This window comes from Nicotiana tabacum, chromosome 16 (assembly GCF_000715075.1).
Source record: "Nicotiana tabacum cultivar K326 chromosome 16, ASM71507v2, whole genome shotgun sequence".
Taxonomy (NCBI): domain Eukaryota; kingdom Viridiplantae; phylum Streptophyta; class Magnoliopsida; order Solanales; family Solanaceae; genus Nicotiana; species Nicotiana tabacum.
The window spans coordinates 22,551,575-22,623,663 of record NC_134095.1 but is presented as its reverse complement, the minus strand read 5'-3'; the positions used below and the strand labels follow the sequence as shown (position 1 = coordinate 22,623,663).

At 37.3% G+C, this 72,089-nt stretch overlaps 1 protein-coding gene and 1 non-coding gene across 3 annotated transcripts; both read right to left on the bottom strand.

The window, feature by feature from the left end:
* Window positions 1-27,548: 27,548 nt before the first annotated feature.
* Window positions 27,549-37,201, bottom strand: LOC107795629 (uncharacterized). Of its 2 annotated transcripts, none has more exons than XM_075232639.1 (12): window positions 36,877-37,201; window positions 35,372-35,561; window positions 35,185-35,259; window positions 32,576-32,682; window positions 32,140-32,200; window positions 31,840-31,903; window positions 31,681-31,751; window positions 30,292-30,438; window positions 29,623-29,677; window positions 28,724-28,843; window positions 28,000-28,226; window positions 27,549-27,879 (listed from the first exon to the last, which is right to left on the bottom strand). In XM_075232639.1, exons 1-12 carry the CDS (start codon window positions 36,906-36,908, stop codon window positions 27,856-27,858), a joined length of 1,173 nt encoding a protein of 390 aa, XP_075088740.1. In that variant the 5' UTR covers window positions 36,909-37,201; the 3' UTR covers window positions 27,549-27,855. The 2 variants fall into 2 exon arrangements, with proteins under 2 accessions (XP_075088740.1, XP_016473780.1); XM_016618294.2 differs by having other exon boundaries at window positions 31,681-31,755; window positions 31,844-31,903.
* An 11,552-nt stretch (window positions 37,202-48,753) lies between these two features.
* On the bottom strand, window positions 48,754-48,860 carry LOC142170841 (small nucleolar RNA R71). Its single transcript, XR_012700454.1, has one exon. It is a non-coding gene; the product is annotated as a small nucleolar RNA R71 (small nucleolar RNA).
* Between the last annotated feature and the right edge of the window lie 23,229 nt (window positions 48,861-72,089).

Here is a 72,089-nt window from a genome sequence, read left to right as displayed (position 1 = left end):
CAGAATCAATCCTCTCTCACACAAACTAGTCACGCAGACTGACAACCTGAAAATAATTCAATTCAATACGCCCACCCTGAGGTAACCTCCTAGGAACACAAAGCCATTTCTTGCATCACCCCAATATTGACTTGTAGACCTTTCTTGGCAAGGAAATACTGCGAATCCGATTACTATTCGCTACACCATAGACAAATTCAAAAGTCCCTAAATCCACTCATCTTATTCTGATCTTTAATACGCAACTAATACATATTGAGAAACCCGTGCTTCACCAGTATATGCCCATTTAAAGAAATAACCATAAAAGCTCTCGGTCCGAAACGGATACAGACCATGATCCTACAATCCGATCGTCATTAGCAGCCTCCACCACTTAGCTCGAAGCCATAGAACACCTCAACAGCAACCCAAAGTAACATATCTCCACAGCATGCCTCGATACTACATGACTATTTAGTTGAATACTTCAAAAACCCATGCAATAATGATCATAGAACACCCCGAAGACTCTGACAAGCGCTTACCCATCCTTACAATAGCCTGGACACCAACCAATCTGCCCAAATCTGTGCTCACCAACCAGATATATGAACCCGCCTCTTACCACAAATGAACGACTAGAAGATTTAACACTACTTCTGCTTCTGAGGATAGATAGCACATTGCGATGTTAATCAAGCATCCATAGCCCATCGTAATCCATCTGTAGCATCACCGATCGTCAACACAAAGTGAATACTGAGAGCACAACATCACATATGAGCGATCAGGAAGAATCAAAGTCGTAGATTTCAAGCTAAAGAAAAGCGGCACGATAAGAGAAGAAGAAAGGGAAATTTTTCCTAAATGCCCTATAGCCTTCCGAGGATAGGTATGGATGTCATCATACCATTCCGCCAGACTCTACTAGAGACCTGCTCATGACTCGTAGAACCTACAAACCTAGTGCTCTAATACCACCTTGTCACGACCCAAAAACTACTATCGTGATAGCACCTAACTTGACCCGCTAGGTAAGATAATTAACCAAAAAAACCAAACCAAATAACTTAGAGAAAAAGAGGAAGTTAGAATTTATTTGAGCTTCTAACAACTGGTAGTACAAGTCACGAGCTTCTATGATTTGGAATTTCAAAACTGATACAAATAAATACACGTTCTATTTGAAGATTACACAAACAGATTAACAGTGATCTAAACTACAAAGGACAAGTGGCAGCTATATCCAAATGCACAAACCTCTTCCAAATCAGCATCCGACATCACCAGCAGCTCTGATCCAAAATATGCACGGGACGTGCAGAAGTGCAATATCAGTACAACCGACCCCATATACTGGTAAGTATTTTATCTAACCTCGTCGAAGTACTGACAAGATTTTAAGTTAAAAGATGCAAATTATTATAACATGTACGTTAGTTTAACAGTAAAAGCAGTTCAAAGCATGACATGTAAGAATATCACATACAACTCGGTGAAACAGTCCACAATTATAAAAAGAACCATAGTAGAAGGTTTACAATTTTTCCTGGTACGAGAGGTATATCCAAAATATCAAGTCACATGGCACGGCAACACCCTTCATGCTCCTATCGCATCCTCACCATATATAAATAAAGTTGTATAAAAATTCAATTAGCACGGCAATATCCTTCGTGCGTTCAACTCATCTTTCCAAATGATTGTATAACAGAACCAACCATATGACAGAAGCATAATAACAGGGAATACAAAGTAGGGAATACGCAAGCAACCACCGTGGACAAGGATATACATGTGGGAAACAATAATGAACTAAATGGAAAGCACGTGATTAATAACAACTAGAAAGCAAGGAATGTCATATTTAATTAACTAGCATATTAGAGGATTAAGTACAATCATAACAATTAAGACGGACATGCATTATCTTTGCAAGTTAACAAGAAGGGCATGAATGCCTAGAATGATGAAAGACTTAAACTAAAATGCAACAGAATAGGCACATCATGAATATGATTACAAAAGCAGGAAAATAGGCACGGTATTCGCAAGTTAAGCAAGTAAAAGACATGGACAGTGAAACAACAATTGAGGTAAAGGTCAAGTACAGGGCAATAACAACAAGTCACACAAAGTACGTAATTACCACAGTAACAACTCAAGGTAAGGGCACAACGTACACACGAAAAGCAGATATTACAATGTAATGCATGCCCCTCGTCCTCACTTGCACGGAAACACCCTTCGTGCCATGGCCTCACCATAACATACAAGCATAACAATACAAATGAAATGGCATGGCATCACCCTTTGTACTTTTACTCTCAATAATATGGCACGGCATCACCCTTCGTGCTTTTACTATCAATAATATGGCACGGCATCACCCTTCGTGCTTTTACTCTCAATAATATGGCATGGCATCACCTTTCGTGCTTTACACTCTCCCTCACATGATAATGTATAACCCTTCGCGCATTAACTCTCACAATATTGGCACGACATCACCCTTCGTGCTTTAACTCTCAAATCATGGCACGACATCACCCTTCATGCATTAACTTTCATAACATCGGTACGGTATCACCCTTCATGCATTAACACTCACTCACAATATCATGCACTGCATCACCCTTCGTACTTTACACTCTTCCTCGCCCAAATAATAGAAATAATAACATCCCGGCAAGGGATTCAACAATAGAAACAATAACATCCCGGCAAGGAAATTAACTATAACCAATCTCGTTTCAACAATTAGCTTCACAGAATAAGTCTCAACTTGAGTCAATACCCAACAATGGTTCTACAATCCTCAAGAACTGTATTATTCCAATACTTCCAAAAATCTCATAAATTATCCACAACACAAGTATAGAGTCTAGCATCTCAAGAATATCATTTATAGTAGTGTAGTAATGATTTCACATAGGGATGGCCAAATTAGATACATTAATGTATTTTTACTATTTCCATCATTTTTGATCAAGTTATAACAAACTATGTCTTGATATCTACCGCTTAATATTATGTTCTTAATAACTAAGAGTCAAGTGAGGCATTTAACTAAATGTCACAAAATTCTACAAACACAAATATAACATAATCTACCCCGAGCATGATTAACCCTGAAACATACATATACGCCCGTCACCTCATATATGTATCACCCCCACATGTAGCAATCAATGGTAAATAAGGAACAATTCCCTTAATAAAGTTAGGCAAAACACCTACCTCAATTCGGCTATTCCAACACTCAATTTAGCCTTTACCTCTACAAATTCATCTCTGCTCATCTCCATCTAGCCCAAGACGAGTTGAATACATCACACAATGCAAAAGAAATAATTTCATTTAATAAAGCTATGATTTTTATTCAATTTCTAAAAAGTCAACAAAAGTCAAACCCCGAACCCGCCGGGTCAAAACCCAGGTACAAAGGTTGGTCTTGACTACCATAGCCCCACGAGTCCAAATATGTATTTTGTTTTCAAATCCGAGTCTTATTCGACTCTTAAATCTCAAAATTTTATTTTTCAAAACTTTGACAAAATCCTCAATTTCTTCCATAGTTTTCCCATGAATTTGATGTTAAATCTTGTATAAAATCATGAAATATTGTTGGAAATTGATTAAAGATACTTACCCAATGATTTGGCATGAAAATCCCCTCTAAAAACCGTCTCACCTCGAAGCTAGCGTTCAAAAATATGAAGAATGAAGCAAAAACATGGAAGTCTCAGAACTTAACAGGCTGCAGATGTCACATTTGCGACAGGGGATTCGTAAATGCGTAAAAACAATCGCAATTGCGAACATGAAAAACTCATGTTGAAGTCGCATTTGCGACTAAATCTTCGCAAATTCGAAGTTCCTAATCTCGCAAAAGCGACAATCTCATCGCAAATGAAAAAGTTGCCTAGACGCCCAGGCTTCGCAAATGTGAGGTTCCTTTGCAAATGCGATGGCCACATTTGCGACCAGATTATCGCAAATGCAAAGAAACCAGAACCAGCAATCAGAAATTTATAAAAAAATCATTCCGAAACTCACCCGAGCCCTCGGGGCTCCAACCCAAATATACACACAAGTCTAAAAATACAACATGAACTCGTTCCTGTACTCAAATCATCAAAATAACTTCTTAAACCACGAATCGGATGCCGAAGCACATGAAAATCAAACTTAAACTTCAAGAACTTCTAGAATCACAACCGAGCATCTGAACCCTATCAAATCAACTTCGAATGGCACCAAACTTTGCAGCCAAGTTCCGTATGACAAGACGAACCTACTCGAAGCTTCAAATCACACATGGCAACCTCGAAATGATGAATCACACCTCAAGCCAAAATCAATGAACTTTGAAACCTCAACTTCCACAACTGATACCGAAACTTGCAAAATCACCTATGATTGACCTCAAATTTCACACACAAGTCACATTAGCCATTATGGACCTATTCCAACTTCCAAAATCGGAATCCGACCCTGATATCAAAAATTCCACTCCCGGTCAAATTTCTCAAAATCCAACTTTTGCCATTTCGCGCCAAATTCAACTACATACCTCCAAATCACAATCCGGACGTGCACCTACGTCCAAAATCACCCAACGAATCTAAGGGAACTGATGAAACTCCATTCCGAGGTCAAATGCTAAAAATCCAAACTTGGTCGACTCTTTCAATGTAGAACTTAATTCTTGAAGGTCAGTCCTCCAAATTGATTTCGGACAACCCGAAAACCCATACCAACAATTTATGCAAGTCATAATACCTCATGAGAAGATACTCGAGCCCTCAAAACATCGAGCGAAGTGCAGATTCCCAAAACAACCAGTCGGGTTGTTACACACATAGAGATTATGGTTATAGGATTCAATAACTTTAATTAATATAAAATCTGCAACTGACAAATGCTCAATGTGTTTGCGTGCATTCGTTGTCAAAGTGTGGAGGCTAACTTGAGCCCTTAACTGCTTTTATATGAAGTCCAACTTTTTTTTCATGTCGATTAGTTTTATCATTTTGAGCAGCCTAAGTTGAAGTCTAGAACTACCAAAATAGAGGTTCAAAGCCTCCTGGACCATAGGCATGGGACGGGTAGTGCACGTATAAGGTACAGTTTAGAATCAACTAGTGCGCCTTAGGTAACAACTTAAAGATAGTAATTAGGTAGCAGGAGATGAAAGTCTGTGCCCGCAGAATAATATGAGTAACACCCCATCTTGAGGGAGTTACAAAGTATTATTTATGTTGCATGGGGTGATCCTTTAGGCTAAAAAATTTAGGACCCCCTATCTTGTCTTTAAATCAATTATTTGCGCTTAATAATGAACTTCGCAAATCCCTTGTTTTCTTATCTTTGATCACATAGACTAATTGATATAGTTGAGTTCGGCTGGAATCCACAGTTGTGGACCTCGAAGAGTGCCTAACACCTTCTATTCGAGGTAATCGAGCCCTTACCCGATCTTTAGTGACAAAAACTAGTTAAATAGAGTTATTTGCAAAAATAGGTGCCCTAATGCACCTCAAACCTGTTAGGTGGTGACTCTTTATTTTAGCACCCTTCCTTAAAAGAGTTGTCACATGTCGAAACTCGATTTTGCAAGGAAAAAGGGCGCGACAGGAGCCCCTCTGGAGTTTGTAACACTCCCCCAGTAAGCGCAGATGATATTATTGAGGGATAGATCTTCCCTGGACATGGATCTTGTTCGAAGTATTTATACCTGGAGATGGATCTTCTCCATAGGTTTGGAATGGCCTTCCTCGGTACTGAGTGACTATTGTCAATGATATGTATCTATTTTGGGATGGATCTTCCCTGGGTCGGATGGTCATATACAGTATGTTGAGCACTTGAGATTGGAGGTACACGGTACATTTTCATGCATTCTGTGCATTGGCATGTAGATATTTGCTGAACTTTATACATCACATTGTCTAGATCTGTATTTACTTTATTGTTGAGCTGAATAATTGAATTGAAAGCATGCCTACTTTTCTGCACAGTTTATTCTGTTTACCTGTTGAGGTTAAATTCTCACTATCTAGCAGTCCATTGTTTGGACTTGTTATTTACTGAGTTGGTTTACTCACGTTACCCCATGCACCTTGTGTGCAGATCCAGGTATCTCTAGCCATAGTAGCGGCTGTTGACTATTCCAGTTGCAGACTTTCATCGGAGATAACGAGGTAGCTGCCTGGCGATCGCAGTCCTGTTTTTCTCCTTCTTTATCTTTCCTTTAGTGCACTTTGGTTACTCTCAGATTATGTTATTCTTGCTATCTTTCAGAATAGTTTGTAGTAGTTGCGCATGACTTAGCGACACCCTGATGTCGAGCTATTTATTTCCGCATTTTGTTTTCGAGTTGAACTCTTTTATGAAATTTCAGTATGAAAAAGGCTTTTATCTATCTTTTAATGAAATATTGAATTGTTTTGGGAGTGTGTCGGCTTGCCTAGTTTCATGATAGGTGCCATCATGACCGGGTTTAGTTTTTGGTCCTGACAAGTTAGTATCATAGCCTAGGTTACATAGGTCTCATGAGTCATGAGTGGGTGTAGTAGAGTCTCACGGATCAGTACGGAGATGTTTGTACTTATCTTCGAGAGGATGCAGAAACTTTAGGAAAAAACTTCACATTCTTGAATTCTTGTTATGCGAATCTGTTGATTCTGGTAACTAAACTTCTACTATTCTATTCTCTCACAGATGGTGAGGACACGTGCTATCGGTTAGGATGGATGGCCACCAATACCACCAGTTGGGGCAGCGAGAGACTAAGGTCGCGGTCGAGGTCATGGTAGGGGCATAGGTGTAGCCCGCACAGCAGCTAGGGCAACACCTACAAACCACCAACCACCCCAGTTCATGATTAGGTCCCAGTTGTGGATACACCAGTGGGACCAGCTCAGGCAACAGCTGTGCCTATTGTTATCCCAGGTCTTTAGGAGTCCTTAGCTCAGATTCTGATCGTGTGTACCAGTCTTGCTCAGGTGGTCGTTGTTTCTGCTATAGCAGCTACTTCCCAGGCCGGGGAAGGCAGTCAGACTCCTACCGCTCGTACACCCGAGTAGGTTATGCACGAACTTCAGACACCAGAGGCACCACCAGCCCAACCGGTTGCACCTGCTCAGGATTATATGGTACCATTCATGCTTAATGATGAGCAGCGTAGATTGGAGAGGTTTGGTAGACTTCATCCTCTGACTTTCAATGGTGTAGAGGGCGAGGATTCCTAGGGTTTCTTGGATAAATGTTAGAGGATTCTCCGTACAGCGGGTATCTAGAGATTAGTGGGGTCTCGTTCACTACCTTTCAATTCTCTGGAGCTGCCTTTACTTGGTGGGAGTCTATGAGAGGTGTAGTCCTGTTAGTGCAGCGCCCCTTACTGGCAGCAGTTCTCCATTCTCTTTCTGGAGAAGTATGTGCCGCACTCCCGCAGAGAGGAGTTGCGCAAGCAGTTTGAATAGTTGCGTTAGGATGATATAACTGTGAAGCAGTATGAGATGATATTTTTTGAGTTAGCTCCTCATATTGTTTGGTTGGTTCCTACAGACAGGGAAAGGATCGAGAGGTTCGTGGATGGCCTTTCATATCATCTACAGAATTTTATGACCAAAGAGAAGGTGTCTGGTGCTTCTTTTGAGGAGGTGGTTGACATTTCCTGAGAGATAGAGTCGGTTCGCCACCAGGAGCAAGTTGAGAGGGAGGCCAAGAGGCCTCGGGGATCTGGTAGTTTTGGTGGTGTTCCTTCTGGAGGTCAGTTCCATCACGGTAGAGGCCATCCATTCAGACATGCTCAGTCAGCTCGTCCAGGTCACCGTGATGGATCATCTAGCCATGGTCCTCACAGTTCTCATTAGGTCCACTAATCTCTCAGTGCCCTTCCAGCCTAGAGTTCGACTCACGCACCATCATCTCAGGGTTCATCTATGCCTAGTTATTCTAGTGGGTATCCCAGTGCTCGGGGCTCCCTTCAGTCCCCACCGCTATTTGCCGGGAGAGGTTTCTTTGAGTGTGAAGATTTGGGTCATATCAAGAGATTTTATCCCCTCCCCCCTACGGAAGGTTCATCTCAGCAAAGGAGTCAGCCTTCGGCTTCAGCACCAGTTACTTCCCCACCCTCCCAGCTAGCTTAGGGTGGAGGTCAGTCAGCTAGGTATCGCCCTAGAGGGGGAGGCTAATGTTATTGCTTCAGATGCTGTGATCACAGGTACTATCTCAATTTTCCACAGGGATGCCTCTGTATTATTTGATCCTAATTTCACTTTTTCATATGTGTCATCATATTTTGCTTGTTATTTGGATACTCCCCGCGGGTCTCTTATTTCATCTATTCATGTATTTACTCCTATGGGAAATACTATTATTATGGACCGCGTGTATCGGTCTTGTGTGGTGACTATTAGGGGTTTGGAGACTCGGGTAAACCTTTTGCTACTTAGTATGTTTGATTTTGATGTGATATTGGACATGTATTGGTTGTCTCCATGTCATGCTATACTGGACTGTCACACTAAGACAGTGTCGTTGGCTATGCCGGAGGTGCCATAGATTGAGTGGTGAGGTTCGTCGGATTATGTTTCCAGTAGAGTGATTTCATACTTGAAGGCCCAGTGGATAGTTGGGAAGGGTTGTCTTTCTTATTTGGACTTTGTAAGGGATGTTAGTGCAGAGACTCCTACTATTGATTCGGTTCCGGTGGTGAGAGATTTTTCGGATGTGTTTCATGCAGACCTGCTAGGTATGCCGCCGGATAGGGATATTGACTTCGGTATTGATTTGGTGCCGGACACTCAGCCCATTTCTATTCCATCGTATCGTATGGAACCGGCAAATTTAAAGGAATTAAAAGAGCAGCTTCAAGAACTCCTTGATAAGGGGTTTATTCATCCTAGTGTGTCACATTGGGGTGCACATGTTCTATTTGTGAATAAGAAAGATGGCACTATGAGAATGTGTATTGACTACAGGAAGTTGATCAAAGTCACAATCAAGAACCAGTATCCTTTGCCTCGTATTAATGATTTATTTGACCAGCTTCAGGGAGCGAGGGTATTCTCCAAGATTGATCTCAGGTCACCAGTTGAAGACTAGGGACTCGGACAATCTTAAGACAGCTTTTAGGACCCGTTATGGTCATTATGAGTTCCTTGTGATGTCTTTTGGGTTGACTAATGCCCCAGCAGCATTCATGCATTTGATGAACATCGTGTTTCGGCCTTATCTCGACTCGTTTGTTATTGTATTCATTGATGATATCCTGGTGTACTCTCGTAGCTAGAAGGAGCACGCCGAGCATTTAATAGTTGTATTGAAGTGATTGAGGGAGTAGAAGTTTTATGCTAAGTTCTCCAATTGAGAGTTTTGGCTCAGTTCAGTGGAATTCTTGGGGCACGTGGTGTCCAGTGAGGCTATTTAGGTTGATTCGAAGAAGATAGAGGCGGTCTAGAGTTGGCCTAGACCGTCCTCAGCTACAGAGATTCATAGCTTTCTTGTTTTGGCGGGCTACTACCATCGGTTCGTTCAGGGATTTTAATTTATTACATCACCCTTGACCAAATTGACCCAAAAGGGTACTCCTTTCATGTGGTCGGATGAGTGTGAGGCGAGCTCTCAAAAGCTCAAGACCACCTTGACCACGACTCCAGTGTTAGTTCTGCCATTAGCTTCAGGTTCTTATACAGTATATTGTGATGCTTCTCGGTTCGGCATTGGGTGTGTGTTGATGTAGGAGGGTAGAGTGATTGCTTATGCTTCTCGTCAGTTGAAGCCCCATGAGAAGAACTACCCTGTTCATGATTTGGAGTTGGTTGCCATTGTTCACGCGTTGAAGATTTGGAGGCACTATCTCTATGGTGTATCTTGCGAGGTGTTTACTGATCATCGTAGCCTCCAGCACTTGTTCAAATAGAAGGATCTTAATTTGAGGCAGCGAAGATGGTTGGAGCTGCTAAAGGACTATGATATTACTATTTTGTATCATCCGGGAAAGGCCAATGTGATGGCCAATGCCTTGAGTAGAAAGGCAGTGAGTATGGGTAGTCTTGAGTTCCTTCTTGCTGGTGAGAGACCTCTTGCAGTTGATGTTTAGGCCTTGGCCAATCAGTTTGTGAGATTAGATATTTCGGAGCCCAGTCGAGTCCTAGCTTGTGTGGTTTCTCGGTCTTCCTTATTCGATCGTATCAGAGAGCACCAATATGATGATCCTCATTTGCTTGTCCTTAAGGACAGGTTCTGCATGATGATATAGAGATGTGACTATTGGTGATGACGGGGTATTGAGGATGCAGGGCCAGATATATTTGCCCAATGTAGATGGGCTTCGGGAGTTGATTCTAGAGGAGGCCACAGCTCGCGTTATCATCCGAGTGCCGCGAAGATGTATCAGGATTTGAGGCAGCACTATTGGTGGAGGAGGATGAAGAAAGATATAGTTGGGCTTGCATCTTGGTGTCTCAATTGTCAGCATGTGAAATATGAGCATCAGAGACCGGGTGTCTTGCTTCAGCAAATAAAGGTTCCAGAGTGGAAGTGAGAGCGGATCACCATAATTTCGTAGTTGGACTCCCACAGACTTTGAGGAAATTCGATGATATTTGGGTGATTGTGGATCCTGACCAAGTCCGCGCACTTCGTTCCTGTGTGTACTACCTATTCTTCAGAGCGGTTGGCTGAGATTTATATCCGAGAGATTGTTCGCCTACATGGTATCCCAGTTGCCATCATTTCAGATAGAGGTACTCAGTTTACATCGCAGTTTTGGAGGGCCGTGCAGTGAGAGTTGGGTACTCATGTTGAGTTGAGCACATCTTTTCACCCTCAGACGGACGGGCAGTCCGAGCGCACTATTCAGATATTGGAGGACATGTTGCGCGCTTGTGTCATTGATTTTGGGGGTTCATGGAACCAGTTTCTACAGCTCGCGGAGTTTGCTTACAACTACAGTTATCAGTCGAGTATTCAGATGGATCCGTATGAGGTTTTATATAGGAGGCGGTGTAGATCTCCAGTAGGTTGGTTTGAGCTGGGTGAGGCTAGTTTTTTGGGTACAGACTTGGTGCAGGATACGTTGGTCAAGGTGAAAGTGATTCAGGATCGGCTTTGTACAGCGCAGTTAGGGCAAAAGAGTTATGCTGACAGAAAGGTTCGTGACGTGTCTTATATGGTTGGGGAGAAGGTTCTACTGAAGGTTTCACCCATTAATGGTGTTATGAGATTTGGGAAGAAGGGCAAGCTAAGCCCTCGGTTCATTGGGCCTTTTGAGGTGCTTCGGAGGATTGGAGAGGTGACTTATGAGCTTGCTTCCACCTAGCTTGTCGGGTGTGCATCCAGTATTTCATGTTTCTATGCTCCAGAAGTATATCGGCGATCCGTCTCATGTCTTGAATTTCAGCACGGTGCAGTTAGATAGTGATTTGGCTTATGATATGGAGCCAGTGGCTATTTTGGAGGGGCGGCTCCAAAAGTTGAGATCTAAAGATATAACTTCAGTGAAAGTGCAGTGGACAGGCCAACCCGTAGAGGTGGCTACTTGGGACACCGAGCAGGAGATATGGAGCAGATATCCACACCTATTTGAGGCTTCAGATATATTTCTAGACCCGTTTAAGGATGAACGTTTATTTAAGAAGGGGAGGATGTAATGACCCGGTTAGTCATTTCGAGAGTTATAGCCCCGTTTCCCCATTTCTACTTCTTTTTGTGTTCTTCAGCTATATTATGATATGTTGGGTCAGTTGGTTCGAGTCTGGAGTAGTTTTGGAGAGGGATTGAAATACTTAGTCTCTTTTGTAAAGGCTTAAGTTTGAAAAGTTGACCGGATGTTGACTTATGTGTAAACGATCTCGGATGTGAATTCTAATGATTTTTTAGCTCCGTTAAGTGAATTTGGACTTAGGAGCGCATCCAGAATGTGATTGGAGGTCCGTGGTAGAATTAGGCTTGAATTGGCGAAAGCTTGAAATTTGGCGATTTTGGTCGGCAGTGGAAAAATTTGATATCAGGGTCAAAATGGAATTTCGGAAGTTGGAGTAGGTTCGTAGTGCAAATTTTGACGTGTGTGCAAAATTTCAGGTCATTCAGAGGTGATTTGATGGGTTTCAGCGTCGTTTGTGGAATTTCGAGGTTTAGAAGTTCTTAGACTTGAATTCGAGGGTAGTGTGATATTTTGATGTTGTTTTGAGTGTTCCAAAGGTTCGACTAAATTTGTATGTAAATATATGACTTGTTAGTTTGTTTGGTTGAGGTCCCGAGGGGCTCGGGATGATTTTGGGTGATTGACGGAACAAGTTTGGAATTTGAGGAATGTTAAAGTTAAACTCAGCTATCATAACCGAACCTGCGGAGTGGGAACCGCAGGTGCGAGCATGCAGAAGCGGAGAAAGAGCCACAGATGCGGCCAAGGCTGAGGTAGACAGGAGCCGCAGGTGCGATAGATGGGTCGCATCTGCGAGACCGCAGGTACAATATTTTGACCGCAGATGCGGATTTGAGGGAGTAAGTGGAATCCGCACCTGTGATGTATTTTCCGGAGGTGAGGTATTGTAGAAGTGACAGCTGGACCACAGATGCGATATCTGTAGGCAGAAAGTATAAATTGCACACTTCGCGAATTTTGGTCCATTCTTCACCAATTTCAGTCGGTTTTAAAGCTTTTGGGAGCGATTTTGAAGAGGGATTCAAGGGATTTTCAGTGAGGTAAGTTGCTTGAGCCCTAATACTCATATATGTGGTGATTTCTCATTGTTTAACCATGTAATTAGTGAAGATTAGGGGTGAAAATGAGGGATTAGGGCTTGGGATTTTAGAGAGTTTGATTTGAGGATTTGATGGGCCAAATGGAAACGGATTATGATAAATTTCATAAATATAGACTCATGAGTGAATGGGCTTTCTAGTTTTATGATTTTTGTCGAATTTCGAGACGTGGGCCCGGGGGGAGAGGGGTTTGGGTGAATTTCAAGATTTGTGTCCAATTAAGTAAATTTTCTTGTGAAATTGGTTCCTTGGTCTATGATGATTGCATTGTATTGTTTTTGGTTAGATTCTGGACATTTGGAGACCGATTTGAGAGGCAAGGGCATCGTGGAGTAGTATTTTGGCTTGATTGAGGTAAGTAACACTTCCAAACTTGGTTCTGAGGGTTCGAAATCCCAAACTATATGTTATGTGTTTATTATTGAGGTGACGCACATGCCAAATGACGGGCGTGCGGGCATGCACCGTGTGAATCGGGACCTGGTTCATTCCATGGCACCATTTAGTGACTCTTTCTTGCTGATATCTGTGTTCATATCATGTGATTAAGTACATAAACTGTAAATCATGCTAGATATCATGTTAGGGCTTAATGCCGATACAGTTGGGACCCGAATGGTTGTTTCTTGCTGTCAACTCATTACTTTCATTGATATTCTGTACTTAGTCTTATTTATACATTTCATATCATGTCTCAGTATCAGTTGTTATTATTTGGCACATCATATCATTGTTCTGGGCTAGTTTCATGACATTGTGAGCTCGTGTGTGAGACTGGAGAGTGATGACTACGTGAGGCCGAGATCCTGATTATGAGTGACAGTTATGGGATCGGGCTGTACGCCGTAGCAGTTATGTTGATAATTATTATGATAGCGCTTGGGCTGTAGGAGCCCTTCCGGAGTCTGTAACACACCCCCAGTGAGCGCAGTTGATATTATTGAGGGATGGATCTTTCCTGGACATAGATCTTGGCCGAAGTATTTATACCTGGAGATGAATCTTCTCCATAGATCTGAAATGGCCTTCCTCGGTACTGAGTGACTATTGTCAGTGATGTGTATATATTCTGGGATGGATCTTCCCAGGGTCGGATGGCCATATATAGTACCGAGTTGTTGAGTACTTGAGACTAGAGGTACACGATAAATTTCATACATTTTGTGTATTGTCACGTAAAGATTTGCTGAGCTTTATACATCACATTATCTAGATCTGTATTTACTTTACTGTTGAGCTGAATAATTGGATAGAAAGCATGCCTACTTTTCTGCACAATTTATTTTGTTTACCTGTTGAGGTTAAGTTCGTCACTACCTATTAGTCCACATGGACTTGTTACTTACTGAGTTAGTGTACTCACATTACCCCCTGCACCTTGTGTGCAGATCCAGGTATCTCTGACCATAGTAGCGGCTGTTGACTATTCCAGTTGTAAACTTTCATCGGAGATAGCGAGGTAGCTGCCTGGCGATCGCAATCCTGTTTTTCTCCTTCTTTATCTTCCCTTTAGTGTATTTTGGTTACTCTCAGACTATATTAGTCTTGCTATCTTTCAGAACAGTTTGTAGTAGTTGCTCATAACTTAGTAACACCCCGATGTCGGGCTATTTATTTTCGCATTTTGTTTTCGAGTTGAACTCTTTTATGAAATTTCAGTATGAAAAAGGCTTTTATCTATCTTTTAATGAAATATCGAATTGTTTTGAAAGTGTATCGGCTTGGCTAGTTCCATAATGGGCGTCATCACGACTGGGTTTAGTTTTGGGTCATGACAAAAGTCACTAGAATCCAATTTTGAGTTCCAAAAGTACGAATACAGCAACAATAATATAGAAAACGTCAACGTGAACAATATACTTAATTGGTATTCTCCATAAGAATAAAGTGGTAAATATCCTTAAGATTGTTGGAAAAAATTGATGATTATGAGGAATAAAAGGTTTAGCTTGAGGCATGTCAATGACACTGTCGTTAAGGATATTTCGCCCACATCGTGATAAATAAAATTAGGCGTATCCCCGGAATTCAACAAGCTCTTCTAGTATAATCTAGGAACAGAAACAACAAAGATTAATCAAAATAAACCCAGTATATATATATATATATATATATATATATATATATATATATATATATATATATATATATATATATATATATATATATATATATATATATATATATATATATATATATATATATATATATATATATATATATATATATATATATATATATATATATATATATATATATATATATATATATATATATATATATATATATATATATATATATATATATATATATATATATATTTTGATAGTAAGCAACATTAAGAAAATTATTCAAAGTCATTAAAAGGCGGCTATTCAAATGGGTGTTACAAAATAAAAGCCATTAAGGCTAATAAAATGGTCAAATTTGACTTTGTCAAAATATTAACTTAAGGAAACCCATAATAGCTAGTAAATGGTCAAATTCAATTTGTTAGGATGGAATTCAAGCTTATCAATCATCAGTTACAAATATTAAAGAAATATATTCAAAATAATTAGTGTAATAAAAAATGCATTAACATAATTTTAAAAGAATGAACCTAGACATTAATTTAAATATTTCTGTTTGAGTTATTAAAATTATTTTTCTAACACCCACCCTCGCCCAACCCCTACCTCACCCTCACCCCACCCTAAATAAAAATATTATTAATAGTACTTTCTTTTCATGTTATAGATAGAATATTTTTTTTTCATTTCAACAAATAAGTATTTTGTTTTCATGATATGAACTTTTTTTTTCGTTTTAACAATAATTACTTTCTTTTTATGATATAGAAAAAAAATTCTTTCATTTTAACCAAACGATATAGTAAAAAATATTTTTTTTTATTACAACAAAAAGAGTATTTTCTTTTCATGATGTAGAAACAATATTTTCTTATTTCAACAAAATGAGTATTTTATTTTCATGTTGTAGAAATAGTACTTTCTTTTTCAACCAAAAAAAGAGTTTTTTTTTTTAGTTATGGAGCACAAATTTCAACGTCATTTTTGTATAAGAAAGTAAAGCAATACATTAGTTCTTTGGGTTTGTATGAATTTTTAGAATAATAATTAAATTCTTGAAAAAATTAGAGTCGCAAAAATATTGGGTATTTGGAGGGGGGGGGGGGAGGAGAGTAGCATAAAAAATTATTTTCCTAAAAAAATATTTTCTACTCTTTAACCAAATACTAGAAAATATTTTCCGAGAATTTTTTTTTATTCACCAACCAAACAAAAGAAAATAAATGATATAACCACTCATTTTCCATGAAAATATTTTCGTTCGTACCAAACACACCCTAAATGGGTGATGTTTTTCCATTTTCTTTTACACACGTAAGTTTTTGAATTAAATTACAATCCACAATGAAGAATATTCCAATATATGAGGACGACAAACGATTTACTATCTGAACAATGACATGTTTCTACCTATGTCCGTTGAAGAGTCCCATAAAACTAGCTAAGCATCAAAGTAAATGTACCAATAATTAAATTCTTGTTTTTTCATATATATATATATATATATATATATATATATATATATATATAGGTTGCAACTTCAGAGCGTTAAGTTCTACTAAACTCCCTAACTCATTGTTGAATATGGGTATTCAAATTTGAAAGAAGTGAAAAAAAACTCTCGACAAAGGGGGTTTAATATATATTATATACCTCTAAAATATAATATTTTACCAATATACACAGTATAATTTTTCGATAAAGGGTAGTCAACTGACCAGCCTTATTAACACCTGGCTTCGCCACTGTGGCCATCGCCAAGTGACAGCTTCTTCCTATTATATTATTGCATATCGCTATTATCTATAGGCTCTAATTCAGGATTCTTTACATAATTACTTTATTTTTTTTATCGCCAATATATTCAGAAAAAGAAGCAGAAAATGAAAAGCAATGGTGATGGCTGATGCTAAACTCATGTTTGTTAGTACAGATAACATATCTTTCGTTTGCATGTACGATGATTTGGTTGCCTAATTTTTTATAGATTTTGTGACATATGTGTTTTTTGGGTAAAACGTAAGAAAAATAACATAAGTTAATAATGGTAAAAAGCTGCCATCCTTGTCTTTCATCAGTGTTTTAACTCCGAGAATGGTTTTTCGGATTTGAATCAAATCTATAGTGAAAAAGTAAAGCTCTAATCTGTGAAACATTGGGGCCCATCAATATTTAGTCCGTATGTTTTAAAAAGCAGCGAGAATCTGTCCTTAAACCTGAATCATTTGCAGTTAGTCGTTAATTAACTATTTTTAATTACCTTTGTATTAATTAATCTTAGCTTCTAATTGCTTGTCTGTTTGTTTTGGTGGTAATTTGATTCTCTTTTATTATCCCGTTTATGTTTCCCTCATATAGTAAAAAGAAATAGATAAAAAAACAACAACAACAACAAAAAATATGGGCGCACTAGTTGAACAAAAAGTAATGAAATGAATGAGCTTCATTAAACATCTTCAGAAAGAAATGTTTATCAAACATGCTTTTGTCTTTAATTTTTTAAGGTTGAAGTTTGGTAATGTGCATGCACCAGTCATCTTACTTAAGTATTTTGCCTATAGAGAATTTAAGAATCATAATATAAGTTGCACTATTTTATACTAATAAGTTTGTTTAAGTGGATTGGACAAGTGTTAAGCCTGTAGATAAAGAACAGACAATTAAAGCCAACTTTTGTGGTAATCTCATTCTTGATTTAATTGTTTGATCCTCATTTTGTATACATTAATTGAAAAGAATCAAATTGTATAGAACACACAGGTAAAGCCAAAATTTGTGGTAGTTTCATCCTTGATTTAAGTGTTCGATATATCCTCATTTTGTATATATTAAATTATAATCAAATTGTACCATGATTTTGTTGTTCTTCCCTTTTTAAAATAATCAAATATGGCTAAATGGAGCAACATGAATAGTGAGAATTCATATAATATATATACTCCAATCTACTTGGAATTGAGATATAGTTATAAGTATTTTAATTACAGGAAACATTTTATGTAAAGAAGCAAGGGTTGAATTAAGAGAACGTGGATTTTAAATATAATAATCTATTTTTTAATTAACATTTGTATTTCTCGTAACTTTATCTAAAAAAAGGGGGGGACTTTTACCTTGGCGCTTTATGCATGGATGCAAAATCAGGTAGTATATAATTACTAACCACCCTTCCAATACCAAGAGGGAACAAATATATAAAAAGACAAACAATCGGATAAAAGAAGAAAGCATACTACTCATATTTACATTCATGATAAAACTACAACCTTAACTTTAATTTACAAAGCTTTTTACTCTTTAACCGTAAGAAAGAGCTTAGCCAATAAAGTAAAAACATTTAAAAAAAAAAAAAAAAAAAGGGGAACAGACACATACTGGCTAGACCTAAGACTTTGTTTGGTTAGGCGTAATAAAATATTTTCAGGAACATTTATACATATACTAGAAACTATTTACGCCTTGTCAAACATAGCCTTAACCAAACTAATTATCACGTAATTAGAGGGCTTAACCACACAATCAGTCAAATCCCTCATCCAAAAATCCATCATCTCCCATGCAAAATGTGCTATTTTTTCTCTATTTCCCTCCTTTTTCTTTTTCAACATGCCATGCATGCATATTATAGTCGGCGATTAACAGACAGATGGACAGACCGAAAGAAATAAGAATAAAGAAAAGAAGACTGAGGACAATTTTGGAATTTTTGAGAAATGATCATGACAACGATTTAGCTTCTTCTTTTTTTGTTTTTTGTTTTTTTTTTTTTTTTTTTACGCTAATGAAGATTATTGGAGCTGCATGGGATGCAAGATTTGGCATAAACCGGCTAATTTTTGTTGAAGGACAATAGACTCAAGTATAAGCCGGTCCGTTTCACTTTGAGCTGCTTGACACTGGTGCGTAGCAATGTACAGCCGGTTCTTTAATTCCCGGTTTTCGACTTTGAGCTGGTCCACTTGGTCCGTGAGGTTATCTAAGTGCTTTTTCTTTCGAAATCTGGACCGCCGGGCGGATTCACGGTTTGATACTTTTCTGCGTCGCTTCCTTTCTTCTAGGGTAAAGACCGACCGGGTTGTTTCTGAACCGGACGTAGACTGGGCCGGAAGTTCTGTTTGTAAAAAAGATAAAATTTCATGGATATCACTAGGTGAAAGAACATCTTCAAGAACCGGGAGATGATAGTGAACCGGCTCTTCAAACATCATGACAAGATTTTTTAAAACTAAACCGGAAGGAGAAAGGAAGAGGAAAAGGGAAGAATTGAGGTGCAAGAGAAGGGTATTTATGGAGGAAGAAGAATGACATGTGGGATCCACTAAAGATTGCACTTTGTAAAAGTGTGGGCATTATCGTCCACTAAAAAGTTAATTACTTCACAGTCTTTTGTGTTTTAAGGAGAGAGGGTATTCTTACCTTTTAACTTTAAAAAAAAACAATTATTTTATGGGTTGCCTTTTTCTTAAGATAGACTTTTTTTTCTTCTCTCTTAAACTTTTACTTTTCATAATTTCACTAGTGTCATGATTTGTGGTTAGGTGATGTCGCGTGCAACCAATTAATGCGACGTAGGGGATGCCAACATGGTGAAGCGGGGCTAGGGTTGAAGTCTTGGACTCTGTGGGGTAAAGAATCTAAAGCGGGACAGAGTGAATTTTTTGAAAGCGCAAAACATAAAAGTAGACGGAAATTAATTGTATTTATTAGCTAAAAAATTGATGTGGAATGAGAGCCTCATTCAAAATGTAAGGTAAAGTTTCGTACAATAGATTATTATAGTCGGCTCTTTTTTGAACTCCGCTACTTGTGTAAATTATATTCTTTGTTTAATTAATATATATATATATATATATATATATATATATATTTTATATATGTGGACCTAGAGCATAGAATACGGGTTCCCGGGAACCCAGTAACTTTTGCATAGATCCTGTATTTATATTAAAAAATTCACTAAATATTTATAAATATCTAACTGTGAACCCAGTTATTATTGCATATTAATTTGAAATTACGGTAGGAACCCATAAGCCTCAAATCCTGGATGTTAGAAACGCCCCTAGACTATTGGAAAAGGTTTAAACATTCTCTTCATTCACCTATTGGACTAAAAATACCCATCTATTCACCTTTTGGTTCACTTATACCCTTTGATCGTTAGATCAATGCTGAATTAAAAATAATTATTATTTAAATTTCACGTAGAAACTTCTTATTGGTCAAAATTAAAATATCTAACTCATTAGAAAGACACACATATCTACCAGTTTTTCGTACTAACCTGCTTCAAACACTAACCTGACCCGAACAAAATGTTCAACTAAAAAAAAAGGCCACACTTCTATCACACTCCAAGGAACAAAAGCTCCATGGAAGTTGCAGCAAACATATAGACATGAATTTACTATCTTTTTCTTGTTATGACATCTAGTTCAATTTACATGATAGACACAGATTGCATTATATTCAAGATGAGTTTAATTTAATTATTTTCACGCAACGGAAAGATCTCAAAGTGATTATTTGGAAGATATCATAAACCGTTGGATTACCCTTAGTTTTTCGTCCCACATTATTGTTAAGAAAATCATTAGCTCATTCATGCTAGGCTTTTCTTATTTGTTTAATTTATTCATGAATCTTTATTAGATGATAATAATATACATGAGATTGATGTAAATCCATGGGTTAGATAGAAATGGAGCATCTTTTTTTTATTTGAACTTTTTATTCGGGTCTGGTTAGTGTTTGGGGTGGGTTCGTCCGAAAAAGGGGTAGATATAGGTGGGTCTTTCTAATAGGTTAGATGTTTTAATTTCGACTAATAAGAAGTTGCGATGTGGAATTTAAATAATTATTTTTTTAAATTCAGCATTGACCGAACGCTCAAAGGATATAAGCGAACCAAAAAAGTGGATGAAAGGATATTTTAAGTCCAATAGGGTATTAAAAAATCCACCAAATATTTATAAATATCTAACTGTGAACTCAGTTATTATTGCATATTAATTTGAAATTACGGTAGGAACCCATAAGCCTCAAATCCTGGATGTTAGAAACGCCCCTAAACTATTGGAAAAGGTTTAAACATACCCTTCATTCACCTATTGGACTAAAAATACCCCTCCATTCACCTTTTTGGTTCACTTATACCCTTTTATCGTTAGATCAATGCTGAATTAAAAATAATTATTATTTAAATTTAACGTGACAACTTCTTATTGGCTAAAATTAAAATACCTAACCCATTAGAAATACACTCATATCTACTGGTTTTTCGTACTAACCTGCTTCAAACACTAATCCGACCCGAACAAAATGTTCACTAAAAAAAAAGAGGCTCCACTTCTATCAAACTCCATGGAACAAATGCTACATGGAAGTTGCAGCAAACATATAGACGTGAATTTACTATGTGGTTTTCTTTTTCTTGTTATGGCATCCAGTTCAATTTATATGATAGACACAAATTGCATTATATTCAAGATGAGTTTAATTTAATCATTTTCACGCAACGGAAAGATCTTAAAGTGATTGTTTGGAAGATATCATAAACCGTTGGACTGCCCCTAGTTTTTCGTCCCACATTATTGTTAAAAAAATCATTAGCTCATTCATGCTAGGCTTTTCTTATTTGTTTAATTTATTCATGAATCTTTATTAGATGACAATAATATACATGAGATTGATGTATATCCATGGGTTAGATAGAAATGGAGCATTTTTTTTATTTGAACTTTTTATTCGGGTCAGGTTAGTGTTTGGGGCGGGTTAGTCCGAAAAATGGGTAGATATGGGTGGGTCTTTCTAATAGGTTAGATGTTTTAATTTCGACTAATAAGAAGTTGCGATGTGGAATTTAAATAATTATTTTTAAATTCAGCATTGACCGAACGCTCAAAGGATATAAGCGAACCAAAAAAGTATATGGAAGGGTACTTTTAGCCCAATAGGTGGATAGAAGATATTTTTAGACCTTTTTCAATAGTTCAAGAGCATTTTTGCTTCTCCGTACATTATATGAATATAATACATATATGCACAAAAATATACTCCTTTGGGTTCACTTTAATTGATTTTTTGTTGTTTTCACACATATAAAAAAAATCACCTTTTAGCATTAATTAAAAATAAAATGACCATATTAACCTTAATTTGTTCATTAAAAATATAGCAAATACTCCTAGGCTCTTTACTCCAAGGGCAGTTTTTGAAAAAAAGAAGTTAGTTCCTTCTTGATATCTAAAAAATCAAATATTGTGGACCACAAGCAAAAGGCTAAAAAATCAATTAAAGTAGATCGGAGGGAGTACTATATTTATCGGCTATTATTTTTAAAACGACTAAAAAAATGTATTTTTTGAAACCGCTTATTTTGAAAGTTTTTACTTACAGTATCTTTAAAAGAATTTATTAACTTTTAGGGGAGGAAAAGGGGAAAAGGGAGGGGAATATTACATTGCTGGATTAGTAAATTACTCTTGTTAATGATTATTAAAGTTGTAACTCTAATAATTTTGAAAAGTGTGGGTACTTAATACTAACGTTTAGTATTGAAAGAAATAATAAATCTTTTAATTTGCTAAAAATGGGCAGAAAATTAAAAGGAAAATTTTTCTTGTACTCCTATTAACTTTGAAATTACTAGACATTAGAAGCGGGGCTTCACACCTGATTTTATATGAGATGGCAAGAATTCTTTAGTAATATGGCTTAAGCCAATTTGGGGAGGTTTTTCAACTACTATATATTACTACTAGACACTAGACAAAAAAAATCTGCTAATATGTATTGAATTCACAAGGTGACTCATTCTGTTGATTGATTAATGAAAAATGAATATAATCCAGACCTCAAAAAAAAAAAAATGAATATAATCCTATCTCCACGTCAAGCTTTCAATCAATAATATGTTTATCAATAAATGGTGTAGATGACTGTAACTAAGCTAATCAACTGCATACAAAGAACACACTAACCGCTATCAATTAAAGGGATCTGCTTGGGATTGATTATACGTATAGAATATTCTCTTTCTTTTTGTTTTCCCTTCTTTTTGGAGAACTAGCTAACACTTGTGAGAAAGGAGGCCTACGAATCAAAAGGAAATTATAGCCATATCCCACTCTGCTTGTACTTTGTCTCCATGGTAATTGGTATCATATCATGTCAAAGGCTTTATTCAATTAGTTTTGCCTCACCTTTTAGTCTTTTGTTCGACAGAAATAAACTTAAACTATATCATTTTTGTATATTAAAGTTAAATAATATTTTGAGGTAGGATATTAGGAGTGTGTAAGAATTTAGCAAAAGAGTATTGCGGATGAATGAGATTTCTCTACCCCTTAATTAGAGGTTTTAGATTCGAGCTTGGTGAATAAAAAAATCCTTGGTAGGTTACGAAGCATTCCCTTTTCATGGGTCCTAAGTAGCATAAATGTGGATTAGTCAGACCAACAGGTACCAGATACTAGATGGCTACACAAGAAAAGAAAAAAAAGAGGTATTATCACTTTTAGCCCGTACCAGAAGCTATTTACATATGTAGCCGAAAAAGTATATAAAATTGTACAATTTTTGTATATACATACATACATACATACATACATACATACATACATACATACATACATATATATATATATATATATACATACATACATACATATATATATATACATACATATATATATATATTTTTTTAACTATTATTTCTACAGCAGCTATACAATATCATTTTTCCAAAAAAAAAAATCATGGTTAAGTAATTAATAATAAAATTATATGTAAAAAAATCAAAACATATATTCTGGTTTGGTGTAAACATCAATATAAATAAGCATTTTCAGTTTTCAAGTTAAAGGGGTTAACAAATTAAGAACACTACGCCTTCCATTACAATTAATTAGTATTAGGGGTGTACAAAGGTCGGATTGGGTCGAGTTTTACAATTACCAAATCAAACAAATTAATTATGTCGGGTTATTAAATTTAAAGACCAAACCAAACCAATAAAATTCGGGTTTTTCAATCTCGTTTTTTCTTGAATTTTTGGGGTTTTCGGGGTTTTTTCGGTAAAATCTTCATAGAACAAAATATATAACTTATGCTCAAAATATTTCTTTAATCCTAGTAAGATACAACTATATAAGGTATTTTTTTAAGAAAATACTACAAAATATGAGATGTGTCATGGCATTATACAAAATATTCAATAATAAAGACAATAAAATTATGTAATATAAATATTGCTAATTAAAAAGCCATAATAAAAATAAACATAATCTAAAAGTACTAAGTCATGTTAAAATAAGTAGACTAATAAGGGAGTATTAATTACATGACTAAACGCTAAAGAAAAAATAAAAATAGATTATACATTTTTATCTAAATTATTGTAAAACAAAAAATAGATATTCAATACATTACCGTTCGTAGTATTGAATTGAATGTCTTTTGTTAGCATTAATATTGATTTAATTTTTGTTTGGGTTTTTGTTAGCATTATTTAAGTTACTAATATTAATGGCTATAAAACTTATTGGAACATTCAAAAGTTCTAAGTCCAAATTTTAAATAATATCTTTAAAGATAAAATTATGAAAATAAGTATATTTATATATTAAATATATCTAAATTTCTATATTTGTAATGTCGGATTGGCTTGGTTTCGGTTTGACTTTCTTTAGTTAAAAACCAATTATGGTCGGGTTTTTTTCCCCAACACCAAACCAAATCAAACCAAATCATAATTGAAGTTTTTTTTTCTGGATTTGACTCGAATTATCGGGTTGGTACAGTTTGTCGGTTTCCTTTGTACACCCTAATTGGTATCATCTATCTAGAACGTTTGTACAAGTCTACAAAATTCTTTGTTTACTGCCTCCAATTATATAAGTTCGGCTTTTAAACACTGTTGTCGGATACGATAAGGTCTATTTGTATAACCAAATTGAAGCTGAATTAACTATCATTAATCTGAAAATTGTGAGATTAGATCAAAACTGTCATCCTAATTAAAGTGAGAGTATTATCATATATGAATAGAATTTTGTGTAGAGGACAGGTGGACCCTTTACATGCTTTTTCACTGTAGTGGGGTTGTTCTGTAAAAAAGGGCGAAGAAAAAAAAACGAAAAGGCAAAAAAAAAAAAAAAAAAAAAGAGGAAGAAAAAGAAACGATTAGCTTAATGACGAAGAATCAGACCAAAAAACAGAAACAACAAATCAGATTACAGAATTAACAAAGGACAGTCAGTCATTGCCTACCTTATTCATGTGCCTTTCAGAATACTAGTAAAGCTATTACTGCTTAATTTTGGACACCCATGTGCCTTGTTTTTTAAGGTTTTTTTAATCTAAGCTTTTTGTCCTCTCGTGGTTTGAAAAGCCTACCATTTTTGGTATAAGTTTCCAGTGCTATGATACAATTCATTCTTAAGTTTAAAAAGCATTCAAGAATGAGAAAGTCGTTGGGAGTTCTTATTTGCATTATATTCTTGAAAATTAGATTACCAACAGTTATAAATGAAATTGTGGTATTTGGTATTGTCTTAATTAGAGTTTAAAAAAGGAGTCTACAATTTCACATGATTCTAAATTTATGAAACTCCAAGATTGTACTTTATATAGTATTACCATCCCGAAACATATAAGATTCCCCTGAATACTAAAAATACTCAAATCCGACTATTGTCTACAATAAAGGCGGGGGCCATTGACCCAACCCATACCTTATACACTAACTCTGCCCTTGGTTTATCATATCTTTCTTCATGACTCTTAACATATTCTAATTGTTGATTACCCTTCTGGTGGAGAACACGTTTGGCTGTGGAATTGCTAGATAAAGCTGCTCAAACATAAAATGCATGATCATATGTGGTTTGTTGTTTCCTTAATGTAAATCAGTTTTATAATGTTGTCGACAAAAGGAGAGCTTGTCTTTGTATGTTAGATTGCATTAGCACCAAGTAAAGAGAGCATACAAATGATTAAGTTAATTTAAATTAATAGAATGGAGAATATTCCCATTTCCCAAGGTCAGTTTTTTTAGTTGGGGTAGTTTTCTTTGTTGGCAGTTATTTCCTGTTTTGTCATGTTAAAACACAATATAGTGGAGAGCAGTGTGGCTTGGCTCTCTGTTACTTTGTTATCTATCGTCCTTCATTTGTAGATAAAGTAAACACTGGCACTTGCCCCCATTGTTTCAAAGCTAGTAGTAGGTTCCATGTGATGAGTACGATAAAGTCATAAAGAAGAGCTACCATTACTTGTTATCCTACTTTCTTTCTATTATCTGGGCAAGTTGGGACTCTATGAAGGGAGACAAGTCGACACTACCTATACAATAAAATGCCCAGTTTTTTTTTCCTTTTCCTATTCTTCTCAAGTAAGAAGATACCCTCTTATTTGTGAAACGTTTAAAATATGGGGGCTAGTGCTAGTGTGGGGACGTGGGGAGTTGAAAGACTTTTACTATTGGAGATGCAGAGAATTATTTTCTAAGGGAAGAACTGAACCTGAATAACCCAATACTTCTTTCTGTTGGTAAGAGATTTCTTAATCATAAATTGTTAAGTTGAGAGTATTTTATATCATAATTAAAATAAAACACATTATCCACTAAGACTGCTATGATAGTAAATTTTAAATAAATCGTTCATTTAAAAAATATTTATATTAACTTTCGTTATGTCTTTATTATAGTCCATAATTGTTTTATAATTATTTTCATAAATATTATTTTTTTCATGTTTACGTGATACAATACTTATTAATTTAATAGCTTAGTATTAGTTATTAACCATTTACAAATAATTAGTTATCATGGTATTGTATGGTGAATTATGTGTCAATTTATTAATTTGTTGAAACTTAAAAATAAATGATGCTAGAGAATTATATTTAAATTGTGAATAATATTTTTATATAAATTCTCTTTCAAATAGAAAGCATATTAAATAAAAGAAGTAATTTATAAAAAAATATCAAATTATAATATCGGAATTCTTTCAAGATTCATTACTCCTTAAGAGATACGTATAAAATTTCGTATCGAATACATTACTTTTGATGTTTGAGTTGTAACGACATTGCAGCTAATCTGCATATTATGATATATGTCATACTCTTCGTATTATTCATGGTTGAATTATCATTTATAAATATTTTAAGATTATTTATTATAATTTTGTGATTTTAATGTAATTTTTATAATTATTTTTTATTTTATACTATCTTAAAATTCTTGAAATTAGTAAAATTTAAAGATCCGTGGGACTTACGCCTCGCCTCGACAGAGGTAAAACGCTTCGCCTCACGCCCCCACCTTTTAAAACATTGCCCAGAATCACTTAAGTGACTTGTACAATTTCATTAACCAGAAAAAGAAATTTCAAAACGGAAAAAGAATACCACGACCGACCCAAACTACTAAAATTAATAAGCAAAAAGATAAAGATAACAAAAACGCATAGTATTCAATATTGGTTCACGCAAACGAATCCCACTATGACCCCAAGATGTCACACAGTTTCGCATTATATCTCAACCCCAACACGCACGACCTCAGTTGTCTATAACGGATCTTTGTACATATATAGCCAGTCCAATCCTCCATTCCCTTGGAATTTTGTGCCTATTTTTACATGGGAGTCAAATCAGTCAACCATGATAGAAGAAAAATAGAGCAATAAATGAATCTCAGGTAGCTAAGCTAAAAACATTTGTTTATAATGAACTACGTAGATAGCAAATAACATGCCAATTCAACACAACAGTTCCATATCTGCTAACATGCCGTGCATGGGAAGCAAATCTTGTGGGGGAAATGGGGACAGGCAACTTATATACATATTATCACCCCTTTTTTCTGTTTCATAATGTAGCAGCCATCTCGCCTTCCTGTAACGTTCTTTAGTCTTCTCCATCTCTGGAGTCAAAAACTTTTCAAGTCCTATTATTCTATTGAGTTTGATGAAGAGATTATACGGCCCTCTTTGAAACCCACAAGGCATTCTTACAGGTTAACTGGAGGACTTCCCTGAAATGGAAACAAGAAACTTCATTCAAGGCTCTACTCATGAAAGGAACTCCAGTGAAAAAAATAACCAAACACGTTAATCTGAAGGAAGAACAATGTGCTAATTGAAATAGCTCTCACCTTGAACAAAAGATCATGAGCAATATGTTCCCAAGGTAATGATATAGACATCAAGCAGCACTTAAGGGGGATCATTCCTTCATCTCGGGTAGCAGAAGCAGCAGCATATGCATGCTTTGCTGCCTCTGATGCAACTGATGCAGCTCGTCTCACAACAGCACTGAAGCTTAATCCTTTTCTAGAGTCGTTATCTACAGAATGATGGCTGAAGTCCTGCTTGCTTTGATCTGATACACAGAGAAGTAAAAGCACGATTATTAACTTTGCAGAAGGTCTAAATAGATCAATCAATATTAGGGCATACAATATTCATTACTTCAGCTGGAAGAAAAAATTAAACAATTTAATACATTTGATAGCAGCTGAAGTGAACAATTACAGTTGCAACATTGATTTGTATCAAAAGAAAATCTTCTAGCTCAAAAAAACGACAGCATAAATGGACTGACCCACTAAAATGCATCAAAGTTGCAAGAATGTCATGCATACTAGCACAATATTCAGGTTTCTCTAATATTCTAAGAAATTATCCAAATAAAATCTAATTACTGGCCTTTTTGAGTTATTGAATCAACTGAGCAAAATTGAGAAGATATAATAAATTACTGTTCAAGTAGTTAACCAACCACCAAGTTTATAGCAAGAAATCAAATGACATAGCCCACAAAGAGAGATCAAAGTTAGTGGTATGATATGATGAAGCAGTAACTGTTTTTCAGTTTACCTACAACACCAGACACAGCTACTTCAACTTCCCCACGTCCTCCAGGGCCTTTCATGTAAATCCTGTCAGTTTTCCCAACAGAATGAAGTGAGAGAAGGCTCCCAAATCCAGACCTTCCAGCTGCGATCAAACATAAAAGGAGTTAACAATTAGATTACCAGAATTCATTTTCCACTTAACTGCCATAAACACAGGACTAGGAAATCAACCTGCAACTGAAATTTGATCATTTACTACATCAACTCTTTCACTTAAAAATCAGAGCATTGCAGAGCTGTGATTGTGACATCAACCCCCTAAATGATCACCACCCCCCTCCCCCCACCCCCTCCCCCCCAAAAAAAAATCCTAATCTTTGTTTTGAGAAAGTACTCCCCCATCCTAATTGATGTGAGACTTCCTATTTTGATGCAGTTCTAAAAAAAAAAAAAAAATTAGACAAGTAAGAAACCAACTTTATAATAAGAAGAAGACAACCACTAAGATAATGCAAGAAAGGGTACTCATTCCACCAATTATATTATTTTTCCAACTTTTTAAAGTCTCAAGAGTTTGAAAAACTTTTACAGATGAATTTAAAACTCGATGCAATGTTTCATTCATTAAATTATCTTTTCAACTAATACCACTTTTGATCGCAAAGAGAGGATCAAAGATCGTAAGGTCATATTATGAAATGCAATCCTCACAATGTTCCCTATCAGTTTCACACCAGAGCAATCTTGTCTTAGTTGCTACACAGGTCATTTTGGTCTACAAAAAAGTGCAAGAGGAACATGCAAAGTGGAAAAGGTCTATGGTTCATCATTTCACGTTTAAAATTGATTAGGCAGCATAACTAAAAGAAACGAGAAACAATTAGTGTAAATGAAGACCACATGTTGAAATAGCAGGTTTACCATCATATGCATCTCGGACCATTTGATAGCTAACGAAGCCTGAGAAAAGAGTGATCTGGAATCACATTACAAACGGTCAAGAAGCCAACAACTTCACACTACTAAATTTTCATGAGAAGTACGATTATACGATAAATACAAAATAAAGTCAATGTCGAACAAATGAGGACCTGAAAATACATTGTCAAGAAGCTTGCAAGCAAGAGAAAACATAATCAAAACCCTTTCAAACATTTGAAAAAGCAAAATGTAAGTGCTTAATTTTAAGCTGTGCAAGTGAAAGGAAATATGATTGTAGAGAGGGTGGTCGGTAAGACGTCGAATTAGGACAGACGACCAAATACATCATCCCTAAAGGAAAATTTTTTGGAAGCCAAGCAGCCCAAAGACGATATATTCCATTTACCTCATAAAAAGCATCATCACTGGGTTGCTTGGCTTCTCTAAAGTTTTCCTTTAGGAGGCAGGTAAACAGATGAACACTTTTGCATGATTAATAGAAGTGTCTGTCAATTATATTAATTACACAAGTTTCCATTTCTCTAACAAATAATAGAGTAGAATTCAAAATGCTGTAATTCAATTTTACATCATGTCATTACAAACTAAAAGCACCAAAGCAAGAATTACAGATGCTATTCACTTCCAAAGAAAATCAATTTCTCGAACCTTTGAAGTTGGTACTTTTCCAGAACTTGTATCACTCTTTGAAGAATTAGCAGGACTGTAGTCCTGTTGTTTTCTCTCACTTGGGAATGCAGCCCCATCATGTGCATTTAAAAGTACACAATAGCAGTGATCTACATCTGTCAAAACCTGAAAGAAAGATAATTTGCAATGCTTCTATAGTTGTTGTCACATCAAAAAGTGAGAGAGGAAGCAATCATCAGACTCATTTCACGGAATGATGCCTGGATTTCATGCCTCCTCCCAATTTAATGGGAGAAATTAATCTCTGACAAAATTTAAGCAACATTTGTTCTTTCCCGGAAACTAGTCGGGAAACACAAGAATGAGTATCCCAATGTCATCTATTCTACTGCTCTATCAGGGTGTCATTCATGGCATCAATTATCTCTTCATATCAAAGTATTGAAGGATAATGTCAACCTATTGTACCAATGTCTTTAATCGTGCTCCGAGGACAACTCAAATCTTTGAGAATTAAGCAGCAGTAATACTGCTAAGGGGGTTCATACTCCTGATTTATTTTTTTATTTTTTTGAGAAAAGGTAATTATATAGGTGGCAACAATAGAATCGCCAACATGATTTGCAGGACTCTTTGAGCGTGAAGCAAAATTGCATTTCATGAAGCATACCATAATTTTCATCATTTAAAAACCCATGGAAGAGAATCACTAGACAATTAGGATCTGGTTGGCAAATTACCAGATATTCTTCCCAACAGAAAAAGAAACCAAAGTAGTAAAATTGCATAAGGTGGATAGAGCAAAATTAGGATTAAAAACATCTTTGGAAGATCAGATACTGCAAATTTCAACTGTCAGCGACTTGAGAGATGCAGCAAAAGCTTCTAGAATTTCGCAACGTCAAACATGAACACAAGCTATAGGTACAGAATTCTGGTATTATCAAATGAAGGTATTTTGAAGTCTGAAACTTCAAAAGATGTCCAAAATGCCTACTTCATTATACACGGATTACGTGCAAAATGGTAGCCCACCGTGATCCTTCAAAAGGTTACTGTTTGATTGAAAATCTAATGCAAATGAAATGTTAAGTAAACATGAAAACCAACAGTGATTAACGGATTACATGCAAAATGATAGACCACCGTGATCCTTCAAGAGGTAATTGATTGCTTAAACATCTAATGCAAATGAGATGTTAGAGTAAACATGGAAACCAAGAATGATTAACTGCTCTGATAATCCAAATCCAACAGCCTGAAAAGTATCTGAGAATGGGCAACAATCTTTGAACTTCGAAGTTACCAACAAACTTTCTTGTATGTTATACCTTTCTGTGAGTCACTAAAATATATATTTTACCACATAGCAACTTAACAAAAGTGGTGTGAGAGTAGATGTATTACCACTGCATCAAAAGTGGAATCAAAGTCATCAACTGCAAAACATATCTCTGGGTATGCAGAGGTCGTTTCTACTTCCTGATTGTATATCAATAATGTCATCAGAAGATACTTTAATCAAGCATAAAAGGAGCCATATGGATCTCTAGATGTTAGAAATACTTGCCTTCCTTGAGTCCAAGTGAAAATTGATACGACTTGGAGACGCATAGACAGTTTTGATAACCTGAAAAAGCATAGAAATAAAAGATAAACCCAGATTTGCTGTTCACTAATGTGAATCTTTGAGGAAAGAAAACTAAAATAGAATGAGCCAAGCACCCAACATGTCACAAAGATTCTACTTGGCTTGCTACAGTAATAAAAGTGGGAGCAGGTTTTGTTAAACAACTACTGCTTCAATAGTAATGCAAATCCGAGTAATATGAGCACTAATATGAAATTTCTGATCTGCCTACTTGCCTTGTATATAGGAGATAATGGTCTGTCTTTGCCAGTTTGGTAATTCTTAAGGACCTGCTGACTACAACAACCAAGAAAAAAAAAAGGAAAAGGGAAAAAACCATTAAAGAGAATACTAAAAGTTTGCTAAGCTTTAGCTGATACAATAAACATCTGATTAAACAACACTGTACATCCTGGCAAAAGTTAAATTAACAGCATAAGTTCCTCTTTTATCAAAAACCAAATAACAGGAATATTTTGAGAAGATACTCAAAAATTTTATAGGCGTTATTCTGATGATTCCCTTATTAACCAGAGTTCATGAATAACTCAAGAGTCACACAAACTTTCTTTCTCTCGTAAAACACTGAGTACAGTCAAAGAGATATCACAACCATGTGAAATAGAACATTAGACAGCCCATCATGGAACAAAGAGAAATAAGCAATAGTACCTACAAATTGCCACCGTCACACTAAAAGAAGTTTGAGCAATTAAGTTCAAGTAAAAGGAGCGCCTCCAATCAACATCTGATGAACTTGCGCCAGTTAAGTCATCCAACTGCCAGGAAGATAATGAACAATAGAAATTTGTCACCTTTGGAAACATCTTATATCATCTATTATATTCTGACGAAGGTAAATAACTAACTGTTTTTTATCAATCTCACCTTTAGCATAACCACAATCAAATATAAAGTTAAACAAATAATCAATTGTCTTAATTCATTCATCTTTCTTAACACTAGTTTATCCAAGCAACGAAGCTAGAGAAACCATCATCTCTCTCAATTACATAATTTCTATAGCTATTGTCAAATAAAATTCTTAACATCAAAGTTTGTCATCAATGTTGGAGTGAAGAATGTGTCCTTTAGATAATATCAACCCAGGCCCAGGACGCCCATGATTAATAAAACTTGAAGATAAGAAGAAAAGTGAACGTGGAATCTGGATGAAATATTATCTGATCACTGTATCTTACATTTTTCATATCAGAATTTGGCACTTTGCATTACTTAATCAGTTAATAAAATATATATCATGTAAGCAAGTAGAAGATGTTAAACCATAAATTTAGAGAACTTGAGAACCTATACTTTTCCTAAAATATACTTCCTCATTGGTGCTATATAAGTAGGAATAGACTTAAAACGAAAGTGGGACAGTAGTTCAAAATGAATGCAAAACGAAAAGGCAGAATACATAACTGGACCCTTAAACTTGGCCTTTTTTTGTCACTTGGACACCTAAAAACTTGGCCTTTTTTGTCACTTGGACACCTAAACAACTTGGCCTTTTCTTGTCACTTGGACACCTAAAAACTTGGCCTTTTTTGTCACTTGGACACCTAAACATAGAGTTGTTCCTATCAGGCCCTTCTAACTAAACCACATTTGTGTCAATTAGACACTTTGTAGTGACATGATTGAGTGCGTGGGGAAGGGCGCATGAACATGAGAAAAAGGTTGTTGATTATTATTATATTATTATTATATTCTAATATATTATTCTAATTAAAGCTAACTTTTACCCTACATTCCATTTTTCTTCTTCTTCACGTGAACCCATCATTTTTCCTCTTAATTTTTTTTTAAAAGAAAGTTTAGTGTACATGGATTTGACTATTCTCATTTGGCATGCTTGTTCTCTTTACACGACACTTGTAAGCTACACCAACTTAGACGAGGAATAGAGAGAATAGCGTGATAGTCCAGTGAAATTGAAACAAGAAGAAGTGAGATGAAGTTGAACGGAGGAAATTTTCAGTGAGCTTTTTAGGGCACTAAGTCGTCAGAGCCGACGGTCAGGTTTTCCATTTTCTGAAAATGAGTTTCAATTTGTTTTGGGGTTAATTCTATAAGGTGGAATATTTAAAGGTGTTAGAGGCATACACGCGTTTAATTTTTATAATAGTTTTTCTTAGATGGTCTACAAAGTGTCTAATTGGCATAGATGTGGTTTAGTTGAAGGGCCTGATACGAACAACTCTATGTTTAAGTGTCCAAGTGACAAAAAAGACCAAGTTTAAGGGTCCAGTTATGTATTCTGCCAAAGGAAAATCTACATCATTCTGCAGGATGAAGAATGTCAAGTCCTTTTAGTGTGACATGATCTTAAAACACAAATAGATGGAAAGTCCTCACAGCATACTGCCACATCCACAAATGTTCTGCAACGGTCACTGGCTCCCAGTCAAAAACATAACCAGGATAAGATCTCCAAAGTCTATGTCCCCAAGTAACATATGGACCAAATAAAAAGATAACCAACAAAGAGAAATCATCAGAAAAATTGAATGAGCTCTTACTGACATGCTTTTCTGACTACTAATCAGCAAATTAGGCTACAGCTTTTTGACGAACTTGTGAAATTCTAGTATTTCTATCAGTTGCAAATTGATCAACCATCAACCACTATTTAGAAAGGAGTCAAGGACTACTGCTGCATTGCCTATTTTGAAAGAAGACAACTCATCTTATGATGCAAAACCAAAATATAGGAACACCTTACCGCCACTCCTCCAAGTAGCATTTGGCAACAATAACCTTTTTTTTTTTTTTTTTTTTGCAACAGTTAATCAAGATGTAGGGCGTCCAACATCTACCCCTTTTCAAATCATAGATGTAATTTTCCAGTCCCATATACTTGGATTAAAGTCTCTATTTCAGGCTTAATCCAGAATCTTGAAGTACCTTAATTTTTTTCTTTAACATATAGATCATCAGAATCGACCTTCATGCATAAGCACTAAAGAGAGTTTAGCGAAACAAGAACAAATTATAATCCGTCTTAGCCGTTAGGCTGCGAAATTTCTTAAAATCCAAATTAAACTAAGTCCGGATAACTAAAGAAGAAAATCTAAATGAATTCTAAACCCCTTCAATTACATGAAAGACTAAGCTTGATGATTAGTACAAATTTCCAAGCTTATTGAACTGTAAAGATCATCACATTCTAGTGAATATACAGCACACATTCAACTGATTGACACCTTAAATGGACGGAAGTACTTCAATATGCATGTGATGGAATCTGAATGAAAAACTTGTGTCGCTTTTACCTTAGGTGCCCACCTGCGTACAAAGTATGGCGAGTTCACAGATTCATCTTCATTTGACCCGTGATTCTGCAAATGCTATACACCAAAATATATCCTCATAGTAATTCAATTTCAGTAAACTGTTGTTCAGATTCAGCAGGTTGCACCCAAAAACTCTATAACAAGGAGAAAATGATAAGAAGTGTACCAATTTTTTAACAAAAAATACAAGATCATCTTCCTGACGCCCCCTAGACTCCCTGCCACGAATGAAATACACGTCCATAATGTCATGCCAGAAAATGGGATCTGTTTCAACATCTGATGTTTCTTCATCTTCCACTATGGTTTTCCCTAACATATTTGAATTCTTTTTCACCATACATAGCAAATCAGACCTGCATGAAGTTTGAATTTGAGAAGGCATTTAACACAAATAGAAGCGGACAGTATAACACCCTTCACTTCCCCTATCATACTCTTACGCAATTCACAATAATGTATCACATAAACCTAGAAAATAAAGAAAAAAACCACTGATGAGGAGCAAAACAAAGCCATTTCGAACCTTCCATATTAATCATTCAACGCCGATCAGCTGAAGGAAAAGCCTTACCATCATTTCATTTCCAAAGGAAGTTGAAACTATATTGACTTGAAAACATGGTAATGCATGCCAGAAATTTGTTATCTACTTACCCAATATCAAGGGTAAGTGCCAAAATCAGAAGTTGATACTTCTTAAGCAAATTTGATAAGAAACTGTAAGCATCTTAGGAATCGTTACATTGTGAAATTCAACTTGGCAGATTCATAACTTCATTTAATTGACAAAATAAACGTGAAAGCCTATCAACTCCAGCTACTTGTACCTCCAACTAAGGATTTCATTTCAGCGACATAAGAAAATGAAAAAGATCAACAAGACAAACTTCAACTCCTAATGGTTAACTCCTAATTCAGCATCCTCCCATCGGTAATGCTATTCAAATCAATTTAGCAGGTTCACTATTTCTTCAATAACCAACATAATCGCAAAATCTTCTGTCTCAGGCTACTTGTATATTGTCTAGTACAAATAGAGATTTGAACAGCACAAATTTCAACTCCTAACTCAGTTCCTTCACAATCATAATGCTAGTCAAATAAATTTAGCAAGTTCATTATTTCTCCAAAATTAACACAACCCAAAAGTCTTCACTCTCTAGCTACTTGTACGTTAATGTAATCCAAATAGGGATTTCGACCACACAAAACTTCAGCTCCTAACTCAGCATCTTCGTAATCCGTAATGCAAGTCAAATGAATTTAGCAAGCGCATTATTTCTTTAAATAACATAAACATAAAACATTCTGAATCTCTTAGCTACTTGTACGTTGTGTAATCCAAAATAGGGATGCAAACTGCACAACATTTCAGCTCCTAACTCAGCGCCTTCGTAATCATAATGCTAGTGAAATCAATTAGGCAAGTGCATTATTTTTTCGATACAATACATAAAAACAAAAAATTGTCAATATCTTAGCTACTTATATGTCGTGTAACCCGAATATATTTTTCAAAAGCAAAAAACTTCAATGCAAAACTCCTTGACTCGCCAAAAACTCATTAGTACAAAAACAAATCACCACTGTAAATCCTTCGAGACCTAATTATAGAAATAGAATAACAAGAAGTAAAAGAAGAGCTAAAAGTGTTCAAAGTAGACTCACCGACTAGGGGTTTGGGCTCCATCCCCTAGCATTTTCTTCTTCTTTAGGTGAAAATTCTCCTCTTAACTACGCAGATTGATATAGCAAACTCCGCCACGCAAATTGATGCTGTTTCTCGACGATTGCGATACGTTTCGAGGAGAACGATGCTGTGGAAGTTGGAGAGTAGGAGGAGGACACCTGTTTTGTGTTGTGTTGATCTCAGGAAAGCAGAGTAACTTCTTTGTGAATGAAATTCACTATTTTTCTTTATTTTTTTGGGGGGTACGGGGAGATGTAACTGGAAAAATGTGTTGGAAATGACATTTCAAGTATTCCGTAGCCCGAAAGGATTTGGGAATTAAGTGCTGGTTATTACGGGGTGATAAAAGGTGGTCGAGGGCCAAATTAAAAACAGAAAAAATTTGGAGTAGAATTCAAAAAAACTAAAAAGTGTTATAAAATAAAAGCAATGCAGTAAAATGTAAACAAGAAGAGATAGAGAGAATGGAGAAGTGTTTTCTTCTTTCACTTTTGGTGTATTTTCCTATCTATTACAAGACCTTTATATAGACATTAAATATGAAGAAAATATGTCATGGAATATGTCATTGAACATAGAAAATATGTCATTAACCATTTGAGAGAAAGATCATGGAGGAAGAGTAGACATCCACCATATTTTGATTTTTATCATAACACTCCCCCTTGGATGTCCATAAATAATGTGTCTCGTTAAAACCTTATTAGGAAAAAAGTACACATATTTAGAAATACGCCTTTTGGTTGCCTCGTTAAAAACCTTGCAGGGAAAACCCAATGGGACAAAACCTTGTAAGGGAAAAAGAGTACAACGCGTATTAACTCCCCCTGATGAGAAATCACTTAATGTCTCGAAGACGACACATTCCAATCTTATATATCAGCTTTTCAAATATTGAGGTTGGTAATGCCTTAGTGAACAGATCAGCCAAATTATTACTTGAACGAACTTGTTGTACATCTATTTCACCATTCTTTTGAAGATCATGAGTGAAAAAGAATTTCGGTGAAATGTGTTTTGTTCTATCTCCTTTGATATATCCTCCTTTCAATTGAGCTATGCATGCAGCATTGTCTTCATACAATATTGTTGGAATATTCTCTTTCGAAGAAAGACCACATGTTTGCTGAATGTGTTGAGTTATAGATCTTAACCAAACGCATTCTCGACTTGCTTCGTGAATGGCTATTATCTCTGCATGATTTGAAGAAGTAGCAACCATAGTTTGTTTTGTCGAGCGCCATGATATGGCTGTACCTCCACTTGTAAATAAATAGCCTGTCTGAGATCGACCTTTGTGTGGATCAGACAAATATCCTGCATCTGCATAACCAATCAATGATGGTTTGGATTCATTTGAATAAAATAAACCCATATCAATGGTCCCTTGGAGGTATCTGAATATATGTTTAATACCATTCCAGTGTCTTTGTGTTGGCGAAGTACTAAATCTTGCCAATAAGCTTACTGAGAAAGCTATATCTGGTCGGAAATTATTGGCAAGATAGATTAATGCCCCAATTGCACTAAGATATGGTATTTCGGCACCAAAAAGCTCTTCATCATTTTCATGAGGTCGGAATGGATCTTTCTTTATATCAAGTGATCTCACAACCATCGGGGTACTCAATGGATGTGCTTTATCCATATAGAATCTCTTTAAAATCTTTTCGGTGTATGTCGATTGATGGACAAATATTCCATCTTTCATATACTCAATTTGTAGACCAAGACAAAATTTTGTCTTTCCAAGATCTTTCATTTCAAATTCTTTCTTCAAACAGTCTACTGTTTTTGGAAGCTCCCAGGAGTTCCAATGATATTTAAATCATCAACATACACGACGATTATAACAAATTCAGATCCAGACCTTTTTATAAAGACACATGGACAAATTGGATCATTCTTGTACCCTTCTTTCAACAGGTATTCACTCAGGCGATTGTACCACATACGTCCTGATTGTTTCAATCCGTATAAAGATTTCTGAAGCTTTATTGAACAAGTTTCTCGAAAATTTTTATATGCTTCTGGCACTTTAAATCCCTCAGGTACTTTCATAAAAATTTCGTTGTCTAATGATCCATACAAATAGGCTGTAACAACATCCATTAGATGCATATCAAGTTTTTCTTGTACTGCCATATTTATGAGATACCTGAAGGTGATAGCATCTACTACAGGAGAATATGTCTCCATATAATCAATTCCAGGCCTTTGGGAAAACCCTTGTGCCACAAGTCGTGCTTTATATCTAACGACTTCATTTTTATCATTTCGTTTTCGCACAAAAACCTATTTATACCCTACTGGCTTTATGCCTTTAGGTATTCGAACTATGGGTCCGAAGACTTCACGTTTTCCAAGTGAAGTTAACTCTGCCTGGATAGTGTCTTTCCATTTTGGCCAATCATTTCTCTGTCTACATTCATTGACAGATTTTGGTTCAAGATCCTCATCTTGTTGCATTATTTCAACAGCAACATTATAAGCAAAAATGTTATCGATAACAATATTATTTCGGTTCCATCTTTTCCCGGTTGAGACGTAACTTATTGATATCTCTTCATTTTCATTATTTTTAGGTACCCGGACCTCCCCTAAGGTCTTATCATTTGTTACGTCTTGGGGCTCTTCTTGAGCCACTACCTCTGTGTTATGTTCACTTTGATCACTTGCTCCTTTTCTTCTTCGAGGATTTTTATCTTTATAACCGATTAGTCTACCATGTTTCAAGCATGGCTTAGACTCATTTGCTTTAATTAATTATTCTGTCGGGATATCAACTCGAATTGGAGCATTAGCAACTGGAATATGTGACTTAGTCACCCTTGGTAGGTTAGTGAATGCATCTGGCAATTGATTTGCAATATTTTGTAAATGAATAATCTTTTGAACCTCTTGTTCACATTGATTTGTTCGAGGATCTAAATGAGACAGTGATAATGCATTCCAATCTATCTTCTTTTTCAGCTGCTTACTTTCTCCCCCTAATGTTGGATATATTGATTCATTAAAATGGCAATCAGAAAATCTTGTCGTAAATAAATCTCCAGTCATCGGCTCTAGATATTTTATAATAGAAGGAGATTCATATCCAACATATATCCCCAACCTTCTTTGAGGACCCATCTTTGTGCGTTGTGATGGAGCAATTGGAACATATATCGCACAACCAAAGATCCTAAGATGGGAAATATTTGGCTCCTGACCAAAAGACAATTGTAATGGGGAGACTTTATGATAACTTGTGGGCCTTATCCGCACAAGTGCTGCTGTGTGCAAAATAGCATGACCCCATACTGAAATGGGAAGTTTTGTTCTCATAAGCATTGGTCTAGCAATTAATTGGAGGCGTTTGATCAATGATTCTGCTAGACCATTTTGTGTATGAACATGAGCAACCGGATGCTCAATTGTTATCCCAGTTGAAATACAATAATCATTAAAGGCTTGGGATGTAAACTCACCGGCATTATCAAGACGAATTGTCTTAATTGCATAATCTGGAAATTGTGCTCTTAGCTTTATTATTTGAGCTAACAATCTCGCAAATGCCATATTGCGAGTTGATAGTAAGCACACATGTGACCATCTTGTAGATGCATCTACCAAAACCATATAATATTTGAATGGTCCACATGGAGGGTGAATGGGCCCACATATATCACCCTGTATACGTTCCAGAAATGCAGGGGATTCCATCCTAACTTTAATAGTTGATGGTCTAATAATTAATTTTCCTTGAGAACACGCAGCACAAGAGAATTCCTTAAATTGAAGAATCTTCTGATTCTTCATTGCATGTCCATGTGAATTCTCAATTATTTTACGCATCATATTAGAGCCAGGATGGCCCAACCGGTCATGCCAAATAATAAAATTATCTTGATTAGTAAACTTCTCGTTTACTACGGCATGTGTTTCAATCCTGCTAATACTTGTGTAGTATAAGCCGGAGGAAAAAGCAGGTAACATTTCAAGCACATATTTCTTATCGGACATTATTGTAGTAATATAAATATATTCAATCTTTTCATCATTTGTAGTCTCAATATGATAGCCATTTTGGCGAATATCTTTGAAACTTAATAAGTTTCTTTGAGATTTACTACAATATAGTGTTTCATCAATAGTCAAATTTGTTCCTCCTGGTAGTAATAAATTGGCTCTTCCAGAACCTTCAATTAATCTTGTACTACCGGATATTGTATTAACATTCGCTTCTTTTATTACCAAATAAGAGAAATATCTCTTATCTTTTAAAATAGTGTGTGTTGTAGCACTATCCAGAAGACATATATCATCTTTATTAATCTTGAGTCCAACTGAAGACTGGGGAATTTTCATATTCTTCATAAAAAAGACAAATAATACATCATAAGAAATATGAAAGACAAGCAGGAAAAAAACATTAAGAAATACATTAGAAATGTAGAAACTAGCAACACATGATGCATTAGGAAAATACACTCAAGAAAAATAAACTAGTTGCAAACATAAACATAACAACTTTTATAGCTTCATTCCCCAGTAAGATGATTAGTTCTTCAGTCAATATCCTCAAAGAAGTCCCCAACTTCTAAATGAGTAATATTTGTTAGGCCTTCAAAATCATCATCATTATATGCAAGATGCGCCTTAGAATCATATTTATTTGAGGGACCTGCTTCATCATCATTATTTTGAAAGGTCAAGTGTGCCTCCACATTATTTTCTTTTTTCTTGAGGGAGACTTGATAAATTTTGACAAAATGTTCTGGCGTACGACAAATGCGTGCCCAATGACCTCTCATACCACATCGGTGACACATACTAGCTTTACCTTTTGAATGATTAATTTGAGAACCCTTATTGTTCTCCAATTTATTTCCACCATAATGACGATAATTGTTTCGCCCCCTGCCACGTCCACGTTTACGACCATGTCCACGACCACGGTAATTATTTTGTTTTCTTTCAAACTTATCATATGTTGCTACAACATTCACTTCCGGAAATGGAGCTGACCCAGTGGGACGGGCTTCATGATTTTTCATTAATAGAGTATTATTCTGCTCAGCCACAAGTAGGCATGTGATTAACTCAGAATATTTCTTAAAACCTTTTTCACGGTATTGTTGTTGTAGCACCACATTTGAAGCGTGAAAAGTAGAAAATGTTTTTTCCAATAAGTCCTCATCTGTGATAGTGTCTCCACGTAATTTTAATAGAGAACTTACTTTAAAGATAGTAGAATTATACTCACTTACGGTTTTAAAGTCTTGCAACCTTAAATGTATCCACTCATACCGAGCTTTCGGTAATACCGTAAGTTTTAGGTGGTCATATCGATCCTTCAAATTAATCCATAATTCAAGTGGATCTTTTACGGTTAAATATTCAGTTTTTAACCCTTCATGTAGATGATGACGAAGGAAAATCATGGCCTTCGCTTTATCCTGATTTGATGCTTCATTTCCTTGTATAATAGTATTTCCAAGACCTTTAGCGTCAAGGTGAATTTTAGCATCAAGAACCCATGATAAATAGTTCCTCCCGGTGATGTCAAGTGCCATAAATTCAAGTTTTGATAAATTTGACATAGTAAAAACTATCATAAAAGATGAATAAGTTAGGGAAATAATTATAATAATAAACAATTAGTGAAAACAAAATGACTAAGGTAAAAGAAATGAAAATAGAGCTATATCATATTAACAACCTACTATTTCATTTTATTTTTGCCATAAAGTAGAAATTACATACTTGTTTCATTTCACTTTATATTATTGATATATATGTGTTAATAGAACTGAACGTGACTAACATTATTTATATGTTCCAATAAATATAAAGTAATTAAACTATAAAATTTTTGCTTGTCAATTTATTTCTCACAGTTCTTCAAAATGCCTTAAAGATATGTTTTGATCTAGGGAGTCCATGAATATTATAAGTATGACATTAGTGCATAGCTAGTTTGATGACTTTGAGGTCCTCTAAGAGTTGAGCACGGAAGGAAATAGTTATTTTATCACTGCAATGTACTTTAAACTATTTAAGATGCCCAAGCGCACAAGTAATCTGCAAACAATGAGCATATGATATATACTGTCATAAATAAAATGATTATAATGATACATACCTTAATAAAATATGGCTCAACTTAGCGGGAGTTAAGAATAAAATTAGAGTTTCGTGCTGATAACGTGTTATAAAATAAAAGTAATGCAGTAAAATGTAAACAAGAAGAGATAGAGAGAATGGAGAAGTGTTTTCTTCTTTCACTTTTGGTGTATTTTCCTATCTATTACAAGGCCTTTATATAGACATGAAAAATGAAGAAAATATGTCATGGAATATGTCATTGAACATAAAAAATATGTCATTGAATATGTCATTAACCATTTGAGAGAAAGATCATGGAGGAAGAGTAGACATCCACCATATTTTGATTTTTATCATAACAAAAAGTAGGTTAAATTTTGATTTTTTTTCTCTCCCCAACATTCAAAGTAGTCGATCTTCTTCTCTCCCAACTCTCTCAACTAGGGCGCACAATTTCCCCAAATTTTAATTGATCACCTGCTCCATTGTAAGGCGGTTTGATTTTTTAAAAACTAGACTCAAAGGACTACAACTTTCATCTGTTAGATCATTCTCAAATTCCTTATAGTTTGCAAGATATAAGCTCCCGAAGTACAACAGAAATTTTCTTCTACGTGATCACAATCCTTCCTTCCGCAATCGCTATTCACAAACCCCAAATGCACTTTGCTCTTCGCGAACGTGGCCCAGACCTCCGTTATCGCAATTCATAACGTTGTATCAGTTATCAGCACCTCAAAAAGGCCTAGAAGTGGTCTGAAACTACCCTAAAACTCACCCGAGGTACAAGGGGTCCAATCTAATCAATCTAACAAGTTCATACACCCTAGGCAAAATACATAGGTTACCCTCTGAACTATGGACCAAATCCGTCTTACACACTTTGTGAGTACGAAAACCATCTTACAAATTCAACCTTTTCAAAGTGTATCTGATACACACCTGTTTTGCTACGTGGCTTTTGCGTGCTTAACATAAAAAGATAAGCGCGTAAAATTGTAAATATTTTGTCTAAATCCATATTTTTATGCCACGTGCCATATTAATAATATTTTCCTTATTTTTTTATTTTTATCAAATGAAAAAAGTTGTCAAACTTCTCTTTTGTCTCAGGTCCTTCCCAAACTACCAGGACCCCCCCCCTCCCTCCCCCTCTCCGGTCTTCCCTTCCCACCGTCTCTTTTACAGTATAATCAACCAAAACTCTGATAAATTTTTTAAAGAAGGTGCTGCAAATTTTCTTTAAGATTGCTCCTCTAAACTTCTCTCTTGCATCTTTTTTATCATTAAAATCCACTAAAACATCCAATCTTTACCTTTAAAAAAATGTATTTCATGAGAATGACTAAAATTCTAAAATTTCCAACTCAGTTTCCTTCATATAAGGGAAGATTTGAGATTTTTATTCATAATGGAGTTGTTTAATTAATGAAAAGAAAAAATTGATTTTGATTTTGCTCTATTTGGTTGTGTATGAGATCTGAATATGGAGGAGGGAAATGGAGAACATAGGAGTTGCAATTTTAGTTTCTATCTCTTTCATTTTCGATCTTGGTTTTGTTATGAATAAATCATTGTAAAATTAAATTTGTGTGAAGATTAAGAAGTGGTGGTTATGGCTTTTTTCCGGTGGGTTTGCAACGGCGGAGGACAAACGAAGATGCAGGTGTTGGAGGATTTTTTAAATCGGGGGTATAAGAGTAATTTTAAATATTTTCTCTTAAAAATAATAATAATAATAATAATAATAATAATAATAATAATAATAATAATAATAATAATAATAATAATAATAATAATAATGACACATGTCATGATCTTATTGGTGCGTGACATTACACATATTTTTATAAACTGGTCAAAGAAAAAGAGGTGGGTATTAGAGACACTCTGAAAAGGTTGAGTGTGTAAAATGATTTTCGTGCTCAGAAAGTGTGTAAGAGAGATTTGGTACATAATTCAAGGGGCAACTTATGTATTTTGCCTATACCCTATGCAAGCTTGTCCAAAGGCCCGAAACACGAATTCCAACACCAAAACCAGGATTTGAAGATCAAATCAATTTCTTAAACTCTCTTAACTTCATCTTTGCTGAATGCGTCCGAATCATGCTTAGACATTTTGGACCACAACCAAACTTCGCAAACAAGTTACATTAACAACATGAACCTAACCTCAGTCCCTGGAACAATCATCCGAGTCCAGTAACATCAAAGTCAACTATTTATCAAACTTAAGAACTCTCAAATTATCAACTTCCAACAAATCAAGTCAAAATCTTCTAGGAACCTCCAAATCGAAATCCAAACATACGCCCAGATTCAAATCACCAACCTATTGGAACCATCAAATTATCAATCATAGGTCGTTTACGCAAAAATTAAACTTTAATTAACCCTTCCAACTTAAACCTTTAAATTGAAAATCGCTCTTCCAAATCAATTCTAAGCCTCTCGAACATCAAAATCAATTATACACGCATGTTATAATACAAAATATGAAGTTATGCAAGGTCTCAAATGACAGAACAGAATGCTAAAACTCAAAACGACCAATTGGATCATTATAAAGGAAAAGAAAAAAGTTTATTTTCTGATAAATGATTGTAAGTTGTAATACATTTTAGTTGCAACACGACTAAGAAGTTCGCTATCTCCTTTTCTAATGACTTGAATTAGTAATTATCTTTGGCATGTAACGGATACCGACAAAAAAAAGCTTTAGAAGAGCATATATTCCTCTTAAAGTCACTCATTAATAAATTATGAGCAAATGAGACATACTACGTAAAGGATAAGATAAAAAAGATATATTCTAAAAATGAATAAAGAATCAATAACTACATGCTATGGCATAATATTCGATTGGACCTACGATTCTCATCATTTGAAAGGGGTGACTCGAGCTGAGGTATAACTTTGTATTCATCTTTTATATATATATATATAGTAAATTTATCCCGGTAATAAAAGACCTCATTCAATTTAAATTTTAATACTCCCATCATTTTCTCCTTATTTAAACATTAAAAGAAGCCAAAATGCAAAAATGACTGGAAAGAAAATAATCACAAAATAGGATCCATCTGTCCTAATTAAGTCTCCGAAATCAAACAAGTTTTTATTTTTCCTTTATTTTCTCTAAATTTTACCTTTTGTTTTTATGTGTTCGTTCTTTCTAGTTCTCACACTTCTCTACCCATTTATTTTCAAAAAAAAAAAGTTTTTTAATCCTTTGGAGAATTTCTCCTATAAATCCAACATACACATCTTCATCACGAAAGCTATTTTGGAAGAGATAATCTATAAGAGCCTAGACTGAAATTCCGAGCTTCAGTCGTTTTGAGAAATAAAGGCATTTTTACTCTATGATTCGAGTTGCTAAGTTTTTCTCGTTAATTTTCCGTTCCTACTTCTTCCTCCTCTTTGCTATCTTTGTCAGTATTTACTTCCTTGCTTTCTTCTATTCACCGACCTAAATAGCTTATCATATCAAAATAATTAAAGAACAAATAAAATAATTAAAAGAGTCGAGGAAAAAAAGCATTAAGAAATAGACTAATGTTCAAAGTCTCAGAATATATACTTATGCACCCTAATTCATTTAGTAGAAATGCCATGCCATGGAAAAGGCATGCAAAGAGAAGGAAGAACTTTAAACAGTAAAAGGGAAAGTGATGTTTAACTATAATTTCATATTTTAGTGCATTACTTACCTTGTATTTTGTTGTTTTAATGCTAAACTATATTATATTTGTGTTTAATTGAATTTATTTTATGTGTAGGAATATTGGAGATGAAATTGTGAGCAAAGCAAATATTTTGGAAGTATATTATATGTATTTAAATGAATGCATGCATTTGTCAGACACAAAGAGTAAAGAATGAATGATTGGAACTCAAAATCAACGAGCGTCAAGGGAAAGTTGGGGAAAGCAAATAAAAAATGAGAATTGAAGCAAAAGTTAGGCAGCGAAGCAGAAGCAGGCGAGGCGAGGGATTCTTCGATGCCAGTGCTGTAGCGAGGTTCACCGCGCAGTAGAGCTCGCACCACGCAATCTGTAGCAAGTTGGAGCGTGTTCCGGGTTTTAAAGCCTATTTTGTCTCCTATTTGATTTTGGACTTAGTTATTTCATCTAGACTTTTCCCTACACATATATATAGTCATTAAACACCATTTTTAGAGGAGTTTTTGCGACCGGGGGCAGGAACATCACGTGGAACAATTTTTGGAGGAGAGAACCATCGAGTTCCTCATCCCTTCATCTTTTCTTTGTAATTTGTTTATGCAAAATACTTAGAAAATTGTTACTACGAATATAAGTATCTAAACTTCTAATCTAGGGTTTGATGGAACCTATTGGAGGATGATATTCTACTACATTTAATATAGATTCATCTTTGCTTTTTCTTTACTTATTCAACTACGTTTTCATTGTGGTTGATTGAAGAGCTCTCAATCAACTGTGCCTATTTAGTGTGTATTGCTTGGAAAAGAGAACATATCTAGGTAGTTATTGAACAATATCACTCCTAACGTATGTGGGGAATCAATACGAAGGGTTTAAAGGTGGGATTAGGAATAACGAAACTTTGGTGCGATCCTAGTGAGCGGTGAATTAGAGCTAGCTAATATAGTTCAGAAGAATACGTCTAGTAAATTGTGGTAGTTACTCGAAAGAAAATTACGGCACTCAAAGTACTCACGATCGGTAGAGAATACTTAGGCGAATTTATTGAAAACATAACGGGGAGGATTCTGACAATAGGAAAAATCACAACCCTAGACTTTTCCAAATCTTGTCCACAACCTTTCCTCTGTTAGCTATAAATTACTGCATTTTAATTAATTTGTTCTTAGTTAGTAAATATTCAAATCGTTATTTAATAGTTCTGAAGGTTGATGATTTGAATTCATGCGAGTCTAGTGGTTGTAATTAGTAGGTTAATTCTCTGTGGGATTCGACTCCGGATGTGTAAACCGGATTATATTTGCAAAGACCGCTAGACCTCTTAGGAGGCATAGTTGGGTGTGATCAAATTTTAGCTCTGTTGCCGGGGAATTTTTGGTGTTATTAATTACAACTAGAAAATGTGCTAGGATTCTTAGTTTAATCAATTTTCTTCATTTTAAATTAATTATATTGAAAGTTTAACGTATGTAGTCTTGGTGTTACCGGTGCATGCCTAGAAACTCCTCAAAAACTGGTGAATTGTTTGAAGCATTATCGGATCCTGAGAAAGTTTTCAAGGCATTAAATCGTGCAAACAAGAAGGACAAATGACAATGGAACTCAATAGAATGAATCAAACTAGATATGGGTGATTTCATTGACGACCAAAACAACCGAAACAATGTGAATGACCCGGACAATCATGGTGGCACCTCTTGTATCAGAAGCAACCTTGTATGATTGGGCACAACCCACCGCTGAAAATCTGGCAATCACAATTGCAGTCCCTCAGATACAAGCGAAGTCATTTCAAATCACAAAAAACATGCTACATTTATTGCAGAACAAGGGACTATTCTCGGGGTCTTACATTGAAGATCCTCAGCAGCATCTGAAAAATTTTCTGTGGATATGTGTCACGCAAAGGCAACCAAATGTGACACCATAAGCAATAAGGTTGTTGTTGTTTCCATTATCAGTGACTGGAGAGGCTCGGACTTGGCTCAATTCGCTCCCCATAAACTCCATTACTATTTGGGAGGAATTTGTTAAGCAATTATTGAATAAATTCTACCCACCCAATAAGACCGCCAAACAAGTTGATGAGATATTGAACTTCAGGCAGAAATCAACTTAAACATTGCAAGAAATATGGGATAGGTTCAAAGGTATGCTGATTAAGTGTCCACATCATGGCATTTTAGATCAGATGTTGGGCAAAGGTTCTATATAGGATTAGCAGACAACTTGAAGGCCAATGTTGATGCTTCAGCAGGTGGAGCATTTTTGAGCAAATCATTTAGGGAATGCAAGGTCTTACTTGATAAAATGGCTCAAAACTCAGCATGGATAACAAGAGACTCTACAATCACTCATGTAGTTCAATCAGTGGCTTTGGACCCAAACAACTCCATAGCCGAGAATATGGCCACTCTAATGACGCAAATGAGTATCCTCATCAAGAAGATTGACGAATCAGGTGAGAAGCAAGTACACATTGTTGACACAACTAATGGAGGCTTATGTACACCATGTATTAACCAAACATATGTATGCTCGTGGAGTGGTGAAAGTGACAACCAGAACTATCAAGAAAATATAAACTATATGGGCAACTATAGAGGACAGAGATAAGGTGGTCAGAAGTGGGGGCAGCAGAATCAGTAATATAGACCAGCACAGCAGCAGTACAATAATAGCAACAATCCTAGATCTATGCGACCGTAGGGTCAAGTTGTGCCTTACCAAAGGCAACGGGGATACAATCAGCAAAATCAGCAGCTAGCTTATCAATAGCCTCAACAACAACAGATAGTGAGACAAGATGATGGGTTGTCTGAAATTAAAGGAATGTTGCAACAACTGATTGGGTCCAATAGAAAAATGCAAGAGAAAGTGGAAGCACATGACTCAGCGATAAAAGGCAATGAAATTCAATTAGAGCAGTTATCCATGGATCTGCATAATCGTCCCTAAGGGGCGTTACCTGCAGACACACATGTCAATCAAAAAGAGCAGGGCCCAAATCAGCTTATGGTGGTGAGTCTAAGAAATGGTAGAGATCTTGATATAGAGCAAGAAATTGCTCGCGAAAGCCGACCAACTGAGATACTTGTGCCAGTACCAATTGAGGTAGATTATCCAACAGGGTTAATAGAGGTGACGGTACAATATGCACCAACGGAAACAAGCAAAGAAAAAGAGGTTGCGAAGGATACTGAGTTAGTGCAAGAGAAGGCATTAGAAATAGTGCCCGAGTAGGATCAAACTCAAATCAAGCGACCTCCAGCACCCTTCCCACAGCGATTGGCCAAATATCAGAAGGATGAGCAGTATAAGAAATTCATAGAGATGTTGAAGCAAATCCAGGTGTATATTCCATTGATTGATGCCTTGAGGGAGATGTCTGGTTAAGCAAAATTGATGAAGGACTTGATGTCTCGCAAGTTTGACTTTCAAGACTTGGCCACTGTTACACTAACTCAGACATGTAGTGCTGTCGTGACGAGACCTAAAGTTGAGAAGTTGTCCGACCCATGGAGTTTCATAATCCCATGCACAATAGGCAGCTAGCCAATCGAACGATGAAGAGGCCATCAGGTATACTTGATGATGTACTGGTGCAGGTTGGAAGGTTTGTATTTCCAGCAGATTTTATCATTCTGGACTACCGGGTTGATGAGGAGATTCCCATAATTTTGGGAAGGCCATTCTTGGCCACTAGGAGAGCTCTAATTGATTGTGAAACTGGGAAGCTAAAGATGAACCTGAATGATGAAGAGATAACATTTAATGTGTAAAAGTCTATGCGACGACCCGGTGAGTTTGCAAATTGCTCTTTGATAGAAGCTGTGGATGTGATCATTGAGGAAGATGATGAGGCACTTAATGCAAAGGATCCTCTTGCGGCCTACTTTATGAACTTAGAAGAGGTAAATGGTAAGGACTTGCGGAGTGGGTGTTGGCTCTTGAAGGCTCCATCGATTGAAGAGCCACCACAGTTGGAATTGAAACCACTACCATATCACCTCAGGTATGCTTTCTTGGGACCTAACTCGACTTTGCCTATTATTATCTCATCTGCTTTGTTAGATGTGCAGGCAGAACAACTTTTGCAGGTGTTAATAGAGTGCAAAACTGCAATTAGCTGGACCATTGTAGATATTAAGGGGATCAGTCCGGCCTTTTGTATGCATAAGATTTTACTGGAAGATGGGCACAAACCTTCCAGAAGACATCAAATAAGGTTTCACCCCAACATGAAAGAAGTCATGAAAAGGAGGTGATCAAGTGGTTAGATGCGGGAATCATTTTCCCCATCTCCGACAGCAACTACGTTAACCCAATTTAGTGTGTGCCAAAGAAAGGTGGAATGACATTGGTGCAAATTGATAACAATGAGCTAATCTCAACAAGAACAGTCACGGGTTGGCAAATTTGTATAGACTATAGAAAATTGAACAAGGCCACCCGAAAAGACCATTTTCCGCTGCCATTAATTGATCAGATGCTAGACAGATTAACGGGGAGGTCCCATTTTTGCTTCCTAGATGGATACTCGGGGTATAACCAGATCTCTATTGCCCTAGATGATAGAGAGAAAACGTTGTTCACCTGCCCGTATAGCATCTACGACTTTCAAAAAATGTCATTTGGCCTATGCAACGCACCCACCATATTCCAAAGGCGCATGATGGACATTTTTATAGATATGGTAGAGGAAATAATGGAGGTTTTTATAGATGAATTCTCAGTGGTGGTAAAATAATTCGATGATTGCCTTATGAACTTGAAAAGAGTATTGAAGAGGTGTATGGAGACTAATCTGATACTAAACTGGGAAAAATGTCATTTCATGGTACAAAAAGGTATAGTGTTGGGGCATCGAGTGTCAAGTAAGGGCATTGAAGTGGACCGTGCTAAAGGTGATATAATTGAGAAGTTACCACTACCCACGTCTGTCAAGTCCATAAGAAGTTTCCTTGGTCATGCCGGCTTCTATAGGCGGTTTATAAAAGATTTCTCTAAAATTACTAGCCCTTTGTGTAAATTGCTTGAATAAGCTCACCCCTTTGTGTTTTCTGATGACTGTAGGGTAGCGTTTGAGGAGTTGAAGAATAAACTGGTGACTGCACCAATCATAGTGGCACCCGATTGGGGATAACCTTTTGAGTTGATGTGTGATACAAGCGACTATGCTGTGGGAGCAGCCATTGGGCAGAGAAAAGATAAAGTCATGAATCCAATCTACTATGCAAGTAGAACCTTGAGTGGTGCCCAACTGAATTATATAGTGAGAAAGAGATGCTAGTTGTGGTATTCGCGTTTGACAAATTCAGGTCATACCTGATAGGCTCAAAGGTAATTGTTTATACTGACTGTCACACGAGAGAGTTTTTCCAATTAAAGGACAATCGAAACAAGATTTAGTTATTTATTTCAGAGTCGCCACTTGGGAGATTTATGGTGTCCCAAGTCACCGGTTGAATCCCGAATCGAGGAAAATATTGACTCTATTTAACATTGAGCGCACCAGAAATCCGGATAAGGAATTCTGTTAACCCGGGAGAAGGTGTTAGGCATTCCCGAGTTCCGTGGTTCTAGCACGGTCGCTCAACTGTCATATTCGACTTATTTATCTGATTTTTAATACATGTTGAATCTATGTGCAAATTTTAACTGTATACTGCTTTTATTATTATTACTTTTAACGAGAATTGCAATATCATGAAAATACATCTCGAACCACGTCACATCAATGCACCCGTGGTTGTTGACACATTTCAACTCTGTTGAGATTTGGATTTGGGTCACATAAATGTGCACCCGAGTTTAAGAAGATAACATTGTTAAATACGCACCTAAAGCGACTAGCGTATCATTATTTTGGGTAGGACCGTAAAATTTTGCTAAACAATCCATCCCAAAGTCTAAGTAATTTTACCAACACGTATAGAGGGCCCCGCAGCTTACGATTTTTTTTTTTTTTGCGAAGCATGCCTCATTTATTTTAAGGATATCCTAAAGTGACTACATTTCTATTAAATTCGTTTCTAAAATAAAAGAGAAAAATTCTAATTAAATACATGCTTAAAAAAACGTAACATATTAATTGCTAGATTAAGACAAATGTTTAACGGAAAAGAAGATTACTAAAATTGAAATTATAAATAAAATACGGAATCGACAAATAATATATTCAAAAGAAACTAATTAGCCTATAATTAGATTAAACTCGCATTATTAGACGAATTGAGTCATTGGGACTAAATGCTTTTCAACTACTTGAAACTAAACCCACCTTAATTACTGATGCTTACGAAAGTTTGTTGAAGCTAGCTCGTTAACTTGAATAACCTATTGGATTAAGGTTCTTATCCTTTCGACATTGAATCGCTCTTCAAATATGTCAAGCCTACGGATTCTATAAAATTAATGGCCTTTTTATTTCTACCTAAAACTGGCAGAACTAAACCTATTCAACACTTACCTCTTCAAACCAAACAAGCCCCCTTTTAAACAAACAAGCTGCCTGAACCAAACCTTAATATCTAATTCACAAAATTAGCCCAAATTCGCGCCTTAACTAGGTATATCTACATGTTCACGATTAACCTATTATTTCAGACTGATACTGGCTCCAATTAGAATTACCTAAACTTGTTCAATTCCAACAACTTGATATATTTATTTAAAACAAAACAAAACCCCAACTATCATACATTGAAACTAAGGAAAATTGTAGAAAAAAAAACAGTTCAGTCGAATATAAATCCTATAGTCCGCATTCTTTATTGAATTATAAAGATAGACTTTAAAACTACCTATCATTTGATTATTAAGCTATCAGTACAACTTAAATACTCGACTATTCGAGCATTGCCTTTCATTTTTTTTCAACAGCTACATGACATTGTGATTCGAGAATGTACATGGTAATAGAACAAGAGAAGAAGAGGAAGATCAGCAGGACAACAGTAAATAACACAACAACAACAACAACAATAACCAACAGGCAACTAGCAGTCCCGAAAACCAATGGAGAAAAACCCAGAAAAAGCAGTTAAATAGCACCAATACGAAACAATGCAACCCGGGAAATAACAGCTCAAGAAAACCACTTAAAACTTCAGTGAAAACCCCAGAAATATTCAGCAATTTGGTCAGAACCAGAATGTATTCAGAAATGCAGAAGATGCAAGGAGACAGTCCTGATTTTTCAACCCTCAATACAGAATCACTATCAAACAAACTCTCAGTTTTCTTCAAAACTCAAAACTCAGCCCCACAATTAAAGCTGACGTTTTTTTTCAAAATGGGATCAAATTTTCAGAAAAATCCCCCTTTTTCAGTCCTCAATCTGCCCTCTTATACAACCATCTCCCCTTTCAAACTTAGTGCCCGACCCCTTTTCCTTATTCAAATCAGAATTTTTCCACTAACAATCTGGTTTTTTCACTTTAAATTCCACTAACCTTTTCCTTAATTTCAGCCCCCATTACCTTTTGTTCCCCATTAGTGTATTAATTAATACCCCACTAACAAAGCACTAATATCAAAATATTAATCCTAACTATTTCATTCCTAAATCAACCCGGAAAACCCCTGAATATTACTGTCTCCTAATACAACTATTCAACTGTATTAAAATCTTAATTCTGAAATCTGTTTAACTAACAATCAACCAAAACTGATTTGATTAACAGCTATAACCAATTCAGCTAGTACTTTACGACAGAAAATACATCAAATATAAAGGTTCCAGTGATTCAGAACAATGCTCATAATCAAAACAGAATCTGAATTAATCGGATAACTAACAATTTGAAAACTATAAACAACAGAATGCCGAATGATTCAAACTATACGAATAACCTAATCAACGAAGCTTAATTAACCGATTACATATTACAATTGACACTGAACAAATCAGCAACAAAGCAATAGGCAATCAGTATTATTGACAGAATCATAGACTAACAGGAAACTAAATAATCGGCGCAACTTATTAATCGATTACACAATTTATAACACATAATGATTACAGTAAACATAAACAAATAACAAAATTGGACCAAATAAAAGGTCCACTGAAGATGAACAGAATCAATTGACAAAAAGAATTTTAAAACAATAAAACTAAACTAACAAATAAATAGATACATAGATAAAAAAACATGAACACGGACAAAGGAAAGAAGAAAAATACCTCAGAATACCAGAACTATACGGACCCAGGCTCGAAACTCGGACTCTGACACTTTGAGGTCGAACAGACCTTAGTCGAAGTGTTCTCAACTGAGAACACTTCGATTAAGGTCGATTAGATCCCAAATCCTCACTTAATTTGGACGGATTCCATGATTTGGAATTTCTAGGGTTCCTGGTTTTCGATTTAAGGTTCGAACATTTCTAGACAGATTTGAATGGAACCAAAGTCATTTATGGTATGAGGGAGGTCTGGGGGTTGCCTGGTATGAATTTGGGGTTGGTTGGTGTAGGTTTCAGTTTGGCTCGAATCTTCAAATGAAGATTCGAGAAGATGGGAGAAGATTCGAACCAAATGAGTAACATATTTGGAACGGGGGTGGTCAGATGACCTTATGGTGTTAAGGTGGTGGCCGACAGCGTTGTTGCCGCAGGGTTTCAAACGGAAGGATTTTAGGGCGGCTAGGGTTTTGGGGTCCGTCTCTAAGAGAGACGATGAACAGGGCAAAAGGGGGGTTTGGTTTGGGGCATGGGGTGAGAATTAGGGGCTTATATACAAAGGGGAGGGATGGATCCTGGCCGTTGGATCAGGTGAGATTGATGGCCAGGATCTCTTCACTTAAGGGAACGATGCCGTTTTATTTAAACAGGGGGGTTTGGGTTGGTCTCATACGGGAGTGGGTCGGGTCATGAGGGAAGGCCTGGGATCCATTAGATCAAAAGCAATGAATGGTCCCGATTAAATACAATCACACGACGTCGTTTGGTTTAATGAAAGAACTGAACTGGACCGTTAGATCTATTTGATCAACGGTCCAGATGGAAAATGCCAATACGGCGTTGTTTGGTTGTCTTTTGAGATTAACTGGACGGGCCTCATCAAAACGACGTAGCTCTTGCCCTATACTACGTCGTTTGATGGTTTTTTGGGTTGACAGACCTGGGCCGGGTGGGTGTGTGACTTTTGGGCCTGAACTCTCTTTTCTTTAAAATTGGCCCAGTTCGAATTTACTTCATTTTTTTTTGAGCTCTTTTCCTTTTCCTTCTTTGATTTAATTTAAAAACAATTCCTAATTAAATTGTAAAATCAAAAATAAAACTACACAAATATTAATTAACACTTACAACAATTAACACACAAATTAAAATCTTAAAATAAAATCACACAATGACAACAAATAGAATAAAACGCATATTTTTTGTGATCTTCTTTTTCAGAGCCAAATGACGGTTTAATTAATTCCTAAATGCATAATTAAATCCTAAATATGCATACAACATGTATTTTTTCTTTTGTATTTTTCAATTAACTACAACAAGGTAAACATTTGCGGACAAAACACAAATAATTATCCAAAATGACACGCAAATCCTAAAAATTGTACACCAAGAGAATTTTGTTTTATTTTTTATTTCTTTTGGAGTAGTTTTCGTGATGCAAAAATCACGTGCTCATATCTGCCCCTCTTTGTCCGAAAACATGAAGGATTTTCGTACAAAGATAAAGTGAGCGGATACGAGCGATTTTTGCCCGTTGGAATACTCCGTGTGAAGCATTTTTTGAAAAAAGATTTAACCGAACCTTTGCTTCAAAGGTTTCCTATATATCCCTGGCTAGAAGGGAATCAGGTTAATGTAGTTCAGGAAGTTTTGGTAGCTGGGACTACCATGGAACTGAAATTTTGTTGTTACTGCTGCTGCATGCTGTTGCTACTGCTTACCGATCTCCTTATTACACCGTGCCAAAAGAAAACCAGAAGTTAGACTAAACTAGGAATTACAAAATCTTATCTATCTTCCATTTGCTCTAGTTGCCTTGCTTTCTTGCCGGCTTGTATTTCCTCTGGTGCTTTTCTTTCGAAAACTGCTGGGGATGACACTGGCCTTTTGCCTTTCTGAACACAAGTTTTATCATTCCGCTCCGTTTGCCGGGGACACTGCTTCCTGTGTTGGAGCTTGTTATGCTGGGGATTTTTGTTGTAACCCTCCTCATTACTGACTTCTGATTTGATCTTGAAATGTATTCCTCTATTCTGCAGGCGGGGACGCTCCTGACTCCAACTTGACTTTTCAAAGATAACACAACCTCCATTCTCCAGGCGGGGTCCTGACTTCTTCAACTTAAAAAAATATAACAACCTCCGTTCTACAGGAGGGCTCCTGACTTATCCATCTTAAAATAAACAACCTCCGTTCTACAGGTGGACTCCTGACTTCAACTTAACATTTAACAACCTCCATTCTACAGGCGGGCTCTTGACTCCAACTTTAAAAATATAACAACCTCCGTTCTACAGGCGGGCTCCTGACTTCTCTAACTTAAAATAACAACCTCCGTTCTACAGGTGGGCTCCTGACTTCAACAACTTCTTCAAGATAATTCAGCCTCCATTCTCCAGGCGGGCTCCTGACTTCTTCAACTTAAAAATATAACAACCTCCGTTCTACAGGCGGGCTCCTGACTTCAACAACAACTTAAAAATAATTCAGCCTCCATTCTCCAGGCGGGCTCCTAATTTCTTCAGCAACTTTGAAAAATAAATTATTTGGCAATGATTTATGAAAATATATATTTTGGCAATGTTTATACAAGCAGGACCACTCGGGTCGAAATAAATTAAATGTCTTTTTGAGGAAGGATTAAATTCAATATCCTATTCGAGGGCGGACAGACCCATCATATCCTATTCGATCATATCCTATTCGAGGCGGGCTCCTGACTTCTTCAATTTCTTAAAAATAACACCTCCATTCTCCAGGCGGGCTCCTGACTTCAATGATTTCTTAAAAATAACACCTCCATTCTCCAGGTGGGCTCCTGACTTCAACAATTTCTTAAAAATAACACCTCCATTCTCCAGGCGGGCTCCTAACTTCAACGATTTCTTAAAACTGGTGTTTTATTCCTCTGCAAACTCCTGGGATAACACCGATATTTTATTTCACCAATATATCATTTTCCTTCTTCCACGACTATTTCCTTTAAAGCTGGTGCTTTCACTTCCCTGAAACCTGCCGGGAATAACACTGCTGGGGAATTACCTTCCTCCTTTTAACAATGGTGGGGATGATATTGATTCAAAAGCCATTACTTTTAAAACTTTGGGTTATCTTGCTTCTTCCAAGATTGCTTTTCTTTTAAAACTTGTATCTCCTTTCTTATATACTGCTGGGGATTTTACTTCCTTCAAAACTTGTGTTATCTTCTCTCTTTCCCAAATGTCTATCTGATTTCAAGAAAATTTTCGTAATGAGAGAAAATTTTCTGCCCCAGTTTGATAATCTTCTTTGTGACCCTGTATTCCTGCTGTCAATCAAAAAGAAATTTGTTAGTTTAAAACGGGGCGAGTGGTCGTGCTACTTCTGCTAGGGATGGTTTTTCCCTTTTCTTTTCCATGCTTTGCTATAAAACTTGCTGGGGATGATACTGTTTGCTGGGGCTGATATTCCCGCTGGGGATGATTTTTCATTTCTCTTCCTTCCCCGCTCTATGTTGTCCGACCATTGTGGAGTTTGGTCGAGAATCTGTCGGAGTTGTTCCTGTATCTCGCAAATCTGTTGGGGATCCTCTTGGATTTTGATCCCTATCTGTTGTTTTTTCTGTTCTTCTCCGATTTCCTTTGTAAATTCGGTCCTCTTGGGATCTGGACCCATTCGTCATTTGGCCTTGCGACAAACTTCTTTTCGCTTTGTCGCCTTATCTTTGGCTTGTCCTATTCGTATTTTGCTTTGCACCATTTTGGCCACTGGTAGTAAGCTCTGACAATTCTTTTCAAAAACAAACTGCTAGGGAGGTAAAGTCTTTAAACCAAGAAATAATAAAGTGAGGATTTCAAAAAATAGAAAAAGAAGAAGTCTTTCTGAACAAATGCTGGGGGAAAAGAAAGTAAAGAACTTATCTGAGATATAACCGATCCCAACGATCATGTCGTGTATTCTGGATTGATCAACCCAGTCTATTCGTGTCAATCAATCTTTCGGATGGACTCATCTTGCTGGGGATAAATAAACACCCAACTCTTTGCCAAACGTGTACCCTTTCCGTCAATCTCGCCTTGTCGCCTCATAGTGCCCTTCGAGGGGTTTTCACTAATAAGACTCTCTCATTTCTCTCAACTCCCGTCGCCTTATGGTGCCTGTGAAGGTTTTCATCGATAAGACTCTCTCATTTTATTTTATCTTTTCAGCTGGGGATTAGAGTGTTGCTGATATTACTCCCTCTGCTGGGGGATTCTTTTCGGCTATCAATTCATTTCCAGTTTATGGTCCTCTTCTCTGCTGGGGATCGGGGTGTTATCCCCGACTTCCGTCTGCCTGACTTGGCACTTCTCGAATACTGATCAGGGGGTCTTTTTTGACATCAATATGGGTTTTCGTGTCTGGCTAAAAGGAAAAGGGGTATCAAAAGGCTCAAAATAATTTTGACGGGTAAAACATTACAACTCTTGGAATCAAACTTTCTTTCCCAAAATTATAAACACAACTTTTGCCCCAGTTTTTTCTTGCTTGGGGATTCTTATTTTTTGTTACATTATGACCGAGTCGTGAGGCGCCTACGTATCCTTCTTTGAGGAATCAGGTCAAACGTAGTTCCCAATTCCTTTGTTTTTCTTGTGACTTTTCTTTTGTCTTTATTATCATTATTTTTCTCTTTTTTTTCTTTCATTTTAATTACTGATTCCAAAAGAGGGACATGAAAGAATAAATAAGGCTCAAAAGGGGAAGCAAAGGTTAAAGTGTTTGGATAGAAGAAAGAATTGCCTCCGTCATTTCATTCTCCAATAAATGCCAACCACAAACAAACAATAATTACAATCAAAAGAAATCATACATAATATCTCTTAACTGCATTAGAATTGATAGCCATGTCGATGCATTTCCCGTTGATATCTGTTAAACATAAAGCACCATTGGACAATACTCGGGTTATAATGAATGGTCCTTGCCAATTCGGGGCGAACTTGCCTTTTGCTTTGGCCTGATGTGGCAGGATTCGTTTCAACACCTGCTGCCCCACCTCAAATTTTCTGGGGCGCACCTTCTTGTTGTAGGCTCTCGCCATTCTCTTTTGATATAATTGGCCATGACACACAGCTGCCAATCTCTTTTCATCAATTAGGTTCAACTGCTCCAACCAGGCTTTGACCCACTCGTCATCATCAATCTCAGCCTCAGCGACAATCCGAAGGGATGGAATTTCAACTTCTGCCGGTATTACTGCTTCAGTTCCATATACCAACAAATAAGGGGTTGCACCTACGAAGTCCGAACGGTAGTGCGATAACCCAACAATGCAAATGGTAATTTCTCATGCCATTGTTTGGATCCTTCTACCATCTTCCTCAGTATCTTCTTGATGTTCTTGTTGGCTACTTCAACTGCTCCATTCGCCTTAGGACGATATGGTGTGGAATTACGGTGTGTAATCTTAAACTGTTGACATACCTCTTTCATCAATTTGCTGTTAAGATTAGCACCATTATCCGTGATGATCACTTTTGGGACCCCAAATCTACAGATGATATGGGAGTGAACAAAATCCACCACTGCCTTCTTGGTTACTGACTTGAAAGTTTTAGCTTCAACCCACTTAGTGAAATAGTCGATGGTCACCAGAATGAACCTATGACCGTTGGTAGCTGCCGGTTCAATAGGTCCAATGACATCCATGCCCCAGGAAACAAATGGCCATGGTGCTGACATTGTATGCAATTCTGTCGGTGGAGAATGAATCAGATCTTCGTGTATCTGACATTGATGGCATTTCCGCACGAAATTGATACAATCACGCTCCATAGTGAGCCAATAATACCCTGCTCGAAGAATCTTCTTTGCCAATACATATTCGCTCATATGTGGCCAACAAACTCCAGCATGTACCCCTGTCATAACTGTCGTGGCTTGACTGGCATCTATACATCTCAGCAATCCCAAATCTGGGGTTCTTTTGTACAACACTCCTCTACTGAGGAAGAATGGCTCTTTTTTGATCTCCAGTGGCCTGCTCCGGGTATATCCCCATCCTGAGTTACTCTTTGACGTCATAAAACCATGGCTCGCCATCCACTTCTTCCTCTATCATGTTGCAATAGGCATGCTGATCATGAACCTGGATGTGCAACGGGTCAACATGAATTTTGTCTGGGTGGTGCAACATTGATGCTAAAGTGGCCAATGCATCGGCAACCTCATTGTGAACTCTTAGGATGTGTCTAAACTCCACCGATCGAAATCGCTTGCTCAGATCGTGCAAACATTGTCGATATGGTATGAGCTACAAATCTCGTGTTTCCCATTCGCCCTGAATCTGATGCACCAGGAGGTCCGAGTCTCCCAAGACCAAAACGTCTTGGACATCCATGTCTGCAGCTAGTCGCAGACCCAAAATGCATGCCTCATACTCAGCCATGTTATTGGTACAATAGAAACGCAGCTGAGCTGTAACAGGATAATGACGTCCTGTTTCAGAAATAAGTACCGCTCCTATTCCAACACCCTTCGCATTTGCGGCTCCATCAAAGAAAAGCTTCCAACCTGGTTCCTCAGGTAATTCCAACTCATCTATATGCATTACTTCCTCTTCAGGAAAATACGTCCTTAACGGCTCGTATTCTTCATCAACAGTATTCTCAGCCAAGTGATCGGCCAGTGCTTGGGCTTTCATGGCCGTCCTTGTCACATAGACGATGTCGAACTCTGTGAGTAATATTTGCCATTTCGCTAGCCTCCCTGTGGGCATAGGTTTTTGGAAAATATATTTTAGTGGATCCAGGCGTGAAATGAGATAAGTAGTATATGAGGACAAATAATGCTTCAATTTCTGGGCCACCCAAGTTAGGGCGCAACATGTCTTCTCGAGTTGAGTATACTTAACCTCATATACTGTAAACTTCTTGCTGAGATAATAGATGGCTTGCTCCTTCCTTCCTATAATGTCGTGTTGCCCCAACACGCAGCCAAACAAATTCTCCAGGACCGTTAGATAAAGGATTAACGATCTCCCCGGCTCAGGTGGAACCAACACAGGTGGATTTCATAAATATCCTTTGATCTGGTCAAATACCTCCTGACATTCCGTCGTCCATTCTATCGCAACATCTTTCTTCAGTAGCCGAAAGATGGGTTCACAAGTTGCTGTGAGTTGAGCAATAAATCTGTTGATGTAATTCAACCTTCCCAACAGACTCATTACTTCTGTCTTGTTCTTCGGCGGTGGCAAATCTTGGATAGATTTGATCTTTGACGGGTCCAATTCAATACCTCGCCGACTGACGATGAATCCCAACAGCTTTCCAGATGGAACTCCAAATGCACATTTGGCCGGGTTGAGCTTAATATTGTACCTTTGAAGCCTTTGGAAAAACTTTCTTAAGTCTGCTACGTGGTTTTCCTGATGCTTGGATTTTATGATCACATCGTCCACGTACACCTCAATTTCTTTGTGGATCATGTCATGAAACACAGTGGTTATCGCTCTCATGTACGTTGCCCCAGCATTCTTCAAACCAAATGGCATTACCCGATAGAAATAAGTCCCCCACGGCGTAATGAATGCCGTATTTTCCACATCTTCTTCATCCATCAAAATCTGATGATACCCAGCATAGCAATCTACAAAAGATCCGATCTCATGTCTGGCACAATTGTCGATCAAGATATGGATGTTGGGTAAAGGAAAGTTGTCCTTTGGGCTTGCCCTGTTCAGATTGCGGTAATCGACACACACCCTGATCTTCCCATCTTTCTTTGGCACCGACACCACAATAGCCAACCAATCAGGATATCGAGTGACACAAATAATCTTTGCTTGCAGCTGCTTGGTTACTTCCTCTTTAATCTTCACACTCATATCCGTTTTGAACTTCCTCAACTTCTGTTTGAAGGGAGGGCATGTCGGGTCGGTAGGCAATTTATGAACTACTAAATCCGTGCTTAACCCCGGCATGTCATCATATGACCATGCAAAAACATCTTTGAACTCAATAAGTGTTTTGATCAATTCTTCCCTGATATTTGGTGCAATGTGGATGCTTATTTTAGTTTCTCTGATATCGACTGCATCCCTTAAATTGATGGCTTCTGTGTCATTTAAGTTGGGCCTGGATTTTTTTTCAAACTGGCTTAACTCTCTGTTTATCTCCTCGAAGGCTTCATCCTCATCATATTCCGATTCATTATCATAATGACCTCTTGTATAGTTAGTTCGGAATTAGATTGATCTTTTAGACTAGGTTGAAGATCCATTGTGCATGTCATGTCGTTAAAACCAGTATGAAAAGAACTGTTCAGAAAAAGAAAAGAAAGAAACAAAAATTAAAAATAAAAATAAAATAAGGAATGAAGAAGAAAATTTTCATTTTATTGAATTATGGGATAACAAGGTTTCACACTTTGTTGAGAAATAATAAAAATAAAAAGGAATCTGGATTACAACCCTGGAATAATCCAGAAAACAAGAAGGAAAATCAGAGCCAACTACCAGGACTGCCTCCAAGTAGGAAGAGGAGTAGCTGTCCAATTGTTGACATTGGCCTTAGGCCCCACAAACTGTATGTCTGCCTTATTGGAACTCTCTCCAGCTTCTATCATGTTGACATCTGCAAACATTCTTTCAAAGCCCTCATTCAAATCTCCATCTGGCCCGATCAAGGGTCCAAGAACTTCCGGGACTGGCAACTTTCTGCACCCTGCTTTGACAAATGATCTGGACAGGCGAGGGATTGGCTTAGGAAGGACCCAGACTCTTTTCTTCAACTTGCGGGCCCGCTTTACATCCGCTGCGGTAGGCTTGAATCCAAACCCAAAAGTATCCAGGTTCTTGGGCAAAGAAACTGGCTGGACCATTCTCTGCAGATCAATCCCCAGACCTTTTCCTTGTACAAACCCGCTGTTCAACATCTCTGAGGCTATCATGAAGGTTGCAGCTGTGATTCTGGGAAGTGGAAGGCCCCCACCTTCAGGAATTTTGTCTACTGAGACTGCGTCAAAAACCTGATAAACCCATGGGCCCTTGTCATCGTCGATTTCTATGAAGGGCACAATAGCATCATTGACGACATGTGTACCGTCATCCCCGTGTACCACAATCTCTTGTCTATCCCATTTAAATTTGACCATATGATGCAGTGTAGAAGGCACTACTTTGGCTGCGTAGATCCAGGGTCGTCCCAACAGAAGATTATACGACACCGCCACATCTATCACTTGAAATTCCATGGTGAACTCGACTGGACCAATAGTTAATTCCAGTACGATATCACCCACTATGTCAGTACCGCCCCCATCAAAACCTCGGACGCAGACGCTGTTCTTGTGGATCCTATCATCAGCAACCTTTAGTATGTTCAGAGTGGTCAAAGGACAGATATTGGCACTTGACCCATTATCAATTAGTACTCGAGTAACCACCGAGTCTTCGCATTTTATCGTCAAGTAGAGTGCCCTGTTGTGTTCTGTACCCTCTACCGGTAACTCATCGTCAGGGAATGTCACTCGGTTTACTTTGAAGATCTTGTGCACTATTTTCTCCAAATGGTTCACTGAGAGCTTGTCCGGGACATGGGCTTTGTTCAGAATCTTTATTAAGGCCTGACAATGATCGTTTGAATGGATCAATAAGGATAGCAACGAAATCTGGGCTGGGGTCTTCCTCAACTGCTCTATAATTGAGTAGTCCTGTGCCTTCATCTTCTTCAAAAACTCTTCTGCTTCTTCCTCCGTCACTGGCTTCTTTGTTGTTACAGGAGTGGTCCTTCTCAATTCTGCGGGAACAAAACACCTTCCCGAACGAGTTAACCCCTGAACCTCGCATACTTCTTCCACAACCTCCTTCCCCTTATGCATCACTGTCACTTGACTGTAGCTCCATGGCATAGTTTTCTCACTTGTTATCGGCAACTGCATGACTAGCCTGATAACAACTGGTTCTACGTGGACCCCCTTCACCACTAACACTGGTGTGCTTGATTCTCCCTGCAGCACTGTCCTGATTGACTCTGGCTTTTTCGCAGCAACAGACGAACCTTTCCCCACTACCACAAATGGCTTGTCATCTGCCTTTCCCAACTGGTCGATTTTTCGTTTGGACTGGCACGAATCATCATTACCGTTTGTGAGGGTGTTTTAAGTTTCCCTCCTTCGTGCACTAGTTCGATCATGTGGGCCTCATGGTGCACCGGTAACGGGTTTTCATTGATGTTGGGTGCCTCTGGTGCTTGAACCTCGATCCTATTTGTGTCAATAAGATCTTGTATGGAAGTCTTCAACTTCCAACACTTCTCAGTATCATGCCCGGGAGCCCCCGAACAATATTCACAACTTACTGAGGGGTCCAGATTTTTGGGAAGGGGATTTGGCGATTTGGGTTCAATAGGACCTAATAGGCCTATCTACCTCAACTTGTGGAACAGAGTAGTATAGGTTTCTCCCAATGGAGTGAATGTTCTTGGCTTCTGCACCTTTCATTCCTAAAAGCTTGATTTCCACGGAAGCTTGGCCCTAAAGGATTCCTGTAGACCCTTGGTGGTGGATATGTGTTTTGTGGAGGTGGATATGTGTTTTGTGGGGGTGGATATGTATGTTGGGGAGCCTGCGCACGCCATTGCGGGCGAGCCGGAGGCTGGGTGTAAGTTTGGACGTGATGGACGGAGAAATGTGGCTATTGTGGTGGATAATAGGGTTGTGGAGGGTTGTATGGATTGTGTGGATAATTTGGGTAATGGGGTCTGGGTTGGTAGCGAGGGGAAGGACCTCTTGATTTGGACCAAGTACCTGCTTCGACTGTTGCGACCTCCTCTCTCTTCTTTTTTCCGAGAGCACCTCCCGTGCCGCTTTGGATAGCCTGAGTTGTGGACTTGATCACCGAATAACTCATTATCTTGTTGGACCTGAGTCCCTCTTCAACTATGCCGCCCATTTTTACTACTTCATTGAAAGATTTACCAACTAACGTCACCAGGTGACCAAAGTAAGTTGGCTCCAACATTTGTAAGAAGTAGTCCACCATTTCACCTTCCCTCATTGGCGAATTGGCTCTTGCCGCTTATTCTCTCCAACGGAATCCGAATTCCCTGAAGCTCTCTCCAGGCTTTTTCTCAAGTTTTAACAGTGTGAGACGGTCGAGGACGATCTCAAGGTTATACTGGAAATAACCTGCAAACGCTTGTGCTAGATCGTCCCAGGTATACCACCTGCTAGGATCCTGCCTTGTGTACCATTCTAATGCGGACCCGCTTAAACTTTGACCGAAATAAGCAATCAGCAACTCATCCTTTCCACCTGCCCCTCTCATCTTACTACAGAAACCTCGTAGATGCGCCATGGATCACCGTGTCCCTCATATAGATCAAACTTTGGCATCTTAAAACATGCCGGCAATTGAACATCGGGGAAGGGACATAGATCTTTATAGGACACACTGACTTGGCTGCCCAATCCATGCATATTCCTGAAGGATTGCTCCAGGCTTTTCACTTTACGAAGCACTTCGTCCTGCTCCGGATTCTTAGCTGGCCTCTCAGTTTTTGTCGGGAGCTGAAGGTGAGGGGTGTAAGTGTGTGGCTCGGGAGTTTTAAAGGTGAGTTCAGGAGGATAGTATTGATTGTCGTAAACCTGAAACATTGGTTCATCGGGTGATTTTTGCAATATGGCGGGTGTAGGTGCCACGAAAATAGGAACAACTGGTGGAGGAGGGTTTTTTTTGGGTGGTGAAGCTTGGGGATTATAGGAAGTTTCCCCTTGATAGTATTGGACAATGGGGAAGCTCGTTGATGGACCAGTGGAAGGGTATTCCGGAGTCCGAGCTGGTGAAAGGGTAGGAGTAGGGGGAAGTATTGGTGGTGTTTGTCCCTTAGCCCAAGCTAGGTGCATCCCAGCTATCTCTTGTCTCAACCTGTCTACTTCCTCCTTCATCATTTGCATCTCCGACTTTTCCTCCTCAACACTTTTGTCCGAACCAGACATACTTTCCGGAATGGGCCCTTTTGATCTTGTGTGGTAATGGTAATCTGCCAGAACGTTCTAACGAGCTAACTATTTTGAAATTTTTTTCTCTGATATAAACAACAAACTTGTTAGCGTTAGAGTTTAACACATATTGCAATTTCACATTGGGGAATGCAATGTTCCTAGGCAGTTAACCATTTCTAACATGTTTTTGCTTTGACTGCCTGCGTCATTCCGACTTATGTCCTTTCTTTATTCACTTTGCCTCTTCTTTTTATCTTTTAGTGGTGGTCGAATCTTATGTGGATTGCCTACGTATCATGTCCCTGCATAAATCAGACCGGGCGTAGTTCTGCCATAAGTAAAAATAAAGACACAATTTTGCATTTTATTACCAAAATATGCTATTACAAGCTACCCATTTGAAAAAAAAACAAACGAAATACTGACTCCACACTATTAACATTGTTTGATATGCAAAGAGAACAGAAGGGTAGACAACAGACTCTTAAAAACAAACAAGTGCAGACTTGAACTAGGGATACATTAAAGCCTTAAATTTTGGTGCCCGTGAGGCATTGTCCGGCCTTTCCGCGGGCTTTGGGGCTAGGCCTCTTTGCAAGCTTTTTAATTCCTCCATGATCCGGTGGACATAACCCATGACGGAGGCAAAAAGGGTATCACAGGGCATTTCTTCACATGTTAGGCACTTCGTGGTAATGTAGCGCCCAATCTCATTGATCTTACCCCTGATTCTATCCCTTTCCATACACAACTGTTCTATTCATTGATTCTTTAGTCCCAATACTTGAGTGTTGTCAACGAGCTGATCTTGGAACCTCTCCATTTGTTCTTCCATTTGGGCTATTGAATCATAGCAGCGCTCCCTATCCATCCTAGCATCTCGGGCTTGTTTAAAGACCCGATCTCTGAGAGTGGAATTTGTTTCTCTCAATATTGTAATGCTCCCTTCATAATCCCTTCTCACTTGCCATAGGTGCTTTTTCCGTGCTGCTGCACCTTTTGCCCATCGGGCCCGCATTCTTGCTATGCTAGCCTTGGATCTTTCCAAGTTTTTTCGGCTTTCAACGACCTGATTCCTTAACCCTGCTATCAGCCTTTTATCGGACCGGCTTCTCCGTTGGTTGTCGGCATCCATTTTCATTTTCCGGATTTGAGCTTTGAGGATCTCGCTTTCTCGGGCTAATTTGTTCTTTTCTCCTTCATCGGCAACAACCTGCACTTTGTTCTCAAATTTCAGATCCTCAATCTGTCGTTTCAGCTTGCCTATTTCGGCCCGGTATTCCCGTTCTTTGGCCAACCAGTCTCACGGTTCTTGCGATGCCTCAATGAACTCTTGAATGTGGGCTTTTTTGGCTAGTCGTTCTAGCTCATCTCTTACAACATCTCTCTTCCTGTACCAGGCAATATAAGTCGGTGAGACTTCACTTCGGGATAGGTCACACACTTGAGTGTTTACCGTTAAATATTGGCATCCATTCCATATAGAACGAACGGCTTCTTCATGAAATTGGCCGTTGATACCAACCTCGACTGCATAAATACTGAGATCTTCATCTGGGTGTACCACCTGGCACCTCCCTAACTGTCTCATCACCCGGTAAGGCGCATAAGGCTGAATGCCTCGGAGTCCCATTAAGAGGAAGTAAGGACCCGTGACGGGCACGTATACAATTTCTTCAACAGGAAGCCAACCCAATGTCCACCCTATTTGTGCTGCTGTGATGGTGCGAAGGCAAGATACCCAGTCTTCAGACCCTTCTGGCAATTTGAGCCCTAAAAACCTCATGTTATATCCTTCAATGCAACCTTCGTTTGTAGATCTACAGCTCATATACTGAGGATGATGACACAAGTGCTCGATCATCCACATTTGCAATAACAAGTTGCATCCTTCGAAAAAATCTGCCCCGACTTTACAGGCTGTGAGAGCTCGGTATATCTTGGCCACTATCATAGGGGACAACGTGCTTTTGTTGTTGGTAATTAGGACCTTGACGACTCCAGCCACCTTTAAATCAATATTTATGTCTTTCCGAGGAAACACCACAATGCCCAAGAATGCTACCATGAAGGCGAAATGAGAAGGGTGGACAATATTTCATCCCATTTTGTCTGATTCCCTCTACTGCAAACCCCGCTTTCCAGATCGTCGAACCCTCCTATATGCGCATACCTCTGGTATATGAACTGCAAAGTAGAAAAACCCCTATCCAATTCAGAGTATGAGACTCCCTTGCTTATCTTCAGCAGATCCATGAACTTGTGCGAATTGACGGCTCTTGGTGCAATCAGATATTTGTGCCTTAACCCCTCAGTAATGTCCATATATCCTACTACCTCTTCTAAGGTTGGGCCGGGTCCCAAAATGTAATCAAGGCCTTTATGACGTCATATCTGGGTCTGACGCTCAACAAACTGGTGAGACCTCCCAGATGTAGTTTGATCTTATCTCGCTCTGACTTTTCCAAATCCTCCCACCACAAGCGCAACTCCAAAGGGATCTTGTCCTAACTGTTACCGGCAAACTTGGACCCGGGCTCATTCTGTATATTTGTTTGGGGTGATTAACACTCATTGGACTCAAAGAAAGAATAAACTAAAATTGACACACAATAAAATAAAACTCCGGTCTTGTCAATACAGCCTTTCAGCACTTCGAAGAAGATTTAAAGGCTGTGTTTTACCAACCGGACAAAACATTGAAAATGACCAAAAGTGGCTATTTTCGCAAAAATAGCCTTCCGGCGTCCTTTTAGGGACATTCGACTATTTTTACAAGAATGAAATCTCCCGACTTATTTACGACGAAAGACTAAAATTTTTGACATTTGTGGCTATTTTGCAAAAGGGGAGGTTGGACCCGATGAGGGTTGCCTACGTATCTCACATCCTGTGAGAATCAAACCGGCGTAGTTCGGGCCACGACAATAAACTAATTCTGATAACAAGACTTGTTTAAACTAATTACACTAAAAAAACATTTTTTTTCACAAAATTTTGGCAGAGTTCGCCAGTAACTTAGAATTATCTCTCTACACAGCTATTTTCTTTTCTTTTTTTTTTCAATATTTCAGTATTTTCAGAAGCCGGTCAGCATGCAAGTCTAAGGCAAATAAATGCATAAAACACACAGGATGCAGCAGGATGATCTTTTCATTTCAGGCTGCTTGTCCTAGACGGACCCAACCCCTGTGTTGAGTCCCCTAAGTCAAATGCACATGATGCAAATAAGCGTTCCTACTAGGGATCCAGCATGAGGTTTTGTTATACTAGGTTTATCCTGGGTGTTTATTCTAGACCTGGCTTACCCGAGCGGACAACTCGAGCCGAGGATGGGAACTGTGTGCCGGTAAACAAAAGATCATCCGGTTTTGCAACTCCTCCGAATCCTCGTTCTATTTTGGGAAAGGACACTAACAGAAAGAAGTCACGACCAGCGTGCACTCCTCAAGAGAGAGAAGAGAGAGATTTTCATAGCAGTTTAAATATACAGTTCAGATAATATCAAAGCGGTAAAAGCAACATTTAGCACATTAAGCCCAAACATGTAATAAAATCAGATAATAAACAAAGCCAGATACAACAATTATTATAAGCTCAAATTCTAAACCCTGAACCAGAAATTCTGGGTTCGGGTCCCCAGCAGAGTCGCCAGAGCTGTCACACCTCCTTTTTCGCCTTCCAATTAAAGGACAATCGAAACGGGATTTAGTTATTTATTTCAGAGTTGCCACTTGGGAGATTTATGGTGTCCCAAGTCACCGGTTGAATCCCGAATCGAGGAAAATATTGACTCTGTTTAACATTCTGCGCACCAGAAATTCGGATAAGGAATTCTGTTAACCCGGGAGAAGGTGTTAGGCATTCCCGAGTTCCGTCGTTCTAGCACGATCGCTCAACTGTCATATTCGGCTTATTTATCTGATTTTTAATACATGTTGAATCTATGTGCAAATTTTAACTGTGTACCACTTTTATTATTATTACTTTTACCGAGAATTGCAACATCATGAAAATACATCTCGAACCACGTCGCATCAATGCACCCGTGGTTGTTGACACATTTTAACTCTGTTGAGATTTGGATTTGGGTCGCATAAATGTGCACCCGAGTTTAAGAAGATAACATTGTTAAATACGCGCCTAAAGCGACTAGCGTATCATTATTTTGGGTAGGGCCGTAAAATTTTGCTAAACGATCCATCCCGAAGTCTAAGTAATTTTACAAACACGTATAGAGGGCCCCACAGCTTACGATTTTTTTTTTATTTTTTTTTGCGAAGCATGCCTCATTTATTTTAAGGATATCCTAAAGTGACTACATTTCTATTAAATTCGTCTCTAAAATAAAAGAGAAAAATCCTAATTAAATACATGCTTAAAAAAACGTAACATATTAATTGCTAGATTAAGACAAATGTTTAACGGAAAAGAAGATTACTAAAATTGAAATTATAAATAAAATACGGAATCGACAAATAATATATTCAAAAGAAACTAATTAGCCTATAATTAGATTAAACTCGCATTATTAGACGAATTGAGTCATTGCGACTAAATGCTTTTCAACTACTTGAAACTAAACCCACCTTAATTACTGATGCTTACGAAAGTTTGTTGAAGCTAGCTCGTTAACTTGAATAACCTATTGGATTAAGGTTCTTATCCTTTCGACATTGAATCGCGCTTCAAATATGTCAAGCCTACGGATTCTATAAAATTAATGGCCTTTTTATTTCTGCCTAAAACTGGCAGAACTAAACCTATTCAACACTTACCTCTTCAAACCAAACAAGCCCCCTTTTAAACAAACAAGCTGCCTGAACCAAACCTTAATATCTAATTCACAAAATTAGCCCAAATTCGTGCCTTAACTAGGTTTATCTACATGTTCACGATTAACCTATTATTTCAGACTGATGCCGGCTCCAATTAGGATTACCTAAACTTGTTCTATTCCAACAACTTGATATATTTATTTAAAACAAAACAAAACCCCAACTATCATACATTGAAACTAAGGAAAATTGTAGAAAAAAAAACAGTTCAGTCAAATATAAATCCTATAGTCCACCTTCTTTATTGAATTACAAAGATAGACTATAAAACTACCTATTATTTGACTATTAAGTTATCAGTACAACTTAAATACTCGACTTTTCGAGCATTGCCTTTCATTTTTTTTCAATAGCTACATGACATTGTGATTCGAGAATGTACCTGGTAATAGAACAAGAGAAGAAGAGGAAGATC

What these genes read in the sequence shown, in the direction of transcription:
- LOC107795629 (XM_075232639.1), bottom strand. Translation starts at nt 36,908, where the DNA reads ATGCTAGGGGATGGAGCCCAAACCCCTAGTCG. An exon ending in TACGCAGGTGGGCACCTAAG is followed by an intron (nt 32,683 to 35,184) that starts GTAAAAGCGACA and finishes TCTTCCTGGCAG; the next exon opens with TTGGATGACTTAACTGGCGC. An exon ending in GAAAAGTACCAACTTCAAAG is followed by an intron (nt 29,678 to 30,291) that starts GTTCGAGAAATT and finishes ATGTGATTCCAG; the next exon opens with ATCACTCTTTTCTCAGGCTT.